This window comes from Balaenoptera acutorostrata, chromosome 11 (genome assembly GCF_949987535.1).
Source record: "Balaenoptera acutorostrata chromosome 11, mBalAcu1.1, whole genome shotgun sequence".
NCBI classification, from domain to species: domain Eukaryota; kingdom Metazoa; phylum Chordata; class Mammalia; order Artiodactyla; family Balaenopteridae; genus Balaenoptera; species Balaenoptera acutorostrata.
In genome coordinates, this window is record NC_080074.1 from 96,922,868 (window position 1) to 96,994,218 (window position 71,351).

Genomic DNA, 71,351 nt, shown 5'->3' on the forward strand with positions numbered 1-71,351 from the left:
CAGCGGGGATGCAACCGGGGGACTTGGCAGAGCGGGTGTAAGGGAGGAAGCGACCCCCGCGAGCGGCAGTGGCGCGCGGCCCCTCCTGCGCGCGGCTGCGGCCCTCCTGGGCCGCCGGCGAGCCGAGAAGCCTTTCGAAATGCGCGGGGCTGCGGATCATTGGAGCCTTGGGTGGGGGTGGGAGCGGGCTGCTGCCCTGGAGGGTCCACGAATTCGGAAAGGTTCTCCCCTCCGCTCATATCTTCCCAGCGCCCTGGAGTTGGCGGGGTACTGATGTGCAGGGTCTGATTGTGGAGAGGAATGGGGGTTTTCGCTTCTTTCTTAGCCCAGAGGAGAGATGATGAGGGAGGCAAGTTTCGGAGAAACCGCCCAGCCCAGCTGCGGGGGCCGAGGCGCAGCCGCCCTCCATGGCCTGCGGGCGCCCGGGGCGCGGGAACTGCGCGCAGCGATCCGGGCGGTGCGGGAGCCGGCAGTTGCAGACGAGGAGCTAGACTTGATAGCCTTTTCGTCCCGAGGCTCCAACCAGCCTGACCCCGCAACTACCGCGGCGGGCCGGCGCGGGGCTGCGGGGCAGGGTGTAGAGACGACGGCGCAGTGGCCGGGGTAGCGGGGTAGGGGGTGGCTGGCGCCGGCGGCCGCATCCCCTCGGAGGGACGCCCGCGGTGGACCCTGCAGTCCGGGGTCGGGGAGAGGACGCTCCGAATCCCGGGGACACGTTTGGAGACTTGACATAGAACGCGTGAAGGACCGACACGGTGACTTTAGGGGCTGCGTTCCTGTGAACGTGCCTGGCGCGGCGAGCATCCACTTCTTCCTGGCCCAGCACTCCTAAAACGCAATCTCTAAAAATTCACATTAAAGATGGCTCTTTGGGAAAGAAACAGGGGTTATAAGCAGCAATTAGAAGAGGACTTTTACCCCTATCTGTTAGAGACACTTTTTAAAGTATCCTTTTTGGCTCAGTGAGAATTTACTTCATTATTTCCTGACTCTCCACTCCTTCCTCCCCATTTTGAATTGTTTTTCTTGCTTTCTCAGTCTCTTCCTGAAAAACACCCTGCCTTCGTGTTTTGAATAGAATCACAAAAACACCTTTAGTCTTTAATTAAAATAATACCAACTTGGAAGATGTGGCCCAGCCACCAAAGGACCTACTTTTCCCTTCCTGGCAGTCGAAGAGACTCAACCCTGTTTTTTTTTTTTTTTTTGATAAGCAATTTCGGGTCAAAATAAGCTGAAATTATCTTGTTTAGAGCCCCTTTTGGGGTGCAATAAATTAAATCCAAGTATTTGAGAGAAACAATTCAACCCAAATCCAGATTTTTGCATTTAACCATTTGCAGATTCCTAGAAAAAATAATTCACTCTTACACCTTAGCCACATTTTATGAGAATTTCAAATTGCAGGGATTATCTTAATAAATCTGACTTTAAAATGTCGTGTTTAATTTTTTTTCTTATTTAAATAAAAAATATTTTTGCTCTGTGGATATGGGATCCTCAAACCCTCAAATCCGGTATTCAGATTAACCAGTTTTAGGTTGTGTAGATTATAACCAGGAAATTTAGAAATTGAGGAATTCGTGTGTGATGACCAGTTCAATTTGAAGAATACCTGTTCTATCTAAATTAGTGTGGAATGCACACCCATTTCTAAAGGACCTATATATCTGAATATTTTGGATGAGAGGTGTAGATTAGATGGTCTGAACAATCGCTCTAATTCCTCACAACACTGCATGTGTAAATACAGAATTTAGAGAAGTCACCATGTTAGTTTCATTTTCAATCCTGCAAACGTGTGATCGGTCTACACTTATGTAACAATTTTTGGTTCTGACACATTCATATCCTAGAGACATAAATATTTTAACTAAGGGAGACTTTGACCATCTTATTAATATGAAAATGTGGCTTGCCTACTTTCCACTTCTAAAGCTTTGTCCACCCATACAGAACTAAGTGGAAAAGACTGCTACATTCGGTCCTACATAAACATCATCTGAGTGGTGGGCCTGAATTATCTAGGTGTTTGCCACTTCATATTATATTTGTGGAAATATGACTACAAAGCTAGGTCAAATACCTCAAGCTTAATAGTAAGGTACATTACATACAGTTCAAGTCAACAAATAGCTATGGAAGTTTTCTTTATTGACTACTTGATGTGTAACAATAATTGGCATCTTTTTCACACATTACAAAAAATTATACCTGGCTCAGTATGCAACCTTTTAAGCACAGCCATATTATTTAAAAGAAGAAGGGGGAAAACCTAGTCTACCCAATACAGCATTTACAAATGCACAAAACATGCCGCTTTGGCTTGTATATTGTCTAGATTAAAAAAAAAAAAATCTCTTTTTAACATAAATAAGTTAGTATAATTTTCAGTGTCTTTACAGAGTTATGTACACAGGTACACTTCAAATGGTTTTGTTTCATACATACACAGGCAATGTAAAAATACTGTTTAAAGATGTAGTATCCATTTCACCTATCCACGGGTACTTTTCTCTATACGCACTTTCCTTTAAAAACACCACTTTCCTTTGGGCAAATTAACAAATAGAATGAGCAGCTGTAAATTAAACATTATTTCATTATTTTTTATGTCAAGTTACTTACAGATCTTTAAAAATATCCAAGGATTTAGAATTATTTTGACTGTGTCTACACACCCTGAAGTGAAAAGAAAATTAAGAAATTTTCTCAACAAATCTGATAAAAATTAAATGGTCAATTCTGAGCATTCAGAACTCCCCCCATACATGCCAGATTTTTGCCCAGAGGTACCTGGAGTGATTACCAAACAGCTAAATACTTTAACTGGTAAATTCCAATTTTAAGGGAGACTGGGGAAGCGGGGGAGCACTGAGTAGAGTTTTGTTAAAAAAAAAAAAAAAAAATAGCCATTTGCTGCTACATAACGGAATCATCAGAGCTCCTAAATGAGAAAAAGCTTCATGTAAAAATAAGTATCAATTATCTGCAGCCAGTGTTCAAATTTGGATGATTTTTTTAAATGAAGTATCAATTCTCACTGAAAGGGACCTTACATCTTTAAAGAAAACAAAACCTTCCCCCAAACTGCTTCTCTTAGTGCAAGTCAAATATTTTTCTCCTTGCTCTAAATCAAAGCAAGCTCTTCATACCCCACCCCCCATGCCAATTCCTCAGCCCCCCCTGCCCTCCCTTCCCCAAAGTTTATGTGCTACATAAAAGGTAAAAACTATATACACAGGTAGTACAATGAAGCAAATAAGGAAAAACCTAATTGCACAATGCTACATCCAATGCTTTTAGAGGCAGATGATTTAAGAGTGCCTAAAACTTTAGTGTTATTGGGTTGTTGCTGTTCAGTGCTTATAAGGGATGTCCACTCCGTGGAGTCAGCGATATGTATTCAAAATTTTTAATTTATATCTTCCTTGCTTCATCAAGCAGTGATGTATCCGATAAACAAGGAAACATACTCTCAATTCTGCAAAAGAAACAAGAAGAATTAGGAGAAACGCACTAGAATAACATTGTCAATATATTACGGGAATTATTTTGTTACTGTCTTTGTTGGGAAATATCTGAGCAATGGGAAAGAAAGAACGTACTAAAAGTTGGTGCTGAGACTCATCTCCATCCAACATTTCCTTCACTGGATTTTTACTCTCCCCTGTGCTGTGGACTTTTGTCTAGAGCAGTGGTTCTCAACAGTGGGTAATTCTGCCTCCCCCTCCACCCCCGGGGGACATTTGGCAATGTTTGGAGACATTTTTGGTTGTCACACTGGGTGGGGAGGGGGTGCTACTGGCATCTGCTGGGAGAGGTCAGGGATGCTGCCAAAACATTCTACAATGCGCAGGACCGCCTCCCACGACAAAGAATTATTCGGCCCCAAATGTCAACAGTACAGAGGTTGAGAAACCCTGGTCTGGAGAATCGGGGGTCAAAGATAGTGACAAAGGACAGACACAGGAAAATTCAGAAACTATAACACTTAAGAGTAGCAAAATTTTCTAAGTTTGAAAAATAATTGGAAATCACATTTATGAAGACTATCCAAAGAAAATTCTATTCACTTTTTTTTTCCTCAAAATATTTTAGTCTTAGTCATATACAGAATATACACACGAATGCTTATGAATAGGTCCTTACTACTATTTCCTGTATTCTCTGAACTGGCAATATTTACTAACAAATGCTTCTATGTATGTCAGAATGGGGCCAGATCAAAATCCAGTAGGTCTGATTTGCTGTGGCTCATCTGATGAGCTAGGCCACAAGTCACAAACCAACAAGAGCTGCAGGTGGTAAGGTTGCTTCAGAAAATTTTTTCAACCAATTTACCCACTTCATATATAAGCTGTGATGGAGAGGTTCAATAGCGCCGTTTTGTATAAGCTCTGAAAAATATGTATGTAATGAAATCCTATATATGACGCTGATTTAAAAATTCAACAAACTTGAACCCCACCTTCATCCCTTTTTTTTTTAATTTTTAATTTTTATAGATGAAGATTTTAAAAGTTAATATCAACATCTCTTAGGATCTCTTTATATGCTAGGCTATGAGGGTGTTTTGGAAAAAAAAAAAGAGGACACGGTCGTTGTCTGTAAGAAGTTTACAAACTATTAATATATGTAGTTTGATCATTATGGAGACCAATCCACGTAAAGCTGGGGGCTGAATTATTCAAATTAGCTTTTCATGTTGATCATATTTTAGTAGATGGCAAAAATCTCCACTTCCCTTGTTTGGGGTACACCTACCCCTGCCAGCCCTGATATCTACTATCCATTTCCCTTACAAATATCCAAATTCCCCTGTTATAGCACGATTGGCATACACATGCTGACGTGTTCCTGGATTGCTTACTCTGGCAGTTACTTTAACTTTTGCTTTGCAACTTCAGTGTTATCAGAAATTCCGTCAGAACCTTAGGATTTTTGAGCCTTCCATTTTGGTTTTTTTAAATACACATGTTCCTTCTCCATCCCCCAAACTTATCAGAAGACAGGGAAGTGAGAGTTTGTGAAAATGATAAAAACCAAAGGAAGTCACATACCTCTCTTGTCACGTTTCTAACCATTTGAACAACCAGCTATGACCCATTTGTGCCTCACTTTTCCCTCAAAGTTTGAATTAAATCATTTATTTGAATTAAATCATTTTTCCATGTACGGCTCAAAATCTGAGTCAACCTGGTCTTCTGGGAGATGAATTCTCATGAAGTGGGATGGAGGCAGACCCCCGCTCTTGTTCAGATGGAAAAAGAACCTATTGTTCCCAACATGTTTTGATGGGACTCTCAGAGAACTGACCTTCCTCCCCACAGGGCCTTGGTTACAAGTACTTGCCTGGGACACTTGCTCTAATCATTTGGTACTTCAAAGGAAAATGATCTCAGGACGTAGAAACTGGGAAGAATTACAGTACCTCCACACTAATTCCCAGTCTTCCCCATTCCTACTTTTTTTGACCTCCAAAATATAAACCAAACAAACACCCACAAGCTCTAATCTGCCAGCCACCACTGAGATCGGGTTATCTTGGGGCTTTAAAGCCCACGAGTTCCTGCAGCCCAATTCGGGTGTCACTTCTTTGCTCCTAGTAATCAACCCACCGAGTACTTTACGTTTGACGCCTTCTGAGGCCGGGCTTCTTGGGCGTCTGCTCCACTGAACCCGCGTTCGGGGAACCGTCTGAAACATTTTCTTCTGTTCTGTTTGCTCTTTTGTTTTGAGGAGAGGAATCTAAGGGCAGGAGGGAATTTTAAAAAGAACACACACAAACAATCTTTATTAGAAAAAACAATGGCTGACAGAAGTGGACCCAAGAATCAGAGGACGAAAAACCCACCACCTACACCCACAATCCTGGATCCGTCATTCCCAGTGGCCTTTATGGGCACAAAATGAGGTTGTTTTCACATAACAGAAAGTGTATTCTACGCCCCCAAAGCTCTCTCTCCAAAGCGAAGAGGGAGGCCGTTGATAAACATCCCAACGTTGTCACATACCTACCGCTGGCGAGCGGGGAGGAGCCGCGATGCTTTCAGTTAGAAAAATTACCAGATAACACAGTCTCAGGCTTCTGACTTAAAAGTCATAAACAGACAAGCAGTCAGCTAAATAAATAGCATTTAAAACCTAAGATTAAGAAAGTGCGCTCCCCCAAAGCTAAATCAGAATGCGCTGAAAACAAAGCTGAGGTTAAAGAGCCTCAGGCAGGCAAAGCAGTGCTGCCAACACAGACACACAGAAAGACATTTCACTCATTTGAAAGGGTCATTACCGTCTGTGGCAGGTCGCTTCCTTATCCCAGTGCACTGCTCCGCTAACCCCGTCTGGCTGTCCGGTGCATCAGTCTTCTGGTCTACCAAATGCGTGTCCTCTGAGTTTGCCTGAGACCCAATTAAAGGCACCGCCTGGCGGGTCCCACTGACATCCTGGCCCTCCTGCGCCGGCACCTTGCAGGCGCCTTTGGGTGGCCGCGGGGGTCTGTAGTAGAACTCGGGCAAGTTGCCCTTTTCCACCTCTTGCCACTCGTATTTGCCCTCCAGGGGCTTGTGATTCTGAAAATCAAAATTCCACTTGCGCTGGCTGGCCTCTTCCATGTCTCTGCAGTGCTTCTCCAAGTCCCGGGTTAACTCTTCGTGGTTGACCGGGCCGAAGAGGTTTCTGCAGGCCGAGGGCTTGGGGTACTCCGCCTGTCTGGCGTCCATCCGCTCCAGGCTCGGGCTCCCGTTAGACACTCGCACGTTTGACATCTTCCTCCCCGGGCTCGGCGACCGCCTCTCTTGCGCTCTCGCAAAACAAAACGAACAAAACAAAACGCCCCGACCCAGCCCGAGCCCCTCTTATAAGCCCTGCGACTGCCCTCCGAGCCAAGAGAAACAAACACGGACGAGTAAGTGCCCGAGCGTCAGGAGCGCGCGGGGCTGGGGGAGGGGGCGAGGGGCAGCCCCGGCCAGGCAGCCCCAAGTCCCCGCCGATCAAGTGGACAGGCGAGCGGGAGGCGGGGAGGGGAGGGGAGAGGAGCGCAGCGGAGAGAGGAGGGGGCAGAGCCAGTCCGAGTCCGGGCAGCTGCGAGCCCGCGGGTCCCGCCGACCGAGCGGATCTCCAAACCTTGCCGGCGTCGGAGTCACGGAGCGGCGAGAGAGTGGGGACAGGGGAGGGGGAGAAAAACACCCCGAAAAGACGAGCCCCCTTTTTTTAGTTGCCCAATATGGCGGTGGAAGGGAGGCTGACGAAGAAGAAGATGATTGACACCGCAAGTCTATTTAAACAGAGGAGGAGATCATTGGTCGCGGCGCCGGGAGCCGCCCCGCCGAGGCTGGCGAGCGCGGCCTTAAGGTGGCCCCGGCGCGGCCGCGAGGCCTCCCCGCCTCCCGAGCGCGCCGCCGCCGAGCGCGCGCCCCGGAGATGGGCTGGTCGCGTGACTGCTGGAGGCGCACGGCTGCCAGCAAACCTGCTCCGGCTGGCCTCGGAGAAATTAAAAATAAGACAAACAAGCTCGCCAAACGGCCGGGGAGCCGGGGAGGGGCCTGTGCAGCGAGGCCGGCGGGGCGGCGGGTTCTGGTCCCGGCGCTGCGCGGGCCGGCGCGCGGCTGCTCCGGAGCCCCGACCTCCCGCTCCTCGCCCGGGAAAGCTGGGGAGCTCGAAGGTTGCCGGCAGCTGGTTGTGCGCCTCGCTGGCGATCTTGTTTTCCCCGCACTCGCCCAGCGGGGGATGGGGGCGGGGGCGGGCAGCTGGGGGGAGGAGGTGGATGGTGGGAGCTCGGCCCCCAGCTGAGCTCTCCCCCGGGGCCCCAGCCGCTCGCACGGCGGGGGAGGCGGGGAGCCCCTCGGCCTGGTGCCTTACTTAGGTGGGGGTGAGCAGTGGTTAGCTCACCCTTAACCTAGAAGTCTGTGCTGTTCTAGCGGGGGCAGGGGGCTTAGGGGAGAAGCCACGGCGAACGTCTTTCTAGAAATTAGCCTGGAATAGACGCAGCACTTATAATGTATTCTGAACCCAAGCTCTCCCTCAGTAAAAATAAGAAAGGATTTCCAGATCAAAAAGTCGACTTGTCTCTCAAGTCCCCAATAAACTTTGTAACTGTCTTAGACACATTTAGTTTCAAAAAAGCGAGATTACACCCCTGGCCCAGGTTCTTGCTTCCCAGTCACAGTTAAGGCCACTGACACGGGCTGCGTGTGGGAACTCGTCTCCTCTTTGTATTTTTCAATTCTTTGCCGGGTTGTAGCAGTTTCCTCAACCTGAGTCCCGCCGCCAAATACAACAGTTCCTTCCTTCCTCCACCTTTCTCTCCCACCAGACTCACTTCTCGGAACCCACCCAGAACACCATTCAGATGCAAGTGACGTCTTTAGAGGGCTGCAGGTCGTCGAAGAGTGAAAGTAACCGGAAAGTCCGGATTGTGAAGTGATGTATAAAACCACCACCACAGTGTTCTCACGTCTGATATGATTACTTAGGCATTTCTCTGCTCCCCTTTGCAACTTGAAATTTACCTAAGCAATATGATCTTGAGCAAGGTGATGGACGTTAAAACAGGATGGACAGGGCTGTCATATCTGAAACAGAGCTCAGAGTCTTTAACTGCCTCCCCCCAACCCCCGTATATGATCTTGGTCTGGGTCAAAGTTACACATTTTACTGGAAACTAATCTCCAGTTCTAACAGTACACAACGGCAATTGTACACAACAGTCTTCTCGGGCGTCTATGCTACAAATGAGTTTGACTTTTAACTTGTTTTCTTAACCACGTATTATTCGTCCACTTTGTGTGCCTGCCTTGCTTCATACACTCCAGAATGTAAGAGCTGGGGGGGGACCTTGGGAACCCTGTGGTTCAACCCTCTCTTTTTTACCACTGAGGAAATAGAGACCGAGAGGATTCCTGTCCAGGGACACATAACCAGTTGGTAGCAGACTAGAGGCAGGTCTCCTGGTTCATTTTCTGTTCCTTTCCCTCCTGATAACCCCAACTGGTTTGGGTTTTCGTCTGGATTCGCCTATGTCCCTCTCCTACAAATGATTCAAAATGGCTCCTTTTCATGACCTGGGCTGCCTGCAGATGTTTCCTTGACGCGGCCTGTGGTCCCTGATATTTTAATACAGCTGTCACTGGCCTTTGGTATGACCTTGGCACTAATTTGACTAAAATGCAGATGCCAAAAGGGCAGGGTGAGACCCAGAGAGCAGTGAGGGAGGCAGTGCCCAAAAGTTGTTTCAAGGTCGGGACTTCCTACCTGACAGAAAATATTTCACCTGGGATCAAAGTAAAAGATCTCATCTTTATTTTTTTACATTGAATGCCCCACTTAGTTTGCTGAGTTGGAGAAGAGGGGGAGAGGGACAGGAAAATTAGGGTAGGTCTCAATACCATAATTTATACCCTATTCCTGAAACTAGATCATTGTTGTTGAAATTTTTACACAATTGCTAGACTACACCGGAATTCTATATTATATATAAGCGTCAATTCAGATGCATAAATACATAAACTACCACCATATATAAATGGCGATATTCTAGAGTATTGCACCTTGCCACAGATGTTTGATTTTATTCATGGAATTAATATCTTACAGAAAAGTTAAAAATGAATACTTCTATCCCCTCCACACCCTGAATATTTCTTCAACTAATATGTAGGACCACCATTTTGTCGCTTTGTTAATCTTGAAAAGTAAACGAGTCACAGTCACGCCACCTTAAGACGTCTGGCTGCCAGCAGAAAGGCTGTGCTTACTCCGACCTTGCTATGATCTAAAGTGTTTTGTTTACAGTCAAGGCACCGGAGATCTGCACAGCAAATAATGAGAAGGCAGGCGTCTGCTGTAGTAGCGACGAAGCGTGAAAAAATACTATGGAGTCCCCGGGGGAAGAGGGAACTGGGAGCTCAGAGCGCCATCCTCCTGCGGAAAGTAGGCGGCGGCTTTAAAAGACTGAGCGGGGGAGAAGAATTTCCAATAAACAGCGTAAAGGCGGAGCCTGGGTAGAAGACAGAAAGTTCCACTGGCACTGCTCTAAAAAGGGCTCTGCTGGCCCAAGACCCAAAATCTAGTCCTGGGTGATGTTTTTCCTGTCATTTTCACTCCTGGTAGTTTTCTCCTTAGAGCTGAGAAGTGTCCCATAAGCCACCCAAGATTGCGTGTCCTTCACCAGCTGAGCGCGAGGAAGACCAAAATAACTTAAAAGAAAACACCTGTGTGGTAGCCCAGTGTCCCGGCGGGGCGGCAGGGCAAGCTCGCCTCCCAGGTGTGGTCCTCGCAGGGGGGAAGTCAGGCAGCCCCAAATTTCTGCGAAGGCGCGGGTTTCCTTGCTCTGTTGCCCCTCCCACCACAAGCACACAATTTTAATCCTTCCTCCAGGATGTTTACGGTGAGGCAACGTTAACTCAATTTCACTATTCTTCTAAACCGACATATTTTTAGAGTTTGGAAATTTCACAGTCGTCTGTTTCTGACACTTTTCATTCAATTTAATAAATATTTACTGAGCATCTTCTATTAATTTGCTTATTCCTTCTTTCAACAAATATTTGTTGAGTGCCTTTGATATCCGAGGCCCTGGGGATACAGAAGTAAACAAACAGATTTAAACTAGGATGAAGTTTACACTCTAGTAGGGGGAGAGGAGACAGATGATACACAATAATACATGAGTGAAATATATACACTGTGTAAGGAGGTGATACATATTATGGAGAAACAACAAGCAGGGGAGGGAGAGAGTGTCGTGAGGTCCCAGTGGGACTAGAGTGGTTGGGGAAGGCTTCATTGAGGAAGTGGCCTTGGAGAGATGCCCCGAGGACTCAAGAGAGAGCAGCCATGCGGATATCTGGGGAGAGTGTCCCGATAAAGGGAACAGCAAACACAAAAGCTCTGAAGTGTGGTCTTGTGTGATGTGTTCAAGGAACATCGAGGAGCAAGGGGAGGGTAGCAGCTGAAACATCTGCTCATACAAGACCATGCAGGCCTCTGGAGGGTTTTTATCAATGACTGAGTGATAGGGGAAGCCACTGAAGCATTAGGAGGTTCTAAGCAGTGGAATGATGCGCTCTTACCATGTGTAAGGTGTTCCCCTAGGCGCTCTTCTCAGCAGCCTAAGGATGACGAAGTCACAGTCCCTGCCTTTAGGGAGAATACCTCCTAGATGGGGAGACCACCATGTGCACAAAAACCCCAGAGATAGAAAGCAAAACCTGGAAGAATGTGGTCCAAAGATAGAGTACAAAGGAGGGAGAAAGAGGAAGCCTTCAAGGATGTGATATGAGTCAGGTCTTGAAGAATGAGAAAAATGTCAAGAAAATTATAAAGATGTATTGGCAGGGGTGGTAAATGGCGGATGGGATCAGACAGTGGCAGGCGTATGGATGACATGCTAAAAAAAAAATGTTTTATTCAGTAAGCAATGGAGCGTTTGGTGAAAAGAATATCGTGATCACTGTCCAAACTTGTCTCTTGACCCGGAGCAAGCCTGGGCCCTGAGAGACAGTGTCTAGGGACAGAGCTAAACGAAAGCTGGGTGGACTGTCCCATTATGGTCTTAATCCAAAGGGAGCTGGTTGTTGGACAGAGTACGGGTGTGAGGCAAGAGGGTAGGAGCACGAGCCACGAGACCACAATAAGAGGGTTTGGAACAGAGAATAGGAGGCTGTCTTGTGTGAGCTACTGAGCTACGAAGGCACAGCTGCAGATGCTTTGTATGTGGTGCGCACAGCCTTGACGGGAAGCGGAGGCAACTGTTAAGAAGCCCACGCCATCTTGGACAATCAGATGTTTGTGTTCGGGAGTGGCATCTGACAGCAGAGTAGAGGATGGGTGTGATGAGCCTGGAGGGACTGACACAGGGAGGTGACTTTGCGGGCTGATGGCAGTTGCTCAAGCAAGAGATACAATGGCCTTAAGCTGTACTACAGAGGAGGGAATGGAAAACTAGGAATGAATGTGGGCTTGCTTAGGTAGTCAGAACAGATACAGGGGCTGGAGAAAGATGGAGAAATGGAAGATGGCTTTAAGGACTCACGCTTGGGTATTTGAGAGAATAATGCCATTAAGAGAAGTAACACAGAGAGATGATGTCATACAGAATGCTAGTTGTCCACCAAATTCCATTCTCACCTTCCTCAGTATCGGAATTGTAACTGGGCATATAGCTGCCCAGCTACTCTAAATTTCCCAGCCTCCTTTGCAGTTGCATGTGGCCTGGTGCTAGGTGTTTTCCAACAGAATGTAAGTAAAAGTGATATGTGTCTTTCAGGCCTAGTGCATAAAACCTATCACATGACTCCTTCCCTTCTGCTTCTCTCTTCCCTCTCCCATGGGCTGTAAGGTGAATATTACTGTAACCTTGGAAGGCACATGTTGAAGATGATAGGGCCACCATCAACCTGAGTCCCTGACCTGACCCAAGAGAAAAAATGAATTTCTATTTTGTTGAACTGTGATATTTTGGAGGTCCATTTGTTATAACATTTTAATAGTCAATCCGAACTACTACAGAGGGAAAAGTTTGGGAGATAGGGAATAAGGAAGATTAAGAATTTGATTTGATGCAGACAGTATATGCATTGAAATTAACTAGATCCCTGAGGAAAAAAAGAATAAGAGGTTATGTTCCTTAAGAGGGCAGCTGAGACAATATTGGAGACATGAATCTGACACATAATGTGAAAGGATGCTATGGTGGGCGGGGCTCTCTGAGACCTGTCCATATTTACAAATGTGCCAGTAATCATATGGCCAGATCAGATCCTGAGTAGATTAAAGCTTTCAAAAGTGTGGGAATAAGGATGTGTGTGGTGTTCTCAATATTTTTCATCACACTTGAGCTGTGTAACACTCATTGTTTCTTCACTGCCCCACCCTCCCTTCTCAGAAAGTCTGCTCCCTTAGGCTCTTCTGCTGAGACATTATATCCCATCGTTCCCATTCTCTAGATTTTTTTTTTTTTTTTTTGCCAAGCCACATGGCTTGCAGGATCTCAGTTCCCAGACCAGGGATTGAACCCAGGCCATGGCAGTGAAGGCCCAGAATCCTAACCACTAGGCCACCGGGGAACTCCCCCCTTTCTCTTTCTGAAGGTGACCAGAGGAGGGGAGAGGCTGTATCTATCTGACCCGAATTTGGCCAACCAAATTCTCTCTCCTGAAAATTTGAAACCAGGTCTCAGAAACTTCAATTAGTAAACCGTAAATTAGAGATTAATAAGGGAATGTAGATTTGGAATTCAAAGAGTTTTAAGAAAGCTATCTTTGGCCCATGTGTGATGGAGATGCAGATTAAGATTGCCTGCAGTGTCAGAAGAAAGAAAGGGACATTCAAAGTGGGGCAGAGAAGAGAGACCACGGGTTTTAGAAAGACAGGTAACACTTAGCGCCCCCAAACTCCCCAGTTTCTGGATCCTGCCGCTCAGGAGGTCCAACTCCCTGGATTTCAGTTCTGTGGGACAGCCTGTGTTTGTAAAACAATCCCCCTCATTTTGCTCCAAGCTAGTTTGTTACTGGTTTCTATTAGAACCCAAGACATCCCTGATTAACACAATACTTTACATACTTGAAAGCAGCTTCTCTGGCATCATCACATTTGACCCTCACAAGACCAGGGTTGCCAGACGAATGCTATTATCCTCTCTTGCAGATGAGGTCCTGAGATAGAGAAGGCTGAGTGCTCCAAAGCCACAAAAAGGAGCAGACAAGGCGCTAGGACCAGTATGCCTGCTCTTCGGAAGCTGAGTCCAGAGTCCACTGTTACGACTCTCGAAGATGTAATGACGTGGTGGGTTTGTAAATTTCATCACTGAGGCTCATTGGCTTAAATTACCTACAGTGCACTATTCATAAAAAGAAGGTTCTGGAGAAAATGAGATTCAAATTCCTAAAAAGAAAAATAGCATCTTCGAAAGAGACTGGACTCAGAAAGGGTTTGAAACTGATCCAGTGGGGTCAGACTTTAAAGAAAAAAATGCATCAGGCAATTTTAATTAGAGAAAAATCTTCATTTTCAAGTAAAATGTAGTAAGCAAATGCAGTATTGCTGTTTTCATAAGAATGGGAAATAAATAGCAAACCCTGGATCCATGACCTTAATTTCCATGACTGAAACATAAGTGGACAAGCTCTGTGGGTAGAATATGGAATTTGGAACAAAAAAACATATTCACCACCAACTCACCATTTTCAACTACATTCACTGAGAAGATACAAAGGGGAAAACCTCCCTCAATTATGATCTCAGTCTTCAATTTACGCAAACTTATACCTAAAAAAAAAAACTGGAAAGTGCTCATTTTTTGCTCCTGACCACTCTCTGAATAACTGTTCACATGAATATTTGTTCATTCCTTCATTCACTAAATTTTTAATGAGCTCTTAGCAGATGCCAGACACTCTGGGGACACAGCAGAAAAAAAAGATAGCCAAAGTCCTGCTTTATGGAATGGAGTTTACACTCAAGTGTGGAAGACAGACAAGACACAAATAAATAAGCATAGTATGTCATGTTGTTATAGGTGCTAAAAAAAAAAAAACTAGTGTAGTTGAGGATGCAGAGAGTAATGAAGGCAGATGCTGTATTAACAAGGAAGGACTCTTTGATTAACTGACATTTGAATAGAGACCTGAATGAAATGAGGGCATGGACTATGTCATTTTCCGTGTTCCAGGCAGAGGAAATAGCAAATCCAAGAGCCCTGAGGAATGTGCCTGGGATGGCTAAAGAGTAGTAAGGGAACTAGTAAGCCAGACACAGTATGTAGGGGCTGGGAGGTAGGAGATGAGATCAGAGAGAAAGTAGAGGTCCGGATCATGTATATTATATAAGACATGATAAAGACGTTTAATTTTATTCCAAATGAGGTAAGCCACCTTTGAGCAGAGAGTTTTGATCAGCTAACTTTGGTCACTTTCCTGAATGGGAAGTACTTCAAAAAAGCAAGAGAGAAGTAGGGAGACCATTTAGTAGACCATTGCGGTAATCCAAACCATACTGGTTCAGACCAGGGTGGTAGCAATGTACGTAGAAAAAGGGATAGAGTTATTAATAGATGTGTTTTTAAAGATACAGCCAACAGGATTTGCTGAAGGATTGGAAATGGAATGTGTGTATGGGAGAGAGGAGTCCGTAATGATTCCAAGGCTTTTTCGCCTAAGCAACTGAAGAAGGTTTGGCCATTTACCGAAATGGGGTTGACTGAGGGAGGAACAAATTTTGCTTTGAATGTGTTAAGTTTGAGATATCCATGGACATCCAAGTGGAGATGCTGAGTGAGCAGTTGTATATATGAGTCTCTCTTAGGAGAGAGAGGTTTGTGCTGGAGATAGAAATTTGTAAATTTTCAGCATTTAGATGACATTAAAGCTATGGGACTAGATAAGATCACAAAGGGAATGAGTTTAGACAGGGAAGAGGCCTGACAATTACAACTTTTAGAAATCAAAAAGATGGAAAGGCTCTAGACAAAGGAGAATATAAAGGTGCCACTGATGGAGTGAAGGAGAGCCAAGGAGAGGTGACTCAGAGGCCAAGTAAAAGAAAGTATTTCAAGGACGAGAGAGAGATCAGATGGTTCAAATGCTGCTGATAAGTCAAGTAAGATGAGGACTGAAAACTGACCAATGGATTTGGCCATGAAGGTCATTGGTGATCTTGATAAGAGTAGTATTGGCCAAGTAGAGGATATGAAAGCCTGACTGGCGTGGATTAAAAGGAAAGTCATGTACATACATGCTGTAAACCCACATGAACAAAATGTGCACACATACACCTTGTCTAAGCGGAGGGTGGCTAGGTTCTAATATCAGGGAGCCAGTCTGGAAGCTGGCCTGGGGTGGGGTCTGTGCGCTGGCAGATGAGGAAGTAAGCATGTGAAGAAGGTGCCACCCATTGACTACCTTAACTTGTTTCACTGTATGCTTTCACATTCTATGGTTCCTTCAATATCTTTTCTTAACTTTCCTAAGAATTGTCATGTTGACAAATTACCTTAAACCTCTTTGAAAGGAATCCCTTTTGGAGATGATGCTAAGAGAGTTAGCACAGAATGAGCTTTGCTTGTGAGTCTCGTATTTCACCCAGCTAAGAAATAGAAAATCATCACAGAACAGCAAATTCTCTTCCCACGATAATAGACTGTCCTATTTACCAAATTAAGAGTGTAAGGCTTGACTGTAAATTCTTAGCATAATAAAAGGACATTGAGTTGCATTTCTATTTATTCTTGACAAAAAGCCTTTCCTGACGTTGTCATAATGGTATTCTTCTCCGAACCTCAATAATCTGCTTAAGATCTTCCTGTATCAGTGGACCAATTATACAACAGGTGTCTAATGCAATTTGAAATTTGTTGCCTTTTTCCTTAACTTGGGATTTGATTTTCTGACCTAGAATGTTTCAGAGTAGTTTTCCATTCTCTTCCTTTACCGAAGAAACAGAAACATCCAGAATAGTTAGGCCCTCTGTGGCCACATGAGGACAGAAGAGGGTAAGTAATAAGATAGAATTCCCCCGCGGAGCATTCATGAAGCAGGAATGTAATCGACCTGCTGAGCTGTTTAAACAGCACAGGAGGGCAGCACAAGGCCAGAACTGTTGGCCCCAATCCGGCAAATATTCCAAACCACAACCATACTTATGGTCTACTTTTCTGAATGCATACACAAGAGTTTTAATCCCCACCAAATTTAACTGAACTCTAAATCTGTATAGACTCTACCTATTAAACATTTTCAGATCATTTTCATACATTATTCACATAATAATCTGAATTTAACATTTATGTATTTTACCGTAGCAGAGTGTTTTAATAATTGTCTGTGCAGTCAAGGTAAGTGTTACAATCCTTAACAAGTGAGGAAGTAGAAATAAAGATAAAAGGTGATTTGTCTATGGTCATACACAATTAGGTGCAAAGATAACAACCTAAGCCTGATCCTTTTCCACTAAACTTAGCTCTTCAGAAAGATACTCCTCCATCCTCCAAACACACACGGATACATTCCACTGCCTTCATGACATATTCACTTTGACTTCAGATATAAATCTACAGTCTTTAACCTTTTCTGTATCCTCCAATGAGGCCAATTTCCATCCTCTAAACAAAATAAATACAAAGTAGGTAGCACCTCATAGATATTACTGGCAAATATACACAGTTGCAGTGAAGCTCAAAGACATATCCCCTAGTGAATTCTGTTAGGTCCTCGATATGGCAGTCATGGAACCCATCAAATCTACAGCTCCTTCCAAGAGCAAATGCCCCACCCCTAGCATGGGCCACGGGCATGGGCTCCTGACCAAGAACTGTGGTTTATGATGGGGCCTGGCATGGACACCTCTGCCCAAAAGGAAGATGGTTATTAGCTAATCCAATCTTAAACTCTCACTCAAGAATTAGAACTGGGAGGTATAGTAAAAACCAGAAGGTCACAGTGAAAAGAGCATAGGCTGATGCAGAGAGAAGACATGTAGGGACATAGAGTCACTATGTGCTGGACTCAGAAGCCATGGACGTCTATGGCAAAGATGTCTAGCGCTCCCAACATTCCAAATGAACTTATAATTCCTGTTTACATGTGACTCTTTCAAGGCCCCATAGTTTGGGTTTCCATGTTCTAAGGACTTGGCAGTATGGCTAAGATTCCCATCACACATGTGAACACACATTCACACACTATTCAAGGGAACAAATGAGACTGTTCCTTACAACCAAAAGAACTTAACCAACCACCACCCATAGATAACGCTCCATAACCAAAATGAGCAACATTTAATCACAACCAAGCTCACATGGAACATATGATTGTTTGATCAAAGCTGTACTTCATTCACTCATTATGTATCTATTGATTACCTATGTGTCAGGCATTAGGTGAGAGCTGGAGTCACAGAGACAAATAAGCAAGAGACAAATAAGGTCTCTGTATTTGAGGGGTTCCCACCTCAGTGGGAAAGGCATCATACAAGAATGGAAACAAATTGAGAAAATTTAGGGAAACTGTATACTGATGGCGTAAATGGTAGATCTTTTTTTGCTTATAAGTCATTCTAAAAGAGCTCTTCTAGTGAAGTCCAGTTTATCAGTCAACGTGAGATTTGTGTCAGTATACTGTATACCCAAGTGAAAAGATGAGAACAGAATCATATCATCATTCTTGAGTACCCTGATGACTGGGATGTACAATGGTGTAATTAGATGGACAGGGTTAATAATTACCACATTCATCATGACCATTGCTTCCTGCTGGCTTCTCAGGACTTTAAATGTGGTTATGATGTTTTAGACTTAAAAGTTAGACATTACTTACTGATTTCTTGATTTGAGCGATTATCAAGACAGATAATTAAAGAAAACATAGGGAGTTTAAAGTAGAGGAGGAAAGGGGAAAGGCCCTGAGAAAAGGGAGGAGGGAGATCTAAAAAACCAATCTTTTAAAACATGTCATCAATATGTGGATCCAGATTTATCATAGGTCTATGTTAACTGTGGATTCAGTCTTAATCACTTAAAATATTTTAAAAAAATCCACCAGTACATACTCTAATATGTTTAGTTTGATTTTCTAATATGCAGAGGGTTCTCTTGTTTTTTTAAGCACTAGAGATGTAAGTCAAGTACCAACTCATACTTTAAATTTTAGAAATATTCTATTTAATAGTAGATCTATTAAATAAGTCATTTTAGGATAGATACAGTACAATTAAATTCGACAAATACTTAAGTGTGTCTCATTTGTATGAACCATAAGGCCAATCGCTAGAGAAAATTTGAAAAGTAAGATACAATTACCATCTTCTATGGCAGGAGCTTTATTCTATATATAAAAGTTAAACAAAGAGACAATAACATTAATGCATAGCCAAATATATGTGCTTTAAAAAGATGGTACAAGCAAAGTGCTATGAAGTTTCTAGAGGTGAGATCAGGGAAGGCTTCAGAGGTTGCTTTTGAAAGGGTCTTGAGAATTCAGTGGATTTAAGTTGGGAGAGGCAGAGAACTGCATTAATTAAATGGGAAAATTTACTAAATGTAAACTTGGTAACGAGAAGAATCATCTTATTCCCCTGTTATTGTTCACTGACACTGTCCGAGATAGCTCATAAATGTATACCACCCCTTTGAAAATATAGGATTGGAATTCTCTCTCCCTTTTGCCTATCAGCAGTCCTATCTCCCACAATACGAGCTCTGTATGCCAGATATAGTCATTTTTAGCTCATATGCAATTGATACAAGGGGAAATAATGTCAATATAATTCAGAAATCACACTGGTTCATTCATTATTTTTCCCAGCACACTTACATTTTGAAGTGATCAGGGGCAAGTCTTCTTACAATTAAATACAAATCCTTAGCAATATAAACACTTTAAGAAAAAAAGCAGGAAATTCTTCAGGAATGCCTTCCTTTAGTACAAATAGAGGCTTATTTGTGGCTTCAAAAACCTTTAAGATTTTTATGACATTGTTATGTGGTAAAGCTACAAAGTGTGAATGAAGGTGTGAAACTGTTTTGTCCTGTGTGTGGGGTTAGGGGTTGAATTTTTTAAAAATTGAAGTATAGTTGATTTACAACGATGTGTTAGTTTCTGGTGTACAGCAAAGTGATTCAGTTGTAGATAGATATACATATCTTTTCCATTATGGTTTATTACAGGATATTGAATATAGTTCCCTGTGCTATACAGTAGGACCTTGTTTATCTATTTTATATACAGTAGCTTGTATCTGCTAATCCCAAACTCCTACTTTATCCCTCCCCCACCCTCTTTCCCCTTTGGTAATCGTAAGTTTATCTTCTATGTCTGTCTGTTCCTGTTTTGTAAGTAAGTTAATTTTTGTCATATTTTAGGTTCCACATATAAGTGGTATCATATGGTGCTTCTCTTTCTCTTTCTGATTTACTTCACTTAGTGTGATAATCTCTAGGTCCATCCATGTTGCTGAAAATGTCATTATTTCATTCTTTTTTATGGCTGAGTAATATATATATACACACATACCACATCTTCTTTATCCATTCATCTGTTGATGGACATTTAGGTTGTTTCCATGTCTTGGCTATTGTGAGTAGTGCTGCTGTGAACATAGGGGTGCATGTATCTTTTCGAATTATAGCTTTGTCTGGGTATATGCCCAGGAGTGGGATTGCTGGATCACATAGCAGCTCTATTTTTAGTTTTTTAAGGAACCTCCATACTGTTTTCCACAGTGGCTGCACCAATTTATATTTCCAGCAACAGTGTAAGATAGTTCCCTTTTCTCCACACCCTCTCCAACATGTGTTATTTGTAGACTTCTTAATGATGGCCATTCTGACCGCTGTGAGGTGGTACTTCATTGTAGTTTTGATTTGCATTTCTCTAATAATTAGCCATGATGAGCATCTTTTCATGTGCCTATTGGCCATCTTTATGTCTTCTTTGGTGAAATGTCTATTTAGGTCTTCTGCCCATTTCTTGATTGGGTTGTTTGGTTTTTTGTTGTTATTGAGTTGTATGAACTGTTTGTATATTTTGGAAATTAAGCCCTTGTTGGTAGCATCATTTGCAAATATTTTCTCCCAGTCCATAGGTTGTCTTTTCATTTTGTTATGGTTTCCTTTGCTGTGCAAAAGCTTGTAAGTTTGATTAGGTTCCATTTGTTTATTTTTGCTTTTATTTCTATTGCCTTGGAAGACTGACCTAAGAAAACATTAGTATGATTTATGTCAGAGAATGTTTTGCCTATGTTGTCTTCTAGGAGTTTTATGGTATCATGTCATATTTAAGTCTTTAAGTCATTTTGAGTTTATTTTTGTGTATGGTGTGAGGGTGTGTTCTAACTTCACTGATTTACATGTGGCTCTCCAGCTTTCCCAGCACCACTTGCTGAAGAGACTGCCTTTTCTCCTTTGTATATTCTTGCCTCCTTGTCAAAGATTAATTGACCATAGGTGTGTGGGTTTATTTCTGGCCTCTGTATTCTGTTTCATTGATCCATATGTCTGTTTTTGTGCCAATACTATACTGTTTTGATTACTGTAGCTTTGTAGTAGTGCCTGAAATCTGGGAGGGTTATGCCTCAAGCTTTGTTCTTTTTCCTCAGGATTGCTTTAGCAATTCTGCATCTTTTATGGTTCCATATAAGTTTTAGGATTATTTGTTCTAGTTCTGTGAAAAATGTCATGGGTAACTTGATAGGGATCACATTAAATCTGTAGATGGCTTTAGGTAGTATGGCCATTCTAACAATATTAATTCTTCCAATCCAAGAGCACGAGATAATAGATCAGATTTTTAATTTTGACAAAACTGCTTTCAATTGGAATCAAATGCCCTCAAGGACCTATATGTCCAAGGAGAAAGCACATGTCCCAGGTTTAAAGGTTCTAAAGCAGCATCATCTGATAGAAATACGAGAAACACATGCAATTTTAAGCTTTCTAATAGCTATATTTTTAAAAAGTAAAAAGAAACAGGTGAAATATTTCAACATATAATCAATATAAAAACTATTAATGAGATATTTATATTATTTTTTCATACTAAGTCTTTGAAATCCGGTGTGTATTTTACATTTACATCACATCTCAATTTGGATTGGTACATTGAAATTCTCAAGAGCCACACTTGGCTAGTGGCTACCATATTGGACAGCATACCTCTAAAAGATAACTGTGATGTTGAGTACAAATGCCAGTGGAGGTTTAATTGTGTTAGTATTTTTTATTAGCCTAGTAACTTTTATGGTCCTAGGGTAACAAAACTGCATAGGCTTTCAGTGGTCTGCTCCTAAGCTTGTATTTTCTATAAGTCCTATTATTTTTAGTGTACCACTTAAAAGAAAATACTTGTTTCTTCTGTACGTATTTTCCTACCCTTCCTCCCAGCTAGAGGTAGTCATGCGACAAGGTTCTGAGCAATGAAATGTGAAGGGAAGTCTGTTAAATCATATGGGAAAGATTTTTCACCCTGATAAGAAGGGAGGCCACAAAGAGAAAGCATTTTTCTTTTTCTTCTCCCTCTATCCCTTCCTTTCTGTTTGAACATTTCACATGAGAACATGATTTTTGGTGCTGTGGCAGCCATTCTGTGACTATGACAGAAGACTCTGGTACATTGAAGATGGCAGAACAGAAAGGCATCTTTCCTTACAGAGATGTAAATGCAATGAAGAAGCCTGCCAGGCAAAGATGGGGGTAGGAGGGAGGCGGGAGAGGAGTTCCCTAGCAGCAGGAAGAGTGCTTCAGCAGCTATGTCCTTAATGGGCATTGCTTAATATTCACAACCAAAGTTCACCCTATCTTCTCCCATATGCCCCCACCCCCTTGCTAATGATTCCCTTCCATCTGACTGGAACATTCTTTCTTCAGGTGTGACAAGAGTGCTGGAATTACTCCCAACACTTGCAAGAGAGCAGAGCTAGAAGCAGGAGCACAGTTTTCTTGAAGTCCCTTGTTTATCATTAAGGATTCATGCATAAACACTGCAATTTGGCTATAACATGTTTAATACTTTTAAAAATGTTTAAAATTATCTATCTTGAAAAAAGTTCTATCACTCAGTTAATAAGTAAGCTTATATTGTGTTGATTCAACCAATTTTGGGTAATTGGGAATGCATATAAGATTCACTGATGAGCAATTTCTTATCTTGGGGTCACAATAATTCAAGAACCCAGGTTTACATAAATATGTGGACACAAATGGCGGCAGTTTTTTCACTGCTTTACAATGTCAGGGTAATTACAGGAGAGCATGCTCAGAATGCTGCTAAAGAAATGGTATGGATAACTTTTTTGGCTACTGATTGTGGAAATTCTGGAAGTCTATTTCCTGAGTCGTATGACAGACTGAATGGATAACCAATTCAGTAGTGAGTTTCTTTTACTCATCAAAGGATTTTTTTTTTCAGTGAACAAAGACAAAGTTTTATTTGACCACTTACCAGTCTTACACTAACATTTTCATCACATGTAAATGAACCAGTAGTCTCAAAGGATTCATAGTTCTATATCAACTCTTCATCCAATTCCCATTCTCTATTTCCATTAGAACCATCTCATCATGTGCAATAAAAGCATTCAGTTTCTTTTACAGTTGTTGACTGCCTTGACAAAGTAAGTAGTGTTTATGAGTCAGTCTTAATCACCTTAATAGGCGAACAAAGAATCAATTCAGCTTATCTACGTTTCTTTTCCTTCAGGAAGAAAATGTCAATTCAGTCCTGGCTTAGAAAACTGGCTATCACCTTACTTCAACCAAATGAGTGTACCTCTAGATAACGGAGCAGGATTTTAAAGTTCCTTGTGACTTTGGTACAAATTGTTGCCTTAAAGGGTAAGTATCCAAATTGCTACATTTACTAAATTTTACTATCATATCGAACATAATAAGAAAAACCCAGAGGCTGATTTTTTAAGGTGAAGGCTCTGTGAACCATGCTGGAAGTGTCCAGAGCCTTCAAAATCTGGCCCCATCTGCACACATGTCCATACTTTTCCTCTACTTAATTTCATGCTACCTAAAAATTTCACCTTCCTTTTGTAGAAAGTTTCTTCTATTACAAATTAAAGTCTTCAAATCCATCATTTAAAACCTAACAGAGTCCAACAAAATTTCCAAATTGTTAACATCTATGCTATTATCCAACTCTAAGGTAAACATCCAGGTTTAGCTGAGTCTACCAGTTACTTAAGGCTGTTTTGAGCACATTAAAACGCATCACTGGAAATTCTTCCATAAAGATAGTTTTTAAAAATCAGTTTGCCTGCTTTTTCTTTGTTTTCAAACGGATCCAGTCATATCTATAACACAAAGTTTCACCAGATCTTCTCATTTTGTAAGTATCATAGCCTTCTAAGCCATCTGAAACTGATTCTGAAGGGAACTTAAAACCATTAAAAAAAATTTGCTTGTTGGTTTGTGCTTTTTCTGGCTATTGCTTCTAGAGTCATCTCTGTTTTTAGTTTCAAAATTTGCATGGCTCCCTTTTTGACTCTGCTTCGAGAGTCTTTTTTTTTTTTTTTTTCAATAGTCATTCTTAACGACGCAGGTATTGCTCGAAATTAGAGCAAGATGGGCTTAGGGTTAGGGTTATTTGCATCTTTTCCACTACAGGAGTCCATATTTTTAACAGGTACCTAAATACGACCTACGCTTTTGGGTTTAGTACTGTTGGTGCTTACCACTTCTTAGTTATGGTCAGAGTGGTGCTATCACCTTCATTACGTTGATAATGAAGCTCTTCCACGACAGATCTGAAAAGGCAACGATTTCTGAGTGATCAAGATTGGTTTTCATTACGGCTCGTATTTTCACTGGTTTCAGGTTTACACTTAACCTGTCCTGTTATTAACCTCCCACCCGTGTTCCCGGCTGAAAACGCGACTTTCATCATAAACTACACACCAAGACCTTAGACTCCGGACTCTGAAGTGGGTACCCAGCGGCCGCCCGAGGTAGTAAACAAAGCCCCGCGCAGGCGCAATAGCAGCAGAAGGGGAAAACTTGGTGTGCTGTCAGCCAATGGGATTTTTCGTACAGTGAAAAGTGGAAAAACAACAACAAAAATCCCCACACCTCATTCTAAGGTGATAAACTGGTTGGCTTTTTTTCCATTTTTACATACTTCTGGCTTTTGTTTCTGAAGAACTTGTGCGGCCTTCGGGGCCTCGTAGAGAAGCCCTTCCTCGGCCCCGGAGACCTGCCGCTGGCGTGTCGCCTACTTCTAGCCTCGTTTGTTCTCGCCGCGGAGCCTTGATCTTTTTTACTTGACGACAGCATTAATCCATCGGGGCTGGAGGAGAGGGGGGCGTAAAAAGGCCTCAAAGCACCCCAAAAACATTACTACTCCCCTGACTGGCCCAAACATCGCGAGATCTGCCTGCGCGAACAGCGGACGGCCCCCTCACCCTCCGGGCGTTTGCTCATGCGCTTGACTGATCGTTTTTAGCGCGAAAACATTTAGAAACGTTTTGGCTGGTAATAGTCAACCAAATTTGACCCTCGAGAAAGGTCGGAGGATAATTCACTTGGACGCGATGGATTCGAGCACACAACACTACATTCTTCGAGATTTTGCAGTCACAACTCCACATGCTTATACGGTCGTCACTCCTTTCCGTTGCTCTGTTTCGGCCGTGAACTCTGTGAGGAGGTTTCAGCGAATCGAGTAGTAAAGGCGTGGGCGTGGGAGAGCCGTCCCGGCTTTAAACCAGAGTGGTGAGCTTTCTGTGTTTGGAAAGATAACCCTGGGAGCGACATAGAGGAATAAATCTGAGGGGCCAAGAAAGAAAACGTTGTTTTTTCTTTGTATTTTTTTTCTGGAGACCAAGAGAGGATGTGAATGTCAATAAGGTAGTGCAGTGGGAGGGAGAAGGTGGGAAAATTGAAGCGGTGCGTGAAGGCAGTAGCTGTGCAGCACAGTGGAGAGGGGAAACTAGGAAAACAGAACTCTTGGCAGCAGAGCACGTCTTCCTTCAAATAGTGTGACCCTGTGCGTGTTTGTAAACAGAAAGGCAGAAATGCTCCACATTTAGTCCCTCGTGGGTAAGGTGGAAATCGGGGAGTCCCTAAGTGAGTGGGACGAGGAGGATTCTAAAAGCCAGAGTCCTGAGCAAGGGCTGAGGTTGGGATGAGGAAGAACAGTTAAGGTAACGGGAGTCAGGAATTCTGCAAGTGTCTTGAGAGAACTGACCCATCTGACCTCTTTCTCTCTCAGGGTATGTGGGACACCTGCGCAAGCACTGGAGTTTGCCCTGCAGCGTCTGAAAGGTACCACCCGCAGTGTCCCCTCCCAGTGGGTCCCCTGGACCCTCGAAGCATCCCTCAGGCAGAATGCAGTGTGGATTGCATGGAGTGAAGTGGTGGAACTGAGCTACCAAGACAGTGGCGCGTTACAAAAGTACCGGCTTGTCGCCGCTAGCCTCCCAGGTCACTAGGTATGAGAGTCCCATCTTGATGGTAGCAGCAGTCGTATGCAGCTTAGCCAGTATATTTTGATTCTCTGTGAACTGTCTGGAGTACAAGGCAGAGGAACGGTGCAATACATGGTTTTAGTAGACCAGCAAAGGAATGGCTTGTAGGTAAGCAGTATAGCTTCATCTGTAAGAAAAACTCAATATAGAAAGCCGCAGGGTTTAAGTTAGCAGTGAGGGAGAAGGATCCAGGTATCGGTCAATAGAATGGAAGTACTTTAATAAAGGCCCAGACCTAGTAGTCCCCTATCAAGAAGTTCTGCCCGGAGCACTTCACCTCATTTTGGCAGCCTAAAGTATAGCCTAGTAACTGGGCTGTATGTGTGGAGTTCATGGGAAAATGTTCCAGGAAAAAAAAAAAAAAAAAATCCATGGATGCAATAGACTAGGGTTTCTGCGTTGGAGCCTGTTTTTGGGGGGAGTGGGATTGTTACCGAAACGCAAGTCCTGTGTGCCCGACGCACAGTGAGGCCACACAATACCAAAATGCTGGAGTCTGGAACACAGAAAGGTTTATTGCAGGGCCATGCAAGGAGACGGGTGGCTCACGCCTTAAAAAACCCCGAACTCCCTGAAAGCAATCAGCAGAGCCCTTTTATAGGAAAGGTGAGGGAGGGGCGTGGTTAGTTGGTGCACACTTTTTGGTGTCAGAGCCTTTGTCCTTGAGGTCAGGTCATGGTCAGGTCAAGATGTTTCTGTAAATCTCCACCGAAACAAATGTTACTCTCTGTTCTGACAAGAAAAGGGGAAGGTCCCAAGGCACAACTTTCGCCCTCCGAGGTCCAGGCCCGGCGGAGAGAAGGGGGTCCCTGCGGGGGTTGGGGGGCGGTCACCCTAACCCCGGAGCGTCCGTCCAGCACCCAGTCTGGCTCCTCCCGCCAGTGCCCAGGCTGAAGAGGCAGATCTCAGACGGTGGCTCCCTCCGGGCCAGGTCCCCAGACCCTGCCCAGCTGTCATCGCTGAGGGAGCCAGGCGCCCAGGGCCCAGCTGGCCCTCAGGCTCCTCGGGCCGCGCAAACAGTGGGGGCCAGGTCCCCCAGACTGTGTCCCATGCAGACTGCCGCTGCCATTCGGTCGCAGAGGCGGGGATGGGGGAGAGGGTCGCCGCAGCCTCAGGGCCTGGGCCCGGCCCGTGGGAGGGCCTGGCGAGGCTCGGCAGCCCTGCAGGGCACACCCCCAGCCTGTTCCCTGGGCCCCCCAGCTCGCCTGCCAGCGCGAGGCCGGGTGAGCTGGAGGGCCCCGGGGAGAAGGCCGGGATCGGCCTCTTACCTCACTCTCCAAGTGGACGACCACCGCTCCGCCGACCGTGGGCTCAAAACCGCCCCTCGAACGGTGGCTCCTTGACAGTTGCTCGCTTGGGGGCGGGGCCCACGGCAGCGCCGACCAATGGCTGAATGGTGCCCTCTGTGGTGCCGACCAATGGCTGAGCAAGACCTCTCGCTGAGGCTCCAACCCCCGGCGTTAATGATCTCCCGGTAACCGTTGCCTGGTAACGGGGTGCGGGGGTGAGGGCGGGCAGCAACGGCGGAGGGCTAAGGGCTGCGCCCTGCGGCGCTCCGTTACAGGGTCATCCAGCTGTAAGAGGCGTGACCTCTTCAGGATGGTGTCACAGAAAGGGTTTGACCCTTGAGCATACCAGTCACTCTGTGTGCCCTCTCTGGGCCTCGGTTTCCCTGCATGTCAAATAAGGACAATAGTGCCTACCTCATAGGATGACTGTAAAGGGGAAATGAGGTACAGTTGAAAAGACTGCGTGAGTTACTAGCGTAGGACTTGATATGTAGTGTATGATCAACAAATAAGAGTTTCTGCCTTGAGCTTCCACCGCAGTTACGCGTGCCATCTCCTCACCAAAATGTGGATGTTCTGTGTCGCATGGATGCATCCGTATTCAGAGAGCCTTAAGACAGATTCTTCTCCTTGCCTCCACAGAAGACTCAGCTGGGGAGCTTTAGAAAGTCCTAATGCCCAGGCTTCACCCTAGACCAATTCAATCAGAATCTCTGGGAGTGGAAACTGGGCATCAGTATTTTTTAAAGCTCTTCATTTTGCTGCTAAAGTTGAGAACCACTGCTTTAAGCAGGAGGAGAAGTTAGGCCTGTGGTTTAAGACCACTTGTCTGGATAGCTATATATTTGAAAAATTTCTAGAGGTATGAGGGCTAGAGCTTGAGATGGGCAGATGAGTAGGGCATAGTGAGCTCTATTCAGGAGAGAGGGCACTATGATAAGGTGGTAAGCATCGTGATTTGGGAAAGGTCAGTGATGAGGTCATTAATACAGGCCCCAGGAATACACAGGATTTACTGTAGAGATGGAGGACTTTGAGCCTCCTAAGCTGGGCCTTTGATTAGCACAGGTGACACAATTCTGGCTGGTTAGCTCAGTTGGCTAGAGCGTGGTGCTAATTTTAACAGCGGTGACACAGATGGTGATGTCTTTATTGCTTTACCGCGCTGTGGATCTTGGGCCATGAGCGTGGCAGACTGCAGTAGTGGGGTGTGGGGACCTTTTACAGTTGCTCCATTGGTTGGGGAGGGACATCGAGTCATCGCTGACATGTATGTACGTGGGTGTTCTCCAGTGGAAAGGCCATTGATGAGGAAGCCTCTTCCCAGAGCCTCATAGGGTTGATATGACTGCTCTGACTACACAAGTGGTCCTGTCAGTACTAACAGATGAGAAAGGCGAGGATCAAGTCTGTTTTGTAGACTTTCAGTGAGTAGAGAATCAGTTAGAGTAGGAGGTGTGTCTGGGTCAAGAATTTGAGGTTCTAAGAGACAAGGTACTTTCTTGTAGGACGACTCTGGTTTCTAGAGATATAAGTAATTTAGAAGTTGAAACCACCATACTACTTCAGTCATTGATGCCAAGACCCAAACGTAGCAGTAATGGCCAGGAGTATCTTCTGCCAAAAGGGGAGGGGGTAATCTGTCTTTCACTGGGTCCCTTTTCTTGAGAAGCACATTAGTTTAATCCCTAGCAAGAGCGTTGGTGAAATGGCCAAACATTGTTGCCTAGGTAAGAAGACAGGATTCAGAGACTCTGCAGGGGTCAATAACTAGAGGTTACGGAAGTGAGTGGATGCAGAAGTGAGGAGTGGAATGGGGTAGAAGGATAGGAGACTTGGGGTGAGGAGGGAGACCTATTGAAAGTTCAAAGTAGAAAAATCCCAAGTGCTGACAGTTTAGTTAAACGGTTATAAAAGTATGTCAGAACAGGAGTGCTTCCTGAGACCCTGTGACAAGAAATACCAGAGGCAGACTGCTCTGTAGGAGGCTGAGAACTGATTAGACTGCTCTAAAACTCTCACCCATATCAGGGGCATCAAGGAGTCACGAGGAAGACTGGGAAAGGCTTCCGCAGAGGATATTTGAGTGGAGTTGTTGGAGTGCCAGTAGACAGACAAACCAGGGAGAGAGGGACGTGGTTCCACTCTTTGCCTGAACGTCAGCTTTCCCGGGTACCGCAGCTGCAAACTGGCGGGAAGGGGAAAGCCCTAACTGTAAGTCAGGGGGCAAATTTCGACTATGATACTGGACTGGAAATTTTAATTACTAACTTTCCTTACCTAAAAGTGACCATAAAAAGGAATGGGGCGGCTCAGGTTTTCCTTCAGGGATGGGAGTACCAGGCCCTACAGAGTGTTTTCACTGGGACAGTGGGAAATAAAAATTAAGTTGCTTTAAGTTAGTCCCTGAAATCATGCTTGTTCAGTGTGCTGGAACACTGTTGTTGAGAACCTACTTTGTTTTTGAGATCCTAGAGGTCTAAAGATGAATTAAATGACATTGCTCCCTATAGGAATCTATGAACACAATGCAATATAATGTATGCAATAAAGGAAGTAATATTTGTGAAAATTAAAGAAGTACTATTGTAAGAAAGAAGGTGTGAGTAACTTATTTTGGAGGGGGTGGGGCCAAGAGGGACCTAGAACCTCAGAGAAGGTGAAAGGCAGCAGGGTTTGAGATGGGAATAGGTGTTCCCCAGGTGGACAAGGCAGAGGAAACTGCCTCAGGTCTAAGCTGTTCGGGAGCGTGACACAGCATGGTGTCCATGTGGGAAAACTCAGGCAGTGTGAAGGGTATGCGTATTCAGGCGGGTGATTCACACGGAGGCGACATGGAGGCCAAAGGTCATGGAATTTTAAAAACACATACACGCACACTAAGATGCCAGTCATTTCCTCTGTCAATCACTTCCTCCCTCTCCTTGTCCTTCCCCTTTATAAAATTTGCCAAATTTGTTAGAGAGTGTTGAGGGGTAACACAGGAACTCTGCTCCATCCCAGTGCCTGCAGCTGGTTGGATCCGCTCCGTATCCGACTTAAGCTGAGTCAAACAGACTCTGCCTCCTAAGAATTTAGATCAGAACATTGAGAGCCTGCGTCATATGTTTTCTCCCCAGCTTTACTGAAATATGACTGACAAATAAAAATTGTGTATATTTAAAGTATGTGATGTTTTGATATACGTATACATTGTGAAACGATGACCACAATGAAGCTAACACCCCATCACACATAGTTACCGTTTTTGTTTATTTATTTATTTTTTTTGGCTGCGTTGGGTCTTCCGTGGCTGTGCACGGGCTTTCTCTAGTTGCCGAGGGCTTCTCACTGCGGTGGCTTCTCTTGTTGCGGAGCACAGGCTCCAGGCGCACGGGCTTCAGTAGTTGTGGCGCACGGGCTTAGGTGCTCCGCGGCATGTGGGATCTTCCCGGACCAGGGCTCGAACCTGTGTCCCCTGCATTGGCAGGCAGATTCTTAACCACTGCGCCACCAGGGAAGCCCCTTATAGTTACCGTTTTTGTATGTGTGGTGAGAACACTTGAAATCTCTCTTAGTAAATTTTGAGTATACAACTATTATTAACTATAGTCACCATGCTGTATGTATATTAGGTCTCCAAAACTTATTTATCTTATCATTGAAAGTTTGTACCCTTTGACCAGTATCTCCCCATTTCCCGCAATCCCCCAGCCCTGGTAACCACCATTCTACTCACTGTTACTGTGAATTCAACTTTTTTAGATTCCACATATAAGTGAGACCATGCAGTATCTGTCTCTCTGTGTCTGGCTTATTTCACTTAATATAATGTCCTCCAGGTTCATCCACACCGTCACAAATGGCAGGATTTCCTTCTTTTTTAAGGCTGAATAATACTCCATTATGTGTGTGCGTGTGTGTGAAGTGTATTTGTATATCACATTTTCTTTATTTGTTCATCTGTCGACAGACACTTAGATTGTTTCCATATCTTGGCTATTGTGAATGATGCTTCGATGAACATAGGAATGCAGATATCTCTTCAAGACAGTGATTTTATTTCCTTTAGGTATATACCCAGAGGTTGGATTGCTAGATCATATGGTAGTTCTATTTTTAATTGGGACTGGGTCATTTAAATAGGAGCATTGAACTTGTAAGGTCATGTAACTTTCAGAGCGAGGCCACCATTTGGGGGCCAGTAATCAGAACCAGCTGATCGCAAAAGAGAAGCAGGTGAATGCAGCTAATTAAGAGAGAGAAAATAGGAGACAGTCGGTCCCGTAGCCTGAGAGAGAAAGAGATGGAGTCAGTGTCTCTTGGCTCCGACAGCTTTCTGTCCCTTCCTTCAGTCCCATCTGTGGTCTAACTGCCACTTCCTGTTCTTGAGTTCCCTGCACTTCTTCTGAGTCTTTATAATAAATCCACCTCCACCTCAGTGGCTTTCTTTTTTCCCCTTAGACAGCACTCGAATGTGGCTAGTTGTGTTCTCCCCTTCCTCCTGTTCTTAGCCTAATAAAACCACATGCTTTCCACAACAGGAACACACATATGCAGCATGGACACTTACGTAACTCACTGCAGCTCGAATATGCCAAGAAAAAGTAGTTCTCTTCATTGTTTTCTTGAGTTTTCACCTGTGTATAAGTTACCTATTACTGCATAAGAAAATCCCCCCAAACTTAGGAACCTAATAATGAACATTATCTCATAATTTCTGTGGGTCAGGAATTTGGGAGCAGCTTAGCTGGGCAGTTCTGGCCTGGGGCCTCACAAAGTAGAAGTCAAGATGTTGTCTGGACTGCAGTCGCTTGACTAGGGCTGGAGGATCTGTTGCCAAGGTGGCTCACTGCCCTGTTGCTGGTTGGTGCTGGTTGGTGAAAGGCCTCAGTTTTCCCTGCGTGGACCTCTTCACAAGACGGCTTTAGTGTCCTTACGACATAGTGGCTGAGTAATCCAGTAATCCAAGAGGGAGAGAGCCAGGCAGAAACTGTCCTTACGATAATCTCGCCTCAGACGTTACAGAGAGTCACTTCTGCCACATTCTCTTCATTGGAAGCAGGTTATGAGGCTGGCCCATGTTCAAGGGAAGTAGTATTAGGTGTCACCATTTGAAGGGAGGCATATCAAAAATCTGTGGACTTATTTTAAAACCATCACAACTGTTAGGTTACAGAGAAAAAAAAAAACCGGCAAAGTGTCCAATTCAGTCTCAAATCTAGTTCAATTTCATTTCTTAAGTGGTTCCTTTAAATAGTGTAAGTCTCCTTTGGGTAAAAACGTTTTCTCTTTCATAATGCCTCCCGAGGAGGCCCCGTCATCTTCTCTGAAGATAACGTCCGTTTGAATGGAGGGTGGGGAGGGGTGACATACACATCCTTGTGGAATTGCTGCGAGGGGGTGTCCCCGGCTTCATTCTGGACCTAGAGTGTGCACTGGCAGGGCTCCAGCACGATGCCCCTCGCTGGCCCGATCACTGGGGAACCTGCTGGCCTGCGATGCTGAAGCCTGCAGCTGGTGAATTCATGGCCCATTTTTGGCTTCAGGCAAATCTCCACAGGGAGAGTCGGCCTCCTCCCCTCGGGGACTCTGTTTCCCCTTGGCCCCGGCTGTGGAGTCCCCTCACCTGACCACGGCAGGCCCCCTGGCTGTTAGCTGAGCATCCATGCTTCAAGGGAACAGGAAACGCTTGGGATGGTTGACTGCTCTGCATGCCTGCGTGCACTGTGAGAAACTTGCCATTGGCCCGAACGGCCACGCGGAGTGCAGAGGATGAGGTAGGAGGGGCCTAGGCAGTGGTCCCCAGAGGGCAGCCAAGGCAGAGAGCTCTTGCCCTGAGTGCCCCTCTCAGCATGGAGGGAACTCACTGTGGTACGCAGAGTAAGGACCCCTGAAGATATTCACCCGAACACCCAGAACCTGTGACTGTTACCTTACAGGGCAAATGGGACTTTGTAGATGTGACTAAGTTAAGGGCCTTGAGAGGGGAGATTATCCTGGATTATCTGGGTGAGCCCAATCGAATGACTTTCCAGTCTGAGGTCAGACAAAGGGAGATGTGACTGTGGAATAATGGTTAGAGAGATACAAGGGTGTTGGTTTTGAAGATGGAGTTAGGGAGCTACGAGCCAAGGAATGTGGGTGGCACGGAAACAGATTCTCCCTCTGTAGCCTTCAGAAAAGAACACAGCCCTGCTGTCACCATAATCTTAGCCCAGTAAGACCCATGTTAGATTTCTGACCTATAGTACTGTAAGATAATAGATTTGTGTTGTTTTAAGCTACTGTTGGTGGTAATTTGAAACAGCTACAAGAGAAAATGAATACACTCATATCCGCCTTTGGTCTAGAAAGAGGTCAGGCCCAGTGACTGGCTGCTTTGTTCTCCTCTGTTTCTCTCTGAACCTGAGACCTAGAGGGAGAGACTCTTACTTTCCATGTGGCATGTCCTTGTCCACCACAGAGCAGAATTTATTACTTTTTTATTTTCATTCAGACAACAAATTTGAAAGTAAGTACAGTAAACACCCATACACTCTTCACCCAGATTCGTCAGCTGTTCATGTTTTGCCGTATTTACTTTCCCTTTCTGATTATGTGCATACATATTTTTTGTTGTTGTTGAACCATTTGTGGGTAACTTGCATTCATCTCAACCCTTTATCCTTAATACTTCAGCATCTCCTAAGAATAAGGGCATCCACCTATTAACCACAATTCCTTTCTCACACCTAATAGAAATAAAAATTCCACGACACCATCTAATATCCAGTTCACAAGACAAATTTCCCCAATTTCCGCAAAATATTTTAGAGCTTTTTTTTTTTTTTTTTTTTTTTTAAATTGAGGATCTTGAATCAGATGCGTATGTTTGATTGATTGATTGATTGATTGATTGATTTTGGCTGTGTTGGGTCTTCGTTTCTGTGCGAGGGCTTTCTCCAGTTGTGGCAAGCGGGGGCCACTCTTCATCGCGATGCGCGGGCCTCTCACCGTCGCGGCCTCTCTCGTTGCGGAGCACAGGCTCCAGACGCGCAGGCTCAGCAGTTGTGGCTCACGGGCCCAGCCACTCTGCGGCATGTGGGATCTTCCCAGGCCAGGGCTCGAACCCGTGTCCCCTGCATTAGCAGGCAGATTCTCAACCACTGCGCCACCTGGGAAGCCCCTAGAGCTTTTTTATACCAACTCTCCCTCCCTGCCCAGTCAGCACCTCATCAAATTACATGCTTTGCAATTGGTTTTCTTTAGTCTCTTTAATAATAACTCACCCTTCTTATTTCACAACATTGACTTTCTGATAAGTCCAGACTAGTTCTCTTGTAGAATATTCTGTTTTCTCAGTTTGGTCAATTATTTTCTCATGATGTCTTTAATCTGTTTCTCCAACCCCTGCCTTCCCCCCACCCCCCACCCAACTGGGCACTCTGTCTAGAGGTTTGATTAGATTCAGGTTAAATGCTTTTAGAAAGAATACTTCATTAGTAATGTTGGGTAGGTCACCTTGCTTTATGTTAGGCACTAATTTCAGGTTGTCCCACTGTTAGGTTAGTGATGCTAAATTTGGTCACTTGGTAAAGATGGTGAGCCCCTGCCAGTCTCACCATTGAAAAAGTACACATTTCCCTTTGCAGTTTGTAAATAACGTACAAACAACCTGTTCCCAACAACTTTTCATCTCATAGTTTGAATACCTGCTGTGGTCCTTGCCTGAATCAGTTATTTCACTGGGGCCTGTAAAAATGGTGTTCTAACTATTATATTCTGCATTTATTAGCTGTCATTCTTTTGTAAAAAGAGCTTTCTTTTAAGAGAACTGTTTTAATGATTTTCTCAGTGGACAATTGGATAGTGGTTTGCTTTCAGTTTTGTTTAAAGCAATTGGAAAGCTCTTGTTTCTTAAAAGGATGCGTTAACTCAATTATTGAGTTCACTACTATCTCAATAGCATCCTCAATATTTCCAGTTGTTTCTTTGCTTGTTTCCCAGGAGAGCTTTTTAAAATCCAGGCAGTTCACCATTGTAGGATTTGAGGTAGAGGTGGGTGAGAGGTTCACCAATCTATGGTAAAAGGGAAGAAAAACTACTAGGTGGGAACCAAGAACCAGCATGACATCTTGACTGCACCAGTTCTCAGGAAAGTCAGCTTGTGGAAGTTGAGAATCTAGAAATTAATTCCGATAGAACTGCCTGCAGGCTCTGGGACCCCTTGGAAAGTTTTTGCCTGCCCCAGTGTGAAGGCCTGCTCTATGGTACCAAACAGTCTGAGCAAAGTCTTCCATATTTGGTTGATGACAAATAAAGGAATTTTGAGAATGGCTTTCAAAACAGTAGCTTGGATTTCAAGCCTATTGTCTTGCTGTACACTCCTGTTTTTAATTTCAGAAGCTGAATATTATTTCCTTCCTTCTTTCCATTACTTTAATAATTTCTGAACAGTGCCACACTCCCTATCCCCAAGGCAAATCGATTCCCCAGGCAGGCAGAGGGGAAAAGAATCACATAAATTATTTTCAAAATATTACCCTAGCCACACAGTATTATGGGATTTTTATGGGTTTGGATGGAAGACAGCTGTCTATTTTCTTTCAAATGGCCAGGAATAAGTTTGGTGATTATAAATTTAATATTTTTAACAGAATTAGTATATTACATAACAGGTTTTGTAGCCATCCTTAATAATATTTCAGATTATGATTCCTTATAAAATCGTTTTTATTATCTTATCACTAAGCTGTGATGTACACATGCAATCATCCTAAAAAGAATGAATAATTTGGTCTTTTTTTTTGCATCTCAGATGATTTAAAGAAATCTTTTTGATTTCTCCTGTCAAAGGCCCATAGTAATGAATCACATCAGTCACATTAAATTGACAAGTTATTTTGATCGAGTCCATTATCCATGATACAAATTCGTACCATATAATATGCCTGCTCTGGAGTCATATTAAATACTCCCCTATCCTAGCTCCCACACTAACTAGTGGTGTGGTTTGGGGCACATTACTTATCTTCTGCAAGTTTCCTCGTCTGTAAAACAGGAATGTTAATAATAGTACCTGTTTCATGGTTTGATAGGAGGATTAAATGACATCATGTACTAAATACCTAGTGCATGATCAATACTAGCCGGTTTTGTTGTTGTTGTTGCTGTTATTATTCACTAAAAGAAGAGAGGTGATATCTAAGTAACCATCTGGCTGGCTCTCTAAAAATTTCTTCAAACACATATCCAGCTTTCCTGATAAATGAATTTTCTGAAAGTGGCAAGTATTAGAATTAACAGAATTGAATTTCTCTGTGAGTCTTACATAGAGAAACTAGAATTAACTTGATTCTTATCCTAAAATAAAAGATGTAAACATGTCTTAAGCTGTGGATGTTGGATCAGGAAGGAGCTTCAGTTTCCTGAAATTATACTCCAGCTCCTGTATGCTACCTCTTTTCTTATAGAGTTTGCATTATTGCACATTGAAAGTCAGCATTTCTATCCCTCAAAATAAATATTCAAAATTGCCATGCTTAGGATTCTGAGTTAGAAACAATCAGCTATATGCATGCCTAATGAGACAAGTGTATAGCTAGCTTAAGTTCCTGACTTGGGATAGTCCAAATGCTATCCAAGGGATTGACCTTATTATTCAAATTTATTTTTATTCAAAATAATCCAGCAAGGCACGTTAAACCATATTTATCTTTTCTGCTATAAAATTGTAAAGCATTCACAAATTGTTCCTGGTTCAGGTGTGGTTCTAAAGTATCTCCCTAAAATTAAGACTGTTAGACTTAGATAAATGGCCTCATAAAAGTCAGAAGCCTCAGCCTGAGAAGAAATATGTTTCCTGTGTTCTTCCCTATGCTCTGTGATGGCATTGCACAGTCGTTCTGTGAAGCTGGCATTTTCATTTAGTTGCACCTAAATAGATTTTTAAGGAAAGAAGCAGTGGAGGATGGAGGGAGTTACCATTGCAGTGTCCATACTAATTCCTAGAATCCTTTCAAGATTTAGGGTCAGCAACAATTCAGTAAAGAAAGGGCCCATTAGGTAAATTTGGCTCTGCAAATGCTAATTGAAAGTCCTCCTCTGCAATTCAGTCCTGTTCCCTCTTCCTTTCTTTAGTCAGCAGGGTCCCATGGTGACTGGTTCTGAACGAAATCATCCCCTTCAACAGTTACCATGGCAACCGGGACGTCAGTGAAGCAGGAAAGACCCTGCATAAAACTGCTCCTACTGGGCTCTCTCTCTGAGTTGGAGAACTCAGCCCTGCCTGAGGCCTAGGGATGGGGCTAAAGACATCTGGACATGCACACTCAAGAAATCTTACGTTTGTCTGTCGTTGTGCCTGTGAGCGTAGATATATGGGCATATGGTAAACTGTGTAATGAGAATTTCCCCTCCCCTCCCAAAACATGGAGCATGTTTAAAGGGTGGGGATGGGTGGTGGGATGGGGCCGGGGAGGTAGACATGGGATAGTCTTTTTAGGTTTAATGATATGTAAAAATTATATTTCTGTTTATAAGGTTACAGTAAGTTGATAGTAGGGGAGGTTGGAGCCTTACATATATATAGCCTGATGTATATTTAGACACAAGACCTCAGGGGAAATATTTTTTAAATATTTTTATTTACCTGAGAGTGAAATAAGACAAATGGCTTTAAGGAGCTCTGAAGGGGGTGTAATGCTGTCCGTGGTGCTGAACACTTGATTGTCTCAGATGTGCCAAGGGGGCTCCGGAGGGAGGTTAGGGAACACCTTGCCATGTTAGGGTACTGATGATAAGAAAGAAAGAGACGGCCTGGGGAGAAAGCATTCTTCCCTTCCCTTCCAAGCAATTCTGAACGCCCAGGAAAAATGTTCAGATGAAAAATAGAAAAAAAAAAAAGAAAGTGGAGAAGGCTGGAGGTTTGGATGGTTGAATCTTCCCCTTTTCATGTGGAGATTTTTGGTCCGAGCCAATCAGGTCGGAGATTTCTGCTGCTATGCTCCTGAAAGGAACAGTGGGGGAAGGGAGAGAGAAGCCGGCCACATTCTCCCCTAGAGCCACATGATCCATTTCCCATGTGACACATTCCAGAGCCCTGGAAAGGAGAAGGGAGGGGCACCAAGAGAGTGGGGCTGGGGGCGGGAAGATGGCTTAACAGTCAACCCTGCACAGCGTCATCTTGTCTTCCTACCAGGAAGCAGGCTCTGAGCCAAGGGGAAGGCAGAGGACAGATATGGATGTGTTCCCAAGCTTCCCTGGTGGTTTATGGCATTCTCCAAACTCCTCTGCAAAGGCTGTTCCTGACCAAGAAGACCCAAGGAGACCGTCTCTGAAATAAAGTCCGGATGAAGGTACGTGCTAGAGATCCCGCGGTTTCGTGGCTGAAATTTGGCTCAGAGGACATAATACCTTCTGTTTTCCAGACAATTTGGAGATTTTGTCTGGGCTTAGACGCTGGTTAGGGGCTTTAGATTTGTCACAGGTCCAGAAAAGATGCCTAGGTAGTTCTGTAAAATGAATAATTCACCACAGTCGCTGCCTGTTGAAGAAAAACGAGATGGAAATTGTATATAGTGATAATTAATAAAACAAAGCACTCATTGCTGAAAAGGATTTTTTTCATTGAATCCTGGAAAGAGGGAAAAAGATAATATTACTGACACCAGCCAGATTTCATTGTCACTGCAATAAAATCCTGTTTCATCCTTTTTCAGCTGCTTATTCTGTGCCCATGTTCCCCGAGGTTATTGGCAGTGGCTTAGGGAGCCTGAGTGGGCTGGCGTGCTGTTTCTTTGTGCTGTGTGATCGTCTTCCTTCTGATGTTCCTGATACCAGGAGTGCTTGTGATTGTTTCCAGCTCTCTTAGGGACAGTAGACTGTCACCAAATTCCGTATCTTTCAGAATAGCTACCAAGAAGGCTTCCAGGAAGTTCTCAAAGGAATCTTCCAAAGTTACAGGCTAAAAGACTCTGCCATGCACTCAAATCTTGATATCTTTGACTATTTCTATCCAGCACAAAGAGACGAGCTAGCAAGTTTACATTTTATTTTGTCTTTATTTAACGAATACTTGTAAAGTTCTTATTATGTGTAAAGCACCATTCTAAGCACAATCAGTTATTTAATCCTTATAATAACCCTCTGGGGGAGTTACTATTAGTACCCACATTTTGGAGACGAAGAAACTAAGGCACAGAGAAGTTAGGGAATTTTCCCAAGGTCACACAGCTAGCAAATAGGAGAAACAGGGTTTGGACCCAAAAAACTTCACCCTAGAGTCCATGATCTTAACCACTGACCTATGCTGCTTCCCTGCTCCTATTATTTCAAATGATGTGAACAGTTGATTTGGCTACAAATTTTGTTCAGCTGATGCTACTAGAACATTGAATCAGCTTTCCTGGCTAAAACAGACCCCGCAGTGAAATCTATAGTAATCTTGAATTATCCCAGTAGTCACATTCTATACCCCCAAATAACCCAGTAAGTAATTACCTGTTCTTCTCTTCCCCTTGTGCTGTATAGATATCTGTTAGTAAAACACTGTATTGCAGTGGTGACCAAATGATGTCTAAAGGAAAAAAAGAAATCTAAAATTACATCATGGTTCATTTTTTTTTTTAATCAAACCTAGAAACATTCTTCCATCCTCAGGACCTAGTAATAAGACCAGCCTAAGCATATTAACAGTACTTACCTGGTTTTCAAAATAAAATAAATAGATTAAAAACTTCTGAAATTATGAACACAAACTATGTCATCAAACTGACTAGATCTATTGCTTTAAAATAATATTATCATACTTTAAAATAGGGAATAGATTTCTCTCTTTTTGCAAATTAATTTAGGTTTTTAAGGGGAAAAGAGGAATTTTTTTTCAACTTCTGGAAATATCTGAAATATAAGGGTTATCTCCTTTTGGTCTGTGTAGTTTCCCTTTTGGCCCTTGACAAGAAAGGATGACTGATCTCGTTCTTACATGCTGTGGGAAAACTTAGAGAAGTTACTAGATCAGAGATACAAAGAGGAAGAAAAGGGGGTAGGAATCCAAAATTTGTGAAATTCCTCACTATATGAAGTGTTTCCTTCACGGTTTCAATTGAAGAATACTTTGAGAGGAAGGAGTCCCCTTGACACCTTAAACTTTATTGAACTTTAGTTCTTAGATTTGATCCCTGCTGAAATCAGCATTTCCCTGGAGCAAGTACACTTAACACTACTCTAGTCATCCGAAGTCAGCTTCTGGACAGAAGGGACCATCTCCTTCCATCTCTGGATTTCTAGCACTTAGCACCCAGCCCGTTTATGATATCATCTCAACGTACCCTTGTGAATGAAGACTGGGAAGACGCAAGACTGACAGCATTCTGGGGGCCCAAGCCTGTTTTGTTTTGCATGCTTTTACGGGGAGGATAGTGAGGAGGTAAAAGTGCAGTAGGACAGAACTTGGCAACAGTCAGTATTATGTCTGAAATTTACGTATGCTAGTCAGACAGACCCTGGAGCAGTAGCAGACGAGAGTTCCAGAAGGATCCATACATTATTTCCTGGGTATTGCCAATCCCCCTGACATTTTATTTATACTTAGAATGAAGTTCCTCTGATATTTGTAGTTACACCTAGATGGGGGCACCCCAGATCGTCTCGTTTTCCTCTGATGTTCTGCCTGGCACCATCTCCCCGTGTTGAAATAGTTCGCCTTGGGTTGAGAGTGAATGTCGTGAGAAGGTCAGTGCCTGCCCCAGGCAATCCTGCCCTAATCAGCTGTGCCTCCCAGCCCCTAGAACACGGCACCAAGAGCCCACCCGGCAGGACTACAAGACTCCTCCCTGGAGAACCATGGGATCTTCAGAGTCAGAGTGGGTTGAGCCCGACTGCCTTTTCCACACCGTGGCAATTAGGACCTGAGTACGGAAGATTGTCTCAGGGCATCTTGAAAAGGTTGCTTAGGATTTGAATTTAAGTTAGCAGGCTAACCTGGCTTAAAATAGTCACCCCTCCTGATAATATACACAAATATAACCTATTCTATTCTTTTTCCATCTGATTAAGTCATGAAGGAGCATTAAGAGTGGGGTTTGTGGTTAAGGTTTGGGTCCTTGAATCCTGTCTACTCATCCTCCTGGTCTTTAGTGTGACCTGGAGTGAATGAGGAGTGGAAAAGGAACAGCCCTGCTGGAAGCACAGTACAGCCAGGCCAGTGCTGCCTGCCCACCGCACGCTTGCCGGCCTTCTCAGATGAGCCAGGCTAGTGCACACAAGAGGCTTAGATCTGGAAGCCTCTCTGGGCTTCCTACTCATCCCTCTCAAAGCTGAAAGGGGGCAGTCCTCTCTACCAGCTGAACAGGAGAAGATAGAATAGAGAGAAAGTGGAGCGTTCCTCTGGAGGAGAGGCCTTGCCAAGAATGCTTTCAGCTTGGAGGCTAGGGATGAAAGAAGAAACAAGAAGAAGGACAATGAACGTGTCCCTCAGTGGGCATGTGAAAGTGATGCCTGGGTCCTGCTTTTCACTCTTAGTAACTTCCCGCTGCTAGTAAGCCCTGCCTGCTGAATTATCGGGTCCTTTGCTAGGATGTATATGTGGGGAGGTGGAAAGAATAGAGAGAAGGACCAAAGTGTGGATGCAATTTCTCCTCTGAACCCAGGCAAACAGTGGGTTGAGATGGGAGGTGGCTTCTCCAAGAGGACACTTTAAAAAGCAAGAGGGGAGTTACCATCATGACTGTATTTCCCTGTTTATAGAGTCATTTTTCCTGGGCCAAACTTTGAAAGCACTCATCTCTTGGAGCCTGTCATTCAGCATATTTCCAAGGCACTGGATGTCTGTCATGTTTAATCCTGATGGAAACTCTCTGATATGCATTATTAGCCCCAGTTTCTGATCTGGAAACTGAAGCTCAGAGTAACTAATCTGCCCAAAGTCACACACAGCAAATAAAGCCAGGATCTGAATCCAGGTCTTTCTGATTCTGTGCTCTTTCCACTATGTCACAAAGTAAAGTTCTTTCCTCTACATTCTTCAAAAAAAAAAATGTTTTTGGATATTAGGGTAATACAAATACAGTTCTAGAAAATTTGGAAAATATAAAGAAATATAAAAGTGTAATGAAAATAAAAATCAGTAATGGTCTGGCCACCTAGAAACAACTTATTTTAAAATTTTGGTGTTTTTCTTCTCAGTCTTTTTCGATGCATATAATGGTAATGAAAGTAAACATTTGTTAAACACTAGCTTTTTTCCAGACATTGTTCTTAGCTCCTGTCTGTGTCATTTATTTTATTCTCACAACAAATCAAGAAGGTGGACACTGTTTTTATCCTAATTTTACTGGTAAAGACACTCAATAAGCACAGAGATGTTTAGTAACTTATATAGGTAACAGGTGATTTGAAACCCAGGCAGGTTGGCTTGAGAGCAGGGTTTCTCAGTCTCAGCACTATTGGCCTCTTGGGTCGGATAATTCTCTGCTGGGGGTCGGGGGGAGGCTGTCCTCTTCATTGTGGAATGTTTAGCAGCATCCCTGGCCTCTACCTACCAGACGTCAACGCTTTCCTCCCCGAGTTGTGACAACCAAGAATGTCTCCTGATAGTGCCAAATGTCCCCTGGGAGGCAAAATCACCTCTGAACCACTAGTCTAAGAGCCCGTGCTGTCAACCATGCATTATGGTTGAGATAACGTAGCCTCTTCACATTTTAAATGTGTTCAGAGTTATTTTCTTCTACATCTAAAGAAGGGAATATACACCTTTGAATTTGGAGGCAGGCTATGAAGACTCCCTGGGAGGTCAGTGGCTTTAAAGAGCGTAGGTAGGAAATTAATTATTTCCAGGGAAATGCTAGACTTTTGTAACAGGTTTGTCATGTCCCACCGTTGCCCAGTGTGGAGAATAGCCATGTTTCTCTCTCTTATTACCTTTTCCCTGGTTCTATGTGTCAGGCACCCTTAGCCTTCAAGAATTCAGATTTCAGGTGTACACTTATGGTATAGCAGGGCAGTGCTTATCAACCAAAGTGTCAGAATATGTCCCAAACAAAAAATGTCTGTTGCAAATAATTTCTAGCTAATAAAATACCAAAGTTTGCCGGTGATTCATTTTTTAAAAAACTAATTAGAATAAATGTAAGGATATCTACATAATTATTTTCTTTTCAACATGACTTCTTAGGTTGAAGATTGTAGGCTGAGCTCCTGGTGTTGCACGTAATTCTGGTTGTGTCCGTAGGAGTGTATCACATGTATGGACACATTTGTCACATCTGCCTCTGAAGAAGAGGTTGAAAATTGCTGGTGTTGGTGATTTTGGTCAATCATTGCTGATATGCAGAGAGGATTAAAATAAGCACTGAGAAGTGATAGCAGTAACATTTTAACTTACAAAATGTCTAAAAATATATGCCACTAAAAAATATATTAACCATGTGAAACATATGCAAATACATGGTCAGCCATATTTTCAGTCACATCTGACCACATATATAGTTGCATAATTTGTCCATGAAAAATACATGTTACTGCAAATTCAAATCTAACTTCTGCTCCATGAACTTGAAGGTTGCTTTCTTGGAAAGCCCTGATTGAAGACAGTGGTGCAGATCAAAATTTCCCCAGAGTGTTGATGTGAACTTGATGTGAGACAGAATGTAAATGCTTTTGAAAAACGGAAGTTCTTAGTAACTCCCTGTTCGGTGCTTACACTCGGTTCTTAACGAATCCTTCACCTTCTTTTCAAATAGCTATAAATCATATCTACTGTACAGCTCTTTGCTTTGAGTGTAATGCGTCTGGTCTTTGCCTCCCCCACCCCTTTCCTATTTCAGTCGTACAACTAAAGATGTCGATACTGAAATCAGACATTGGACATAAAACTGAACATTTCCCTCCCAAACTTGGACTCAATGAGCACACGGCAACTATTCAAAAAATGTTTGTTGTAATAAATTAAATTGAATTTGGCGAGCTGCAAATGCTGGGGCCATATTGTTTTCTTCAAAATTTGAAAGATCCCTTACTAGGAGGAGAGGTGTGGAAAGCTGGTCGAGGACAGTCAGGGGTTCTAGCAAGTGTTTCTCCCTGCTGAGAAGTTTGGTGTTACATGGGATGGGAAGCAAACACAGGTGGCAGGTCTTCTTAGACCAGACCACTTCTTGCAAGGAATCTTCAGTAAGAGATTATTGGTACATCCAGGATGATTAGTGAGGAGGGCTTGGCTGGCCCCTCTGTACAATGCATCTCTCCTTTGGAGACCCAGGACTACCAACCTTGGACAGCAGAGGCCCAAGAACTGGGCCCCAGCAGCCCTAAACAGCTTCCGTGTCCTCCCATCACAATGCACTTGCAGGATGCACTCTCCGCCAGGTGAAAGTGGTGGATTAAAAGTTAAATGAAAGTGTGTTGCTCGTCACAATGTCTACCTATCAGTTGTAGTTCATAGAGCAAAAATGACCCTAGAAATCATCTAGACCAACTCATTCATGTTGTAGACATGGAAATAGAGATTCAGGGAGATTAATTTACTTAAGGTCCTTGCACTGCTGTAAAAGTAAGACCTGGGCCTCTTGACTTGCTGTTCAGTGCTTATAAGCAGAATGACAACTTAGGTTTCTTAGTCTCCAGTCTAGCATTTAAGGTGAAGTAAGCTTTTGGGGGTTTCTAATATTCTAGATGATGGTGGGGTAGTGGAAAGTGAAAGAATGGCTGGTATGAGTTTCAGTTTTCACACTCAGTTATATAACAGATGCTACATTGAATTAGTTTCTATTGCTGCTGTCACAAATTAACACAAACTTAGTGGCTTACAGTAACGGCCATTTATTACATCACAGTTCTGCAGGTCAGGAGTCTGCGTGGGCTTGGCCAGTTTCTCTGCTTAGAGTCTCACAAGGCTTCAAGGTGTTGGCAGGACCATGCTCCTTTTTAGAGGCTCCAGGGACGATTCCCCTTCCAAGCTCATTTCGGTGGTTGGCAGAATCCAGTGCCTCGTGCTTTAGGACCAAGGTCACGTTTCTTTGATGGCTCTCAGTTGGGGGCCACCGGTAACTCCCAGAGGCCTCTCCCTGGTTCTTGCATGTGGGCCCCGGCATCTCAGAGCCAGAACAGCACGTTGATTCCTTCTCATGCTTGGAATCTCTCTCTGGCTTCTGCCGCATCTCTCTGCTACTAGCCGAGAAAGTTCTCTCTTTGTAAGGGCTCATTAGTTTGGGTCCCCCTGGATAATCCAGGATCATCTTCCCATTTTAAGTTTCGTAACCTTAATTGTATATGCCGAGTCCCTTTTACTATGTAATGTAACATATTCACAGGTTCCAGGATTGGGGCATGGGCATCTTTGGGGGGCCATTCTGCCTACTTCACACATTATTTCCTTTAAATAATAGCAAGGCTCCCTCCTACCAGGATAATGGGGAAGTCGGTGACGGACTCTCCTGGGACTATCTTCCTCTTTCTAGGCCCTGGGGCTCTTACACACAGCACAATGTGTAGGGCGGTCCCTCTAGGCCTGGATCTCCTCTGATTGTAGCAGAGATGTAATTATGGCCTGAGCTGGTGTGTGTCCTTGAAGGCTGATGGACCTGCTGCTTCGGGACACCTCCACCCCCGCCCTGCAGCAGTGGCCTCTTCTCCAGCTGGGGAGCTCTATTCCTTGGACACGCCTCCAGCACCACTGGTCCCTTACCTGGAGCACAGTGTGAAAGTGAGGCAAGGGTCCCAGGCCTACCTTTTCTTTTTAACTGCTTTATTTACATACCATTAAATTCACTCACTTTAAGGGTACAAGTCAGTGACTTTTGTTCCATTTACAGAGTTGTACAACCATCAAATAATCCAATTTCAGAACATTTTCATCATCCTCAAAAGCTCCCTTGTGCTCGTCCAGGACTCCCCTTTGCAGGGCTCCAGGGGGGCACAGCCACATTCCTGGCTCAGAGGTCCTTGTTTCTCCCTCCTCCCCTCTGCAGAAATCCCCCCAGAGAACCCAGCTTCCAGAAGACAAGAGCCAAGGAAACAGGTTTGTCTCAGGCCCAGTGAGACAACTTTCCTCTAAGACAAGGCAGTACTTTGGGCCTGGGTTCATCCTCCGAAGGGGACAGGAAAACAGTCCTAGCAAGGAGCACAGCGCATACACATCAGTATCTCAACAGCGTATCCTGTCTCTGTACCGGGCGGTGGGGTCTCCCAACTGCAGTTACAGGTGGGCAGCCGCTGACCCCATGCAGCAGTGACCTGCAGGGGAGTGAGCCAGACCTCCTCTCCTCCCCCCTTTCTTCCTCTCAGCAGAAAGAAGGTGTTCTTTGCCCACAGCTGAAATGACCTGATGGGCACATAGTGCGCAGTGGGGAGGGAGAATAGGGGAGCCAATCTGTGGCACAAGAGTGAAAGGAATTTCCCAGAGGCACTTTGTCCCTCCAGGCCCCACTTACCCCGCTTTCTCTCTTCCCTACCCCCATGTGATAGGTTCTTTTCACTGCAAAGAATTCTGAGCCAACTTAAGAACAACAGCCTATCACAAGAGCAGTCCTAAGGCCAGGCCTCAAGGAGCCTGAAACATTGTTCAGGATCTGGAAGGAGGCTGGGGATCCAGGGCAGCATGGTGACCAGATTTCCTTGTCCTGCCGTCTGTCTGCAGCAGGAGTCCTGGCGAGTCTACCGTAGGTGACCCTGTTCTCTGTCCCTGCTTCTCCTGCCTCCATGGCTTCCAGAACCTCCCAGCCCAAGAGAGGGGCCTCCTGCCAAGCTCTCTTATAACACCTCTTTTGTAGAACTTATTACAACTTACCTTCTTAATTTGTGCTTATTTCTTACTCTTCTCTCCACTCCTCCACAGCTAATTAGACTATGACCTTCATAAGGGTAGGGACAGTTTTGTTTGCCATTGTATATCCAGTTCTTAGCACAGTACGTTCTGGCACGTAGTATGATCTTAAAATATGTTTATGGAATGATGAATGAATTAATAAAAATGGGCAAAGAATCTGAAGAGACGTTTCTCCAAACTTATATATTCAGGGGCTAACTGGGTAGCTCTGCTTGGATATCTAATAGGAATTTAACTCAGCCAAAATAGAATTGTTGATTTCCAGCTCCCCAGACTTTTTCTTGCCCCATCTCAGACCCTCAAACCTAGGAGTCATCCCCATCCCCTAACATCAGCAAATCTTGGTGGCTCTGTCGTCTCCTAAATATTTTCAATGTCCATCTACTTTTTTTCCACCTACACTGCTACTGCCCTGGTCCGAGCCACCATCATCATGTACCTAGGTTACCGTAAGAGCCTCTTAGCTGGTCTCCCTTCTTCTACTCTCAGCCGCCTACACAGCAACTAAAGTTGTATTTTTAAAGCACAAATCAGGTCACGCTCATATCCCTCTGTTGCTTAAAACCTGCAATGGATTTCACTGCAATAAGACTAACGCCGGTGCCCTGCAGTGCCGTATGTGATCTGACCCCTGCCTGCATTTCTGATTATCTCATTTTCTTCCACATTCATATGCTCCAGCCACGTAACAAGCTCGTTTCTGCCCCAGGACCTTTGCACTCATTGTTCCTTCTGCCTAGAATGCTATTCTAATTTCCACATGGCTGGCTTCCTGTCATTGGGGTTTCAGCTCTAGTATCACTTCTTCAGAGAATCCTTCTCTGGTGACTGTATCTGAAATAAGACCCTGTATCTGTCAGGATGCATTTAGAGGCAAATAACTGAAAACTCAAAAAGGGCTTAAGCCATAAAGGAACCTACTACTTATTTAACAGGTAGTCTGGAGGCAGGTGTCCTAGCAGTACCACAGTGTCAGGGCACTGGATGATATCTTTGTGAGTCTTAGGACCTCCCTTGACCTCATAACATACCACCCAGTGCCCTGACGTCATCACGTGACAGTTTTCAAAGGCAGGAGGTGAGGGGCAGCCAGGTCCATAAGAGAGAACACTCCCCACACGCACTTTTCCTTTTATTAAGAAAGATTTTCCCAAGAGCCTTCCAGCACCCTGCCAGGAGACCTTCTCTTGTCTCCTGATGGTGATGTTGATGTGACCACCCCTAGCTGCAAGGAATGGTGGGAAGTGATTATCTTTCCTTTTCAGCCTCTGGAGAGAGGAAGGCAAGGAAGGAGTTGGGAATGGCCATTGGGTAACCAACCAACCATCTGCCCTCCATTTCCCATCCATTTTGGTTCCCCATTCTGCTTTATTTTTCTCCATAGCACTAACCATTTCTTTATTAATTGTGTAATTTTTCTTATTTAGCTGTGTAATATTGTTTCTCCCACTAGAGGAAAGCTCCATAAAAGCAGAGACCTTGTCTGTCTAGTTAACTTCTGTATCTCCAGCATTTAGCACAATCCTGGCTCATACTAAGTGTTAAAAATTTGGATATTTTGTTTGATTGAGGACTACTTTGCATATACCATCATAACAAATTAGTCATTTCTTACGGTGAGGTTTCTTGGTGTTTCTTTTTCTTTTTCTTTCCCATTTTATCTGACCACCGACTTTGTGAGAACAGTAGGGAGGGAAGTTCTGTATTATTAAACCATTCCACACAGAACCCTACTAAGTGGCAGTTAGGGTGGGAAATACTGGATAGTGTCCTTTATACATTCCCCCAAACAGGAGCCAGTATGACCTAACATTTTCTCCTGCAACTTGGTTTGCAGAGAATTTGGGGAGGATTGCAGCTCGTGGTCAACATAAACCTCCACATGGAGTGAAGCTTGGGCTCCTTTCTGAGATCATAGATCTCAGAGATAGACGGGGTCTCAGAGGTCACTGCTCTACTGATAATATGTAAAAAAAATTTACTCTTTAAGTAGTAGTTACATTTTAAATGGAACTTTGGTGCTCATTTCGGCAGCACATATACTAAAATGGGACTTTGACTTTAAAAGAATGATGCTCTGATGGTGATAGAAGCCTTCCTGGTTTCTGGAAATCACGCCAAGGATGCTGACTTTGTTTATTTCTAATATTTTAGAATTCGTGTAAAGAACAAAGAAAGGTAAAGGTGATAGAAGAGGAATAGTTCCTTAAATCTAGATATCTAGAATTTCTCACCCAGAAATGTCGTTATGGGTTATTTTGTGATGTTAGAAGAGGCTGTTCTGAAAATCCTTCTCTGTTCAAAAAATCATGTTCTCCTTGAAAGCATAACCAATATTCAAACAAAAAGAAAACGTGCCAAGTCTGATCTCAGGAAACTGCTTGATCCCAGTTGGGAAACAGATTGAAAGGCATAGACCTGGAAATATTACGGAGGAATATTTATATATCTTATATAACAGGAGGAAAGGGAAAAGGGCATTAGGGAAAATTCCAGGCTTATAAGTCGTGATGCTAGTGGTCTCAGATGGTGGAGAAGAAACTTGGTTTTCACTGAAAGTATGAGGTTCTTTTGCAATTATTCAAAATTATCTAAAGGAAATAAGCGGAATAGACTCTATATGCTTTTGAGAAACACATAGTCAATCCAGTTATATTACATCTTTTGGTTTAGGGTATAGAAAAAGGTTTTATCTGGCTAACATGTCACTAAAAAATCATCCCCAACTTGGAGAAAGGTTATGTTTATTTATTTGGACCCCAATGACTTTCCCCTTAAAAACAATGTTGTGAATGATGATTAGGTACCCAGGGCCCTTCACAAAAGCCATTCATCCTTAACAATGCTAAATTATGTGACTAATGTTAGTATTATCACTATAGTATGTGATGTGGTTACTAAAATTTGCTTGTCATATGGCTTAGAAGACTTTTATGGGCTGACAGTAGTAAGAGTGCTAATTTTTTCAGCACTCGCTATGTGCCAGACACCAAGCTAGGTGTGTTTTAGAACTACAGTAGGATAACATTTATTGAGTGTTTTTCTCATACCAGACAGATTGACTTGTAATAACTCATTTAACTCCTGTGCATCTGTTATCTCATTTAATCCTCATCATAATCAAATGAGATAGGGACTAATTGTCCCCATTTTACAGATGAGAACACTGGAATCAAGTGGGTTAGATAACTTGTTTTGGGTCACACAACTAGTTAGTGAGTGACAGAGGAAGGACGCATACTTCAGCTGTCTGCTTCAAAGCCTGCACACATAACCACTTTGCAATATTCCTGTATTGTGAGATGAAAAATAAATGTTTTTCAGCAGAAGATTATGTTCTGGGTGTGTAGGTTTGTCAGATTTAGCTAATAAAAATACAGAACACCAGTTAAATACTGTAGGGGATATTACATGGGACATACTTATACTAAAAAATTATGTGTTATTTATCTGAAATTCACATTTAACTGGGCATCCTGTATTTTATCTGGCAGCCCCATCTGGGTGGCACATTATGAGAACGTGTCTCTGTCTCTCTGGTTTTCCTGTTCCCCACCACAGTCATGCTGGTGGTTACCTGGGCCTTAACGTGGTTCTGTAAAGCACATAGCTCAGTGTCCACAACAGAGCCATAGCTCAGAGCCGGAAAGCAAGATAGGAAGTCAGCAAGCTTCTGAAGAGCCTATGGGACCTCCTTAGCCATTTGTAAATGCAGGGATGTGTGTAAGTTCAGGACTTCGGGATAGGTTGCCCTACTGGAAGCGGTGGGCTGGTCAACGTTTAACAACTGGCTCTTCAGGGAAAATACCTATTTGTGATGTTTGTCCGTTTCATGGTGTGAATATTCCTTCCATGGCTGATTCACGATACCAACATGATGTCACTGAACTTGGAGTTGGGAAGGAATGTGCACAGCTGGCTCTGAGGAGCCCCATGCAAGCCAGTCCCAGTCTACCTCTGTTCCATTCTTATTTCATATATAGGTAAATCAAGCCTACATAACGGTGAAAGATTTAAGGAAAATATCTACCAGCATTATATTTCCTAAATTACAACAATTAAAATTTAAAAGAGAATTTCCTACTCAGGGAAATACTATTGATCACACTTTTTCTGCCCTTTAATCAAACTGAAGTCTAGAGTTCTGCTTTCATTCTGCATTTAATTAATTAATTAATTTTTGGCTGTGTTGGGTCTTCGTTTCTGTGCGAGGGCTTTCTCTAGTTGTGGCAAGCGGGGGCCTCTCTTCATCGCGGTGCGCGGGCCTCTCACTATCGCGGCCTCTCTTATTGCGGAGCACAGGCTCCAGACGCGCAGGCTCAGCAGTTGTGGCTCACGGGCTTAGTTGCTCCGCGGCATGTGGGATCTTCCCAGACCAGGGCTCGAACCCGTGTCCCCTGCACTGGCAGGCAGATTCTCAACCACTGCGCCACCAGGGAAGCCCCTCATTCCGCATTTAAAAGGCAACAAGTTAATCATCTGTGATAATGAATTTCCAATATTCTCACATTCTTTATTCTGAAGAAAGGCTGTATTTCTAGACCAACATTTCTACTGCACTTTTGATGCTAAGCCTCTGTGCAGTATATAGTGGGAGTGATTTTTTTCCCCCAAATGTTCACTGTGTCACATATTTCTCAGCTAGCATATTGAACAGATGTATCTGTGGGTAGCAAGAGGCTGTTGGGGAATAACTTTATATTCCTGTGTTTGATTGAGAAGTCCATGTACAGCCAGTTTGACTGTCTGAATTCACATCCAGCCCACTGTGGCTTTCCAACAGTATGACCTTGGGGAAGAACTTCAGTTTTTCTCAGTTGTAAAACAGGGCTAATCATGTTACCTACCTCGAAGGGCTATGCATATGAAGTACCAGACACATAGTAAGCACAAAATAAATACTAACTCTCGGTAGTAGTAATGTTATAAATACTGTCATCATTGTAATTAATCTCACTGCTCATTAGTAAACAGCCAATGTATCTGCTTAGGTGCAGCAGATACTTTACATTCTACAGAAAATGTTTCCGTTCATTTTTTTTTCCCAACCAAATCATATAAATATTCAACATTATAAAATTCTAATTTGCCATTAAATTTTTAAACAAATGTCAGAAAAAAATGGTCTTCCTATATTATGAGAACATCTGTGGATCTTTATAATTTCAGGAGGGAAAAAGAAATCCGTTGTTAGGGTTTTTTGAGTCTAGAAGAAACCTAACCAGCAAGGATACGCTTATCCAGGAATAGCCGCTGGCAAACTGTGAAGTAAACACAGTTTCTCATCTGTGCCCCTCTATTCCTCTTTGTGGTCCTCTCATTAGTTTCTAATCATTCATACATTCAGCCATCCATCAAAATACAATTTTCAAAAAGTTAAAATCATGACTGTCATTCATCATGACTCTCATTCAAATATAGAATGAACACCATGTCAAAGATTTATTAACTTATTACTGAAGGAACTGATGAGATAATAAGGTTGCTTCCAAGAGCATTTGAATAAATGGATATTTATAGGGTTTTTTGTCGTTGCTGTTGTTTGTTTCCTTAAATAATGTGAGCATAAGATTGCTAGGAGGCACAGAGCTGGTTACTGCCCTACAGGGCAATAAGTCTATAACCTTTGGGGTTATTTTTTTCTACTAGACAGAAATTTGCATGTTAGCGTGTAATGTCTGGGCGCTAGTTATATAGTAATAGCAAAATCAAGCACAGATACATTCTTCCAGAGAATTAAATGATCCTTGGGGAAGCCCATTTAACAGTGTCGTAGCATGACGTTAAAATGTTATGCTATAGGGACCTCCCTGGCAGTCCAGTGGTTAAGACTCCACGCTTCCAATGCAGGGGCTTGGGTTCGATCCCTGGACAGGGTGCAGCCAAAAAAAAAAAAACTTATGCTATGCTCTCTGTGCCTTATTTTCAAGTATTGGATGATTTTTCTTAACACCTCTATCCCTTTATGTATTCAGTAAACCTTTATTAATATCTGTATGCCCCAGGGATATAAGGACACAGTCACTGTCTTTAAGGAACTCATAATGCAGCAGGGGAGACAACGTTCAAAATAAAAATTACAGTATAAAATGATAGACATATCATCTTATATATAGACCCAGACCTCTGTAATGATGGGACTCTCCAGGGTCCCATTATTTCAGAGGTCCCCCAGTCCGTAGCTCTACACCATGTCAACCCATCCACCATTTTCCCCACCTATATATTAAAACCCATCTCTTAGAGCCCAATAGATGAATAATTCCTCTCTTAGATAATATATAGATAGAGATATATTTTAAAATAGGGGCCCTCAATATCAACCCAATGGAGTGTGTCATGTGGCAGTCTCCGAGTTGGTTGGGAACAGACACGTTGAGCAGGAAAGAGGTGAAGACGTCTTTCTTGTTGCTGCTATAATTACTGAATATGGATGACCCAGACATAATTAAGAATTCCGCAGCCCTTGCATTTCAGAAACACCCCCTTGAAGATGTATTTATTTCCAAATTAATGGAGCAGGGGAGACCTTTCTGAACTTTTACTTTGGGACCCTAGAATTAGTTATAATATGGCAGACCATGTTTTCTGGGAGGGGGTGCAGGAGGCTGTCTGAGGTCACCTAAACTACCTTGACTGTCCCTTAAATGACAGTTGACCTGGGTGACTTCAGTTTCACCTGCCCTGCTCTGCTCTGGAGCCATGTTTTCCCCTGTCTCCATGGTCACCAGCATTTCGGCTCTCTGAGAACACACGGTGATTTTCTGTCTCTGCATTTAATTCTCCTAGCAGAGCCACCTAGAGTAGGAGGCCTGTATTTCAGTTCTCTGTACTTATGGAGTCAATTCAGTAAATAGCTAACAAGCGATTATTAATGTAAAGAACTTCGGTGGAAGCTGTAGAGCACGGACAAAGAATAATGCCCTTTTCCCAGGACCCCATAGTTAATGAGAGAAGACAGAAACATGGAAGCCATTCTAAAGCAGTGATTGTTAGTCTGGGCTGCACGTTGGGATCACCTGGGGAACTCTGAAACATCCCGATGCCCAGGCTGCACTCCAGAGCAATTAAATCAGAATCCGTGAGGGTAGGACCCAGGCATCAGTATTTTTTTTTAAAGCTCCCTGGGAGAGTTCAGTGTGTTGCTAAGCTAGAGAACCATGGCTCTAAAGCAAAACAAACTGGGAAAAGGAGTAACAACATGCTCTATGAACAAGGAATCCACAGCCATTCTGTATATTCTTATCCATTGGGTGACCACATTTCAGCCCATGAATGTGGAAAATGTAACCTCTCATTATAACCATGGGGAAAATGTAGGTCAGTTTGCTTGTAGGGCGTTTAGAGACTGTATAGTCTGGGAGGTATGGTCTGCAGAAGACTATACCTCTAAGGGGAAAAGGGCCCAAAAAAGATCAGCCCTAGAAGGATGACCCCCAAATCATTCCACATGCTTTCTCCCTCCCTTGGAATGTTTGGGGCTTTTTAAAAAACCCCTTGTGTTCCTGAAGAAGGGACCTTCATCCTCCAGGTCCCCGGCTTACACCTCACCTCCTTTGTGAAGCCTTTCCTTTCCTTCCCCCTATCCCAAGAAAAATCGGGTCCCTATTTTTCTCTGTCACTTAGCTCCTTATCTACTAATTATAATTATTATAGAATTTAGTTATACTATGGCAGACAGCTCATTTATACATTTACCCTTTTATGAGCCTTACTTTTCGTTGTTCTCCTAGTACCTAGCATAGTTTCTTGGTGTATCGAATGAGTAAACAGAGCCGCCGCACTTTTAGGTCCAGTCAGAAAAGTCATGCCATCGGTCAGGGGAGACCTAGACTCGAGAACTTCTCGGGCTCCCTCGTCCCATTTCTGAGCAGCGGGGTCCTGCGCTTCCAGGCGGGAATGTGTGGGGCGGGGGCGGGGCATCAGGGAAATTGGTGGACACACTAGTTGATGTAAAGCAGCTGGAGGAGAGGATGGGCGAAGGCCTCGCAGCGCTTTGGTGGTAGTGGTGATCTTGAGTTTCATCTGCAGAGTTTTGCTGTGAGAGGAAGAAGGAAACAGAAGGAAGTTCACAGGTTTCAAAGTGCGTGTGGAGCTATGGGAAAGTGCCTGTGCTACCAGCTCCTGTTGTATTTAGGCCACAGGCATCCCCCAAGAGTTTAGAACAGCTCTTTCTGTCTGGGAAAATAGCTCGTCTGTTTTATTTTTAAACTTTAAATCTTTTTAAAAACTTGTAGGGTTTTTTTTTTTTTTTGGTTTTGGGGTGTTTTTATTTTTTGGAATTTTGTAGGTTTTACACAAATAAAGGTGAAAAGATTATTTCAATTTTGTAAGGATAACAGTCATGCATTCCAGATTTTCTAGGACAGTGCTAATTTTAGATCTTACGTCCTGTCTTCAGACCGTGTATCCTAATTTTTTATATGGAAAATATGGTAGCTAGTCTTACAGTTTACTATCAACCAGTCAGCCATGCTTAAAGGTCTTTTAGTTATTAAAATGGCTAATTACCTTACATTTCTCTTTGAGAAATTAAGTAGGGCTGTTTCATGGACAAAAAAAAAAGCCTTGAAGGGAACCTGGACCTGGCCTTTAGTGCATTGTCCTGAGCCCCAGACTTTTGTTGAATGTGGTTTCTTGGTGAGGACAGTATCTATTAACACCCTCTCCCTACCACAAGTCATTGGGAAAACCCTTCAAGGAAAAATGGGTCATTAAGAACTGTTCTTTCATATAGAACTGTTCTTTCATCTCACCTCTAAACCCCAGAAACGTTCCTCTGTGAGGTGTAGTGACAGGAGCCCCGGAGAGGGACGGAGGCCCTGCTGAGCCTTTGCTGGTGTGCCCTCCCCTGCACCACCGGCCAGGTGGGATCGCTGTGGTTATTATGGATTCAGCCGCTGTGCTTTCTCTTTCTGCTTAATAGATTCAGACCAAATTAAACCCTAATGATCGGACTGCAAGCAGTCACCTCAATTTTAATTGAATGGCCCACAATGATACAGGCTTTTTCCTATTAAAAAGTATACCTTTTTTTTTTTCCCTCACTGAATAGTAGGGGAAAAAAAGTTAAAATAAAGGCTGGGTGAAGTTAGAGTTGGTTGCTTATAACCATCTGAATGCCATAAGGTTTCTAGTAACCTGGTTACACATTCATTAGGGGACATCTTGTATATTCCTCAGTCAGGGTCGTTTTGTGAAACACTAACAACAGAATAGCATCAAAATATGTCACTGATAGGTGGCCTATCATCTTTCGGAAAAAAAAACAGGCTATGTTTATGTGTCATTAAATGAGCTACTTCTGGCTCATGTGAAAGTGTTATGTTTGCTCCATGTGCTGCCATAATGCTTTTGTAATGGAAATTCTACAATAAGTAAGGACAAGGTCGTTCCCAGTAGCCAGTCAGTCTGTATTCACAGATTTCTGTTCGCTTTTTCCATAGCTGACGCCTGTGTGTTTCCATCTGCCCGTTTTCCTCCCTTGCAGCCTCGTTACTTTAGTGTTACGACATTCAGGAACTTCTCACGTACCTCCCAGGATTCCAGCAGCACTTCATTTGGGGGTAACGCCCTAACCATGAGCCAGATTGGAGCTCTCTAACCCTCCGTGATCCCCAGCGTATGAAGGGAACAAGGTTCAGCATAGGAGTGGGGTTTGCTGTGAGTTCCACCACATTTGACTAAGGGTCAGGAGAGGGGGAGGCCAGGGAAAGCCTGAGCTGGGATCAGCTGAAACCGTCCTAAAATGAAAGAGAAACGGGGCCAGAGCTTTTTCTGGGTAGTAGTCGTGTTTTCCTGCCAACACACAAGTCCTACTCATTGACAGATGACAACCGATCTAAGCGTCAAATAAGATTGTTAGTCTTAGGAATCAATCCGTGTAACACCGTTTTAACAGGAGGCCTCATTCTTCTTTTCTTATCCAGAACTAAGAGGGAAAAAATGAATATGGTTTTTGCTCACAGAATGGATAACAGCAAGCCGCCTTTGGTTGTTCCTACACTTCTGGTGCCCCTCCAAAACCACAGCTGCACGGAAACGGCCTCCCCTCTGCTGAGCCGAGACCTGACGGAGCTCTACGAGGAGCACGGCTGGAGGAGCAACGGAACAGACCTGCGCTACAGACCGAACCCCGGGGAAGTGGCCACAGCCAGCATTTTCTTTGGGGCCCTGTGGTTGTTTTCTATCTTTGGCAATTCCCTGGTGTGTCTGGTCATCCACCGGAGCAGGAGGACTCAGTCCACCACCAACTACTTCGTGGTGTCCCTGGCGTGTGCCGACCTGCTCATCAGCGTGGCCGGCATGCCTTTCGTCCTGCTGCAGTTCACCACCGGCCGGTGGGCCCTGGGCAGCGCCACGTGCAAGGCCGTGCGCTACTTTCAGTATCTCACCCCGGGCGTCCAGGTCTACGTTCTCCTCTCCATCTGCATAGACCGGTTCTACACCATCGTCTACCCTCTGAGCTTCAAGGTGTCCAGAGAAAAAGCCAAGAAGATGATTGCAGCGTCCTGGATCTTTGAGGCGGCCTTTGTGACCCCCGTCTTCTTTTTCTATGGCTCCAACTGGGACAATCATTGTAACTATTTCCTCCCCTCCTCTTGGGAAGGAACTGCCTATACCGTCATCCATTTCTTGGTGAGCTTTGTGATTCCATCCGTCCCCATAATCTTATTTTACCAGAAGGTCATAAAATACATTTGGAGAATCGGCACCGATGGTCGAACAGTGAGGCGGACGATGAACATCGTCCCGAGGACAAAAGTGAAAACGATCAAGATGTTCCTCATTTTAAATCTTCTGTTTTTGCTCTCCTGGCTGCCCTTTCATGTTGCTCAGCTGTGGCACCCGCATGAACGAGACTATAAGAAAAGTTCCCTTGTTTTTACAGCTATCACATGGATATCTTTTAGTTCCTCAGCCTCTAAACCTACTCTGTATTCCATTTATAATGGCAATTTTAGGAGAGGAATGAAAGAGACTTTCTGCATGTCCTCGATGAAGTGTTACCGAAGCAATGCCTACACTATCACAACCAGTTCAAGGATGGCCAAAAAAAACTATGTCGGCGTCTCAGAAATCCTCCCCACGGCCAAAGCTGTAGCCAAAGACTCAAGCTATGGTTCATTTGACAGGGAAGCCAAGGAAAAAAAGCTTGCTTGGCCCATTAATTCAAATCCGCCCAATACTTTTGTCTGATTTCTCAGAATTCTTTCAATTACTGTTATGTACCAGGGATTAAAAAGTTTAACTGTAAAAACAGAAGCTATTTATATATTTTTTTCGATCAACTTTCTGAGGGAAATGTTTGATTTTGTAAAATGCACTCACTATTGATTTTAGTTTTTGTGTTTTTTATTTTAGTTGCTTTTTGTTTTCGAGGAAGCTTTCACCTTGAGCTTATGGTCAACAGTCCCTTTACTATATTAGTTACCTGCATCAAAAAAAAGAATGCTTTCCTACTTTTTATTTACCATTAGGTCCAAAAAGCATAAGCCATATACACAGTCTTTGATTAATGATTCAACCTGGTTTTATTGTTTCCTTTTTCTCCTCCCTACTGAAATTTTGTTAACTATGGGCTTCTGTTCCAAATGAAATCTCCTGTGTGACACATTTCAGAGACTTGAATTTCTCTACTAAGCAACATTTAGAAAGTGTTAATATTGTATATGTTTTTACATTACCTTCTGTCCGGATCTGTTCTGGAGAGCACTCCGTATATTGGAATATACTGGAACTTGCTGGGTAGTCTTCTGTGATCGAATTATAATCAGGATTCTTAGGGAAAGAAAGCTTATAGAGTTGCCTAATTTTGGTCTCTGTCTCTTTTTCTCTCTCTCTTTCATTCTCCCTTAACCTAACCAGCTGATGATGCCTTGAAACATCTGAAGCGGCCGTGCTGTTTTCCTCACATCTGTGTCCCATCTAGGCTGTGTCCAGGATGTTTATGTCTCTTCTGAGTTAAACTCAAGAAAATGAGCAGGGACCCTGGCTGGGCAAGCCCAGAAAATGCCAAAGGGAGAAGTGCAGATGGGATCTCCCTGTGCTCTGCAGTTCAGGCAGACACCTTTGGCTGCCCGGCGCTGCCCCTATACCCTAGGACAGCAAGGGCAAGGAGCACTTTCTTCTTTCTCCTGGACACTCAGACATGAGGCCGTTTCTCCAGCCAGCACTTCCTACCCCTCCTCTCTCTCCAGGATGTATCGTCGTACCCTCACCAAGCTCAGACTCTTCTTTGGCTGTGGTAACTCGAGATTTTCTTCTCTGGTTGCCAGGTCTCCATTATTTCAAATCTAGGACTAGCACATTTTAAAGATGTACTTATTCAAACAATAACGGGTTTACAGACAAGACTGGTGTGCATTTTCACACCCTAGTTAACAAGAATTGCAAATAATAATATCAGTCGTTCAGTGATTTTACCTGTATTATCTCACTTTATCCTCTCAAGTATTCTGTGATGTTCATATTATCATCTCTACGTGACTTGCCCAAGTTGGAGTGTGACCGAGCTGTTTTTCACCTTCAGGTCCCCTAACTGCAAGTCTGTTGCTCTTTCCTTGACATGACAGATTTCTCTCTAGGGAATGCATGAGTAGCCAAACCCATCCAGACCTCTGTGGGCCTAATGGCTGCTGCCTGCGTGGAAATCTTGAGGTCTGGGAGAACGTGGCATTCTTTTTTTTTTTTTTTTTTTTAAAGGATTTTCTTATTTATTTATTTATTTTATTTATTTATTTTTTTTTGGCTGTGTTGGGTCTTCGGTTCGTGCGAGGGCTTTCTCCAGTTGCGGCAAGCGGGGGCCACTCTTCATCGCGGTGCGCGGGCCTTTCTCTATCGCAGCCCCTCCCGTCGCGGGGCACAGGCTCCAGACGCGCAGGCTCAGCAATTGTGGCTCACGGGCCCAGCTGCTCCGTGGCATGTGGGATCTTCCCAGACCAGGGCTCGAACCCGTGTCCCCTGCATCAGCAGGCAGATTCTCAACCACTGCGCCACCAGGGAAGCCCGAACGTGGCATTCTTAACAGGAGAGTATAGAAATTTAGCGAGCTGGCCCTCACTTTTTCCTTGGCTGTGGCTAGGTTCCTGGGCTGGTGGTGCTAAACGTCTGAAATGGGAAAGAAGCTGTACATCCCACCTCGCAGACACAGGGAAACAAGACAAGATGAGGCTTGGTATTTGGGGCAAAGAATGAGAACAATAAAGTATTCCATCCACAAAACATCTACAGAGCTGATGCATTTAAGTGGAGGTGATTTCTTTAACCAAAGTCAAACGATAAAAACAGTGTCTTTTATTTTCTTCCTTTTCTTTCTCCTCCACATATTCTTCCTTATCCTATCAGCCAATGGCTGACCAGACAAAATGAGCCAGATGTTTATGTCACATGGCCCTTGTATTTTGTGGTTCAGAGTTGTTAAAAAATAGAAGAGACCCTGCAGTACTTATTTTTTTTAATTTATTTTTTAAAGTTAGATTGTAACAAGTAAAATTTAATTTACTTTAGTTTTATTTATATATGTATTTTAGGTCTCAGTTTAAACCAAAAAAGACTAGATGATTACAAAGCTCCATTCTGTCTTTAATGTTCTGTGAGTTTACCCCAGTGGGTGGAAATTCAGTGAGACAACCTCTTACAAACTCTTGTTATCGAGATTAGTTTTTTTAAAAAATCCCCCCAAATAATGACAAATTAAGAGTGTTAATCAAATCACAATGGAGAGAGCTCTAAAGTCTCATGACCTATGATAATTCAGCTACATTTTCTCAGCATGTGGATAATTCATTGTATTTTTTTTTTTAGTTTAGTTTAATATTCAGGATTCCGGTTGTCTCACTTGATCCTGAATTTGGAAGAAACTGGATGTAACGCACAGATTGATGAAGATTTGCATAAGTCCCAGCAGTACAGGAACAACATTCACCATACCTCACGTTTACCTGCCAAGCACAGGGAGGCAGGCTGTTGGGGGGAATAAGAAAACGACTCCAGTCTCCTTACCAGGCACATGACGAGGGGCATCACAAATGTGGATTCATGTAGCCTCCAAACAGGAGTTCAAGAAAGCTAACGGGGAGCAGGGTTCTGAGGAGAGCAGTTCCCCTACCTGGCTCCAGGTGCCCACAGACCATCAGAGGACGGGGCAGGGTCGCTTCCTTTGAGGTGGAATTCGAATTTCTCCTTTTCTTCTCATCTTCAGTGAAATCATTAGTCCCACCAGCCTGCTGGTCAAAGGCCATCAGCACATCCTGCTCAGATACACTTCCCTGTGGACCTTCTGTCACAGGTTTCCCCAGGGTGCCTGGAACCAATGAATGCCCTGGGCCAGAGTTCTCAGCAAGGGCAATTTCGTCCAGGGGGACCTCCACCCAGCATGTGGGGAGCAGAGTCATGTGCCAGATAAGGTTGGCACTCTTGCCTCTCCTGGTGGGTGCAGTGCTTCCCTTCACCCTCCAGCCTTGCTGCCACCTGCCAAACTCGCTTTGAAGCAACAGAAGCAAGATCCTGGAGCTGCTGGACCAGGATCAGCTTCAAGGTTATGCTCCTTATAAAAACCACACGTAACAGAAGCAAAGAATTAGACTTTTAGAGTAGAAGGAATGGGACGTTGGGAGACCTAACCCAAGCCCCTCACTGTTTAGAAGAGCAAATTATGTCCAAGAGAGGTCAAAGTAGGGGTACACAAAAATGCCTTCTGCCAACCAGTCCAACATTCTTTAAATTTGCCGTGCTGCTGGCATGATGCATTCACTGGAGTGAAAAAATCCTCACTGTGTTGGGAAGAATATGAAAAGAATAAACAATTCCCCATTGCTTAGTGAACCTGCTAATTCATCTGGAGCAGAGACGACCTTAGGGGGCCGTGATTAGACAGCCATGGAAACGAACCAGCTTGGTGCCACTGTTTTGCAGAACGACCGCTTGGTGGCACTGTGGCCAGTAGGCAGACCCCACCAGCTCTTCACAGGGCCTGGCACACTGGCGATTTGGGGGAAAGTCCTCGTTGCATAGCAACAAGACAGTGAAAATTGCTGAGCACCCAGAGCAGCAGCTGCAGATTAACTAATCAGTGTGTTCAAAACACAAAGCATCTAAACATAGGAGGAAATTCCAAAATAATTAATACCCTTTACAGACATGAAATCACTAGTCAAAATATTATTTTAAACCCATTTTACAAATGGTAGCATTTTCGAAAAACCCCGTCATCTCACCAAACACGCAGTTGTGCCACCCACACTTACCAGGGCCTCTCTCTTTTCTCCTTTTAGTATTTGACTCTGAGAATTTATGGATTCCATAGCAGTGTAATCTAGACTTTCCCTAAAAGTAAATGTTCCTGTGTTCCTGGTAAGTAGGCAGTTAAATTTATTTTAGGTTAAATTTATTTTTGGCCCGTCTCATTTCCCTCAGACCCTCTTTAATTTTTTGAGCCCCTACCTACAATCTGGGCCATTCTGAATTGTTTGCTCAACTGAACACTTCTGTTCAAAAGCTCTGTCTTCTTTCTCAGGAGAAGCCTCCTTATTATTATTTTTTAATTGAAGTATAGTTGATTTATAATGTTGTGTTAGTTTCAGGTGTAAACTGGACACCTGAAGGTAAAAGTATATATTCTTTTTTAGATTCTTTTCCATTATCAGATAGGTTATTACAAGATATTGAATATACTTCCCTGTGCTATACAGTAGGTCCTTGTTGTTTATTTATTTTATATATAGTAGTGTGTATCTGTTAATTCCAAAGTCCTAATTTATCCTTCCCCCTCCTTTCCCCTTTGGTAACCATGAGTTTGTTTTCTATGTCTGTGAATCTGTTTCTGTTTTTTGTTTTTTGTTTTTTTTTATATTGGAGTATAGTTGATTTACAGTATTGTATTAGTTTCTGCTGTACAGCAGAGTGATTCAGTTATACATATACAAGTATCTATTCTTTTTCAGATTCTTTTCCCATATAGGTTATTACAGAATATTGAGTAGAGTTCCCTGTGCTATACAGTAGGACCTTGTTGTTTATCTATTTTGTATATAGTAGTTTGCATCTGCTAATCCCAAACTCCTAATTTATCCCTCCCCACATTTCCCCTTTGGTAAGCATAAATTTGTTTTCTATGTCTGTGAGTCTGTTTCTGTTTTGTAAATGAGTTCATTTGTATCATTTTTTTAGATTCCACATGTAAGTGATATCATATGATATTTGTCTTTTTCTGTCTGACTTACTAGAAGAAGCCTCTTTAAAAGTATTGCTTTTTAAAAACTCTCTTCAACCCTAATTGAGTTATACAATTAGGATTCACCCACAATTTGAAGAATGTGTGATTTTAATTCTGCAGGAAAATGACCCCCAGAAATGCTGGGTGTGTGTATCTGGTTTCAGGGTTATGATGCAGGTCTGGAAGCTTGAGAACATCATCTGGTTTTCAGTGGCAGACAGTCAGTACAGCAGTTTCAGCTGTTTGCCCACAACAGCTAGATATGGGAAATGAAAACTATAAGGGAATTCTGAATGAATCCTCTCTATTCTGTTTCCCTGCAATACCTTCCAAAGAGTGCTCTGTTTTAGGAGACTGTATTCTGCTAGTAGGACCCTGAATGTGCTAGACAGACCATGGCATGGATACCTGGGCAGCAAAAGAGTTGTGAAGAGTTTTATGGTGGAGAGGGTGGGGAGCACAGTGTCTGAGAAGAATGGATTTATACTCTATTCATCAGTCCAGATTCATTAAAATTCTGGGCTATCTGATTCTCCAGGTAGATGGACTATATATACTTGAATGACCCTTTAAAAATTAGTAAAAATTGGGCACAAGACTCCAGTGACACCTCCAGCCAGCAAAGTTTTCCTTAAAAACAAGTATGATGGTTGTTTTCAAGGGCTCTGGAATCAACTTCTGTGTTGAAGCTCAGGTTCTGCTTACCACCTATTTAACCAGCAAATTCTCAAACCCCAGCTTCTCTATTTTTAAAATGGGGAAAATAACATGCCTACCTGTATTAGGGTTCTCCAGGAAGAGCAGAACCAATAGGACATAGATGACAGATAGATAGATGGATAGATGACAATATTTTAAGTAATTGGTTCTTGAGATTAAGGGGGTCAGCTTGAAGTTTGTAGGGTGGGTGGCAGGCTGGAAACTCAGGTAGTTGCTGTAGTCTTCAGTTTGAAATCTAGGGCAGGCCAGCAGGCAGGATTTGATGCTCCAGTCTTGAGGCAGAATTTCTTCTTAGGGAAACCTCATTTTTTTTTTTTTTGCTCTTAAGGCCTTTAACCAATTAGATAACCATATTATCAAGGATAATCTTCTTTACTTAAAGTCAGTTGGTTGAAGCTGTTGAGCACATCTACAAAATACCTTCACTGCACCACCTAGGTTAGTGTTGATTAAATAACTTGGTATTCTACCATAGCTGACATGTAAGACTATCATACCACCTTATAGGATTGTAATAAAATGAGCCCAGACCCATGTAAATCATTCATTCAGTGCATTACCAAACACATGGGAAGCCCTCAAAAAAGGTTTTCTATTGTTGTTATTTAAATTTAGTTGTTGCTAACCCAATGGATTTTTCCATTTTCAAGTTATTCAGCACCTATTGCTATGTGCTAACTAGTAGAAACAGGTTTTTAATACCATTCTCAAATTGTGGCATTGTTTTCCTTCTTTAGCTTTTTTCCTTTTTCTTTTCTTTCTTTTTTAGTTCTGCTAATATTTTGCAGACTCAACGTGGAAGGAACAACTGGGAGCAGGAACTTGAATGGGAGGTAGGTGACAGAGCTACTTCTATTCACTCACTCCAAAGGGGATTTTTTTTGAACTATTAAGAAGGCATGATCTAAATTCAGGATATGAAAACACTTGAGAATGTAGACTTTTACCATCATTCTCGTGTTGCGATTTCCACATATACAATAGAAAGAACTGATGGAGGGAAATCAGTTTCAACTGTAAATTTAACCATTCTAGTCGAATATAAAAAAACCCAGTGAAACGGGACTTAAGTCACTCTTGGCCATAGTTAATTGTAGGCAACTCTGTAGCTAAAAACATGTAACCATTATATATTTTCAGTTGAACCATAAGTGAATTGTACTGTAACTAGAAACAAATCTAAGTGAAATCAAGTGAAACTGAAGTCAAGGTAGTTTTTTTTGTTTTTTGTTTTTTTAAAGCTATTTGATAATTGGAGTGAAAGGGCAAAGAAACACAATGAAAATCCAAAGACTCAAACTTACAAACACAAATATTGTAAGGAACTTTTAAGTTTATTTTGAAGAAAAATTTAAACCAGCTAAATGCTTTATGGCTTTTTTGTTTTTTTAAGAAAAGATATGTGAGTATACTGTTCGGAGGACAAAGGGGAAAAACACTGCCTATATTTATCGGTTTTGTGGTTTAAAGAAACCCTCAACTAAAACAGGCCACATATTAAAACTCAATGTAATTTCATAGACTAGGTAGAGATCTCCAATAGCACCTGTTTCCGTTTTTTGGTTTATATGAGCTGTCACACCTTGTGGAAGGTGAAAGTGAGACCTTGCCCTTTGGCAGCTAAGATCACCCGCAGGCTGGACGCACCGCAGGCTGGGTGGAGCGGCATTCATCACCTGGCCTCAGGAAACTGCGAGCGATCTTAGTGGTATTATCCCAACCTGGCTCCACCTGTCCCAGAACTGACCCCACAGCCTAAGGCTGACTCTCCACTCCCTAGTTACCCTCACAGGAGACTGAAGTATATTAACCAGAGGCCAGTGTATTGATTTTCAAGGGGGTATATTCCTTTCCAATGACCAGAATGCTTAGATGACTTACTCAGGGCACATTCTTACTGATTTTGGAATAATTGGGAATCTGGAAGTATAATCTGGAAGTTGCTTGGTGAATATGGGATCTGACAAAAAGGAGTATGGTTATTTTTTTGTTTGTTATTATTTGGAAGATATTTTAAACTAATTTATTTTTATAAGTTAAACATGAAATCTGTATTTCACATGAAAAAAATGGAACAATTATATTCGTTATCTATTATTGTATATTACCCCCAAATTTGACAGATTAAAATAACCCACATTTTTTTAATCTCATAACTTCTGTGAGCAGGAATCTGGATACAGCTTAACTGTGTCCTCTGATTCACAAGGCTGCAATCACAGGGTTAGGGTCAGGGTCTCATCTGAAGGTTCAGTGGAGGTAGCATCTGCTTCCAGGATCACGTGGTTGTTGTTGGAATTCATTTCCTTAAGGGCCTGAGGTTTGAGGGGCATTATTATTTACTTTTTGTCATTAACCCTATACCTTCTTTTCCTGTGGTATTGGCAAGCATGGTGTTCATTCCACTGAAGTGGTAAAATCCAGAACTCAGTGTGGGCTTTTGGCCTGCTGGTTCTGGGTTATCCAAGGCTACCTAGTGGAGGCACAGGAGTCGTCATTTCTAGCCTGCTGACTTGACCAGGTTCGGGGCTGTACAATGCTTGTCAGGCACTGTTTTCCTCTCAGGAAAGGGGCACTGAGGCATGGCAGGATTGAATTGGGTTCTGTGGGATCTCAGGAGATTTTTCCTGCTCAAATACTTATCTAACTGCAGAGTCAAAATGGCCTGTAAGCCAAAGCTGACTGTCCAACTGCAGCCCAACCCCCAGCCCAGGAGTGTTGGGAGCACTGTGTCACAAAGCAATAGGTAAGTTAGTTGTACCCACTCTGACCCCAAGGCTTGCTTTAAGAATTCAGCTGATCTGCCTCCCGGTCATTTCTAGAGTTCACCTGGGTAGTTCTCTGCAACCCATAACCATTTCTGAGTCACGACCACCATCTGTCTTGTGAAGGAATCTCAATTTGACACGGATGCCTCCAAACTTCCTAGAGACTTACAAAGAGTCCTTCCAGCTCCATGTGTCCTCCAGTCAGATACGTGGGGCCTCAAATGTCGCTGCTCGGGTCAGGGCCATGCTGGCCTACACTAGGCCGTTACAGTGGTCTGCTGGAAACCAACTCTCTGGCGGGGGAGGGAAATCCCTGATGTGTAGCATTTACTGATTTCTGTGGTGTCAGTACTCCCATCACTGCTGATTAAAAGCTACCAATGTGATGTCACTCAGCACGGAGTTGGGATAGATGCACATGATTGGCTTTCCTCTGGGGCCAGCAATACACCAGCTGCAGCACACTGTTGTTTTGCACGTTTTATGAAAGGCACCCTCCAGGTAGAGGGATTAAGAAAGGCTCCTCTCCGGGCAGACCTGCGCCACACGTGTGCCCTGGTGAGCAACGGCAGGCACCCTTTCCTCCTCACGTGGCCTGTTGAAAGGAACGTGAGGTCGATTCTAGGCCTCCTCAACTGGGTGCCTTTGTGCAGTGCACATTCAGCACAACCTCACACAGCAGTCCCGCTTCGATTCATGATACTGTGTGATTAAGTAAAATGGATGGAATAAGGGAAAAGTGAGCCAGGTTACCTAGCAGCCTGAAAATCTGCTTTATACAGATGATAGGATTACTGCCAGGTGGAACATTAACTGTTCTTAAAATTAGTCTAGTTAATAGAAGCCTATTATTGCTAAAAAGAGCCCCCAACTATACACCATTCCAGGGATAGACATAATGATATAGCTAAAAAGACTTCAGAAACATGAGGCCTGCAACACTACATATTTAGATTCCAGCCCATTAAATATATTTATCGTTAGTGATTTAAATCTTAATAGTCAAACCCAGGCACACATGAATATTTAAAATTTAATGTAATTCTTTACTACTTAAGAAGCAGTTTCTCATAACTCTATTTAGCCTACCAATTACTCTGGAAAGTTATCCTCCCACTTTTTTACAGATGAGGAAATAAGCCGAGAGAGTACATAATTCAAGGTGACGCAAAAAATGGATTCAAGACCAGTTCTGCCTAAATCTCATACTCTTTTTACTATGCTTATACAGACATACTTCAGTATTGTGAAACAGACAAATTTGAAATGGCTCTGGTGAAGATATTTTATTTTTCATAAAAATACAATTGTACAATGCTCTTCAGAGAAAGAAAAATTCCTTCAATGCCCCAAAATAACATGTGATTTAGTAGTAATTTTCCTCTCTTTTAAAACTAAAAATGTAATTGATAATATTGCAACTGATTTCTTGTGAAACATCGCATTTACGTTTTTAAATTTTATTTGCCTTTATTTTAACTAAGTCCAGTTTAAACCTATACTTTTTGGGACAACCCAAATCAAGCCTATCAATTCAAAGATGATGATAAAATAAAATGCTCAATGGTGATGCTGATAAATACTGTCAGTTAGCTGGTAAACAGTGATATGAATTTGCTGCAGCATGAAACATTCTGATTCAGATACATTAGAAAGATTTTAGATAAAATAGAAAAAAATTTAAGAACTTCAGCTATATCCTAAAATTTGATCTAGTCAAACTTATTCCATATTATACTCAGTTGCTCTAATATACAACGGATCTATGCTAAATTAACAACAGAATATGACTGGTCTAAATACATGAATTTATTTTCCCCCTTACCTTCCTTTCTTTGGGAAAAGGAAAAAGGAAATATTACTCTGTCTACTCAGAGAGCAAGGAGAACAGCAGAACAGATGAAGGGGGACTGAGCTCACTGACTCTTCCACTCGCTTCTGTTCTCTCTCAGCCTGTATGTTGTCCTTATAGGTGAGTGAGAGATGCTAGGATTTCAGCATGCTGCTCCTTAACTGGAATGGGGCAAGAAATGCTCCAGCTGTTTTAATCAGTGACGTTTATTAACATGCTTCAAGTGGCCAAAGCGTGCAACCAGCACAATGCCCAAAGCAATCAGAACATTCCTTTTTAAGACCAAGGAATTTTTCTCTCGGTTTGATCTACTCCAAAATACCAAATAGATAGGTTTAGGAATAAACTGAAATAAACTGTAATTTACTTTCACCCCAAATTACACATCGGCTACCTGAGGACAAAGTCACTGCTCTTGTAAAGATACTGAAGGGAAGGGGAGTAGCTCAAATGAGCCTGTAATTTAAAATCACAACCAGAGAAGAAACACTTCAAGCACAATGGGGACATTCCACTGAAGAGCCACATTCATTTGGAATGTTTGTTTTGAAAACAACTCTTCTGGGGAATTCAAAAGGTACTGAACAAAGCAACGTAGAGTAAGTCTTGGGCTGTTTTGCAAAATAAAAATATACATTTGAGTAGACCAGATGGCAAAAACATACCCATTACAATCTGAACACTGTATTTAAAAAACTTAAATTCTTAAGGCCTGAATATTAACAATCTTTAATCTATCTATATTTGTGATCCTAAAAAGACATTAAATACTCTTAAACCCCCAGTCCTCCAAAACACAGAGAGGCCCAACAGACTGGGCTAGTGGTATATCAGTTGTCACACAGTACTAGACTAGAGATCTGAGTCTGCGACCTAAGCACAAGAGATCTTCAGGAACTCAGGCTAAGGGGAAGCACTTAATTCAAATGCATGGCCTCAGAGAAGGAGGGAGGTACCTTATCACCTGAAACTATGTGGTCCATCTCACGTTCCACCTCACAGACAAGCTAGACTATGATGCCTCCTCTTAAACTACTTCGTAACAAAACACGTATTGCTTGGAAGCCAAATGTTTGCTTCATTAGAGCAAAGAACAATTACAATTTAGCAGCAACAGAGAACACAACTCCTGATTTAACGATGGGAAAGAGAAGAGAGAGGGTTAAAGTGTCCCAATGGGGACATCAAAAGATTCCCAGATCTGAGTGTATCGTATTATGAGTGTGATTCCTCAACCATCACTCCATTTGGTAGCCAGGAAGAAAGCAAAGGTAGCTGTGATGGGAACTGGAGGGAACTCCTCTGCCTTCTGCCCCTCCTGCCAGGCCCCCTAGCGACTCTGGCTTCAGTGCTTCACTCCAGAGTGGAGGCACGGCCAGGGCTGAACCGGATGCACACCCACAGTGTGCTTCTCTCTGGCTCAGAATACATTCATAAGGAAACTCTAATCAGGGAAGAAACTAAGTGTTCTGGTTATGGCTACCGCCATTAGATCCACCAGCAATGTGTCCCTCATTTCGTTCCAGATCTCTTGAGGCAGAAACTCCATCTCAGCAGCTAATTTCATCCTATTTTCTTTAGAAAAATTCTCCAAATTAGGTGATTACACAATGAAATGTGTGTGAACATTCACTCCTGCCCTCCCCATATACATATATAGACATACAATAGAAACACACTGTATGGGTTGTCAAGACGATATATGCTACTGAAATGCCTAACAGGTTACTTCTTATTTAAAAATAAAGTTTGACTAATTATTCTCCAAGTACAGATTAGGCCCTAGCAAACCTGTATAAATACAGTTTGAAAAGACAGCAACAAAAGTTTTAAATAGAGGCTATCTTAAGGGCTTTCTTGATGGATTTTGTTAATGTGTACATTATTTAAAACGGGCATATCATTATGGATTATAAAAATAGAAATGTATATATTTGTTAATACATATTCACAGCTTATGCTGGAATGGCTCACAGGAGAAATGGTTCATGCAGAAAATAAACATTACTCAAGTAAATATAAAGAAATAAGATTAGGTCCATAAAGGCTGAGAACTTATAATCAGTAGTCAGCCCATTTGGTTTCTCTTTGTAGGGCAATCAAAAACATGAAAGGAAGTGACACCTAAACACACATACACATACAATTACATGAATTACATGGAAAGAATATAAATTAACCAATAAAGCAATGTGGAGTTGAGGTGCAAAAAATATAATCTTCACTCATTCTCTCTACTGTGCTTTCAAGCATTGCAACATGTTAAATGCCATGGGTGGCAATACCAACCAGAACAGGTCTGAATGTTTGTAAATTTTCCAAGTGTTGAAAACTAAAGCAAAATCCTTTGAGATCTATGATCACACATTTTGGTAGAAACTGCAAATTTACAGAGATGACTGAGCAGTAGGTAGTAAATGGAGCCAAGAAGTACAATCTTGCCTATTCATCCTCCGTAAGAATCAGAATATTGGCTTCAATCACTGACTCATCATTTTATATGCTCTTCACCCTGAAAAATAAAGTTACCAATGTAAGAATGCTTTTATTTATTTATTTTATTTTAAAAAATAAATAAATTTATTTATTTATTTTGGGCTGCGTTGGGTCTTCGTTGCTGCGTGCGGACTTTCTCTAGTTGCGGTGAGCGGGGCCTACTCTTCCTTGCGGTGCGCAGGCTTCTCATCGCAGTGGCTTCTCTTGTTGTGGAGCACGGGCTCCAGGTGCGCGGGCTTCAGTAGTGGCATGGGGGCTCAGTAGT

At 43.1% G+C, this 71,351-nt stretch overlaps 3 protein-coding genes and 1 long non-coding RNA gene across 5 annotated transcripts in view; 1 reads left to right on the top strand and 3 right to left on the bottom strand.

Annotated features, from left to right (window-relative positions):
- Window positions 1–2,894: 2,894 nt before the first annotated feature.
- On the bottom strand, window positions 2,895–7,233 carry CDKN1B (cyclin dependent kinase inhibitor 1B). Its single transcript, XM_007196051.3, has 3 exons — window positions 6,293–7,233; window positions 5,622–5,751; window positions 2,895–3,484 (listed from the first exon to the last, which is right to left on the bottom strand). The coding sequence occupies exons 1-2, from the start codon at window positions 6,765–6,767 to the stop codon at window positions 5,630–5,632; spliced, it is 597 nt and encodes a 198-aa protein (XP_007196113.1). The 5' UTR covers window positions 6,768–7,233; the 3' UTR covers window positions 2,895–3,484; window positions 5,622–5,629.
- A 15,021-nt stretch (window positions 7,234–22,254) lies between these two features.
- Window positions 22,255–27,327, bottom strand: LOC130709200 (uncharacterized). The gene is made up of 3 exons (XR_009009700.1): window positions 27,231–27,327; window positions 24,615–25,236; window positions 22,255–24,243 (listed from the first exon to the last, which is right to left on the bottom strand). It is a non-coding gene; the product is annotated as an uncharacterized LOC130709200 (long non-coding RNA).
- GPR19 (G protein-coupled receptor 19) lies at window positions 25,069–58,605 on the top strand. Of its 2 annotated transcripts, XM_007196054.3 has the most exons (4): window positions 25,117–25,207; window positions 25,707–25,759; window positions 38,413–38,569; window positions 56,964–58,603. In XM_007196054.3, exon 4 carries the CDS (start codon window positions 56,980–56,982, stop codon window positions 58,231–58,233), a length of 1,254 nt encoding a protein of 417 aa, XP_007196116.2. In that variant the 5' UTR covers window positions 25,117–25,207; window positions 25,707–25,759; window positions 38,413–38,569; window positions 56,964–56,979; the 3' UTR covers window positions 58,234–58,603. The 2 variants fall into 2 exon arrangements, with proteins under 2 accessions (XP_007196114.2, XP_007196116.2); XM_007196052.2 differs by lacking the exon at window positions 38,413–38,569 and having other exon boundaries at window positions 25,069–25,207; window positions 56,964–58,605.
- Window positions 58,606–70,788: 12,183 nt separating this feature from the next.
- The window catches only part of CREBL2 (cAMP responsive element binding protein like 2), a 29,535-nt gene continuing 28,972 nt past the window's right edge, over window positions 70,789–71,351 (bottom strand). The window contains exon 4 of the mRNA XM_007196056.3: window positions 70,789–71,102. Coding sequence (XP_007196118.2) covers window positions 71,098–71,102 — 5 coding nt within the window. The 3' untranslated portion in view covers window positions 70,789–71,097. The remainder of the gene's footprint in view (window positions 71,103–71,351) is intronic.

Excerpts from the sequence above, each read along its gene's own strand:
- CDKN1B (XM_007196051.3), bottom strand. The coding sequence starts at position 6,767 with ATGTCAAACGTGCGAGTGTCTAACGGGAGCCCGAGCCTGGAGCGGATG. Across the intron at positions 5,752-6,292 it reads GAAGCGACCTGCCACAGACG|ATTCCTCTCCTCAAAACAAA; the intron begins GTAATGACCCTT and ends TCCTGCCCTTAG.
- GPR19 (XM_007196052.2), top strand. The coding sequence starts at position 25,710 with ATGTGGGACACCTGCGCAAGCACTGGAGTTTGCCCTGCAGCGTCTGAA. Across the intron at positions 25,760-56,963 it reads TGCCCTGCAGCGTCTGAAAG|AACTAAGAGGGAAAAAATGA; the intron begins GTACCACCCGCA and ends TTTCTTATCCAG.